The 72,089-nt window shown below is 36.9% G+C and overlaps 1 protein-coding gene across 1 annotated transcript; it reads right to left on the reverse strand.

Annotated features, from left to right (window-relative positions):
- Positions 1 to 12,305: 12,305 nt before the first annotated feature.
- Positions 12,306 to 13,202, reverse strand: LOC122810158 (olfactory receptor class A-like protein 1). Its single transcript, XM_044081633.1, has one exon. It carries the CDS (start codon positions 13,200 to 13,202, stop codon positions 12,306 to 12,308), a length of 897 nt encoding a protein of 298 aa, XP_043937568.1.
- Positions 13,203 to 72,089: the final 58,887 nt, after the last annotated feature.

Genomic DNA, 72,089 nt, shown 5'->3' on the forward strand with positions numbered 1-72,089 from the left:
TTTATGATTTCCATTCTACACAATTCCTTCACCTGTGATCTGTCAGTCACATGATAAGCAATGTCCCTTTGGGCCTTCATCCAGGTGTGTGTACTTAGTGTGAGTGCGTAGTAAAGCAACAGGTAGCAGACAGGACTGGCATACTCTGCAAATGTGAGATGTACAATTCTACTTCATGGTACCATTTACACAGGAAAAGAGTTTTGATCTCCCAACTGTTGTACCCCCCATTTATGGGGGGCTATATGCATTCCAACACCTTACTCAAGTTATTCCTTCAAGTGTGTGATTTCTGGAAACTGTGATATGACTCCCTCTGTTGCATCAGTAGCACAAATCTAAAAAAATGTATAGTGAGGTACGCAAGTGACTGAATCCAAAAGTGCACGTCTTGTGTATATAAAATCAGCTGGTAACAGGTAGAGATGGCATACTCAGCAGATATGAATGGTACAATTCTAATTCATGGTACCATTTACAATGGCAGTGAGGGTTTTGATACCCCAACTGTTGTTTCCTCTTTTATGCAGGAACCACATGTGCTGTGTTGTGGGGACCTTGCTCCTTGACTGCATCACTGCCTACCCTTGTTAAGGCATTCGTCTGGCAAATTTGTCATCTGGTAGTTCTGGGTTCAATTTCCTAGGTGACTGTCACTTGTTCATGTTTTATTTCAAGCTTCCTGTCATGTGACATATTTCAATACTTCTGTTGCTATGACAAATTGCACTATGACTTCTACTGTATTTCACATTAACATTACGATATGGCTACACTGACATGTGGGCTGTAGTACTGCAATGATCCACTTCAGGAAAAATATCTTCCATTTATTACACACCTTTATGGTATATTATGTGCACAGCTCACACTCCAAGGTATGGGCAACCCATATTTCCCTTCTCACCTGTCATCTGCTTCTTCACTTGTCCACCATTTGCATCATATATCTATGCTATTCCCCTTGACATTTATAATTTTCTGGCTTATCCTTGTGGAGTGCAGTCAATAATGACAGTTCTCTGTGTTTCTGAGTTCATACATTTTGGAAAATGCATGCTACGGACACAGCTGTTATTCTATCAACTTTCACAATCTATGTGAAGCCTAATTAAAAGCTGTCCTTAACTTCTTATGTCTTTATACTCACACTGTTTTGTGTTTGTCCATCATTCTTCCACGAGAGGTTGTGAGGTGTGTCCATGTATGATAAAATTGTCTTACATGGGCATATTGTTCCACAACAGTTTTTATAACTGCACAGTTTCTTTGCTGTTTGTTTACACAAATCATATTGCAAGTATTTGCTCACCATCTTTATCATTTCATTTACTGCATTGTGCACTCGTGTTTCATTGTCTGTTGGTTGCTAGACTTTCCCTAGCTCATGGTTTACTTTGGTACTTACCTTTATGCTGTTCGGTGTGCACACATGCACCTGCACCTCTGTGGATTGTCATGCACACTCATCTGTCTGCACTGAGTGCAAACATAGAGACAAGCAGTTGTTTACCTCGATGTGGCCACAAGGTTTAGCTGTGAACACAAAGTGAGGTTCCATTCAGAAATGTCTACAAACCACAACTCCTCCTGCCTTATCCCTAACTTAACAACTTAAGTGGTTCAATGATTGTACTCTTAGGAATTTCTTGTCTACATTTTCAGAACATGTAAAGAAGGCATTAATCTTACAATAAAATTAAATGTGGTCTGGGTTGGAGAATGTCAGATTATTTTTGTCAAGGGATGGAACATAAATTGCTTCCTGTCTCCATATAGAGACAATTCTCATTCAGTTCTAGTGACTGGGCTGAAGATTTTCTTTGTGCCTCCTGTAGTAATCATTCCAAGGCTGTGTTCAAAGACTACACCAGTGAATCAAACACCAAAATGATCCTGCGATAAGACGTGGCAGCTGGAGAGTTAAAGCAAGTGTTGTCATTTATTTATGTATCATGACATTTCCCTTCTTTGGGTGCCGTATTGGATATATTGTTGACAGCTAGCTTCTTGCAGGAGCTGAAGGCTAGATACAAGCTTTGACAACTCCTACTTTTCTGCCTGTGTATCATTTGTGTTTTAGATGTACTATCCTGTGTACAAAAATGCACCATCTACCATCCCAGAAACTGCTTGAGTTCAGCTTTAGCACAGTAGGTGTTATAGGGCTGAATACAGACTGTCTGTTCTTTATAGTGACAAGAGAAGACATTACAAAGGTCAAGAAACACTCCATCTTTAGTCCGTTATTCATAGTTTCACATTCAGCATAAATAAACACCATGTTATACACAGTGGTACAAACAAGACAGAGAACCCCTATCCTATAAAAAGCAAGTTATTACGTTCCGTGCTGTTCTACCAAGATGTAGGCATGTTTGTTGACAAACAAAAAAATAGTTTTCAGTTTAGCACTCAAACCATCATTATGAAGTTCAACACCATATTAAGGAAACTATTAAAATGAGTCATATCAGAACAGATTATTTCTTTCTGAAAGGCTGTTCCTAGGCCTCTCTGCGAGAAAAGTGCATATTTTTGTATTTACTGTATTTCTAGAATAAGGCAACTATACACAATTTAAAAATACTTAAAAAGACAAATCAAAGAGACACCAGTTGGCTGCAACATCTCCATCTATGTTTAAATAAATAAATAAATAAAAAAACCACAAATAAATATTCACTTTGTTACACAAAATACAAGGGTGACCTCCTAGCTATATTTAAAACCCATTCCAGTGAGGTATACGTACCAGTTTGTGTTTCATGTTTGGTCAGTAGTCCATTAATAGCAAAGCAATTTATTAATTTTAAGCCTGTTCCCAATTATTTAAAAATACATTTTACCTACTTTTGGGACTAGATTGTACAACTTTTTTCTTAATTTTGTTAGATGATCAGAGACATTTACTGAATTAAAGACGTTAAATAAACTATCAGAATCCATTGGCCTTTTTTTCTATTGTTGTAAGATACAGGCATGCACTGTTTTAGTTAGCTTTAGACCTTGGAACCCCTCATATTTTAAAACGGGTCTATATTATATGATTGACATTTGAAAATGTCGAAGCACCTTTACTCGACATGAAAATGTTGAATGCTGAGTTTGTCGAACGGCCATATCAGTGATTTCTTTCCAAGGGAAAGAAATCGGTTGGCCGTTCTGTCACACCTGCCCTTTCCCCAACTGTAGTGCAGTCTCAGAGTTAAAATATTTAATTAGGGGGACTGTGGAACCCCCACAGTGGGGGGTGTGGGGGCAAATTCCCCCACTTAAATATGTTTGTTTTTATGTGGTGGTGTTTGTTGGCCTTCTGATTTCTTTTCCTTGGAAATAAATCAGTGATTTGGCTATTTGACAAACTCAGCGTTTGATATTTTCGTGTTGAGTAAAGGTGCTTTAACATTTTCAGATGTCAATTATATGATATAGACCCTTTAAAACTGCATATACTGCTTTCATGAGTAGACTGTGATGAAATGAGACACATTCAAAGGCAACTGCTGTCACTGTTTAAGCTCTTTCTATTTTGATATAAAACTTAAATTTGGAAATATATACTGGGAAGACGTCCATTTTTGTTTTAGCCCCTTAATCATTGCTTTCATATGGTTGCATGTGGACAACAGTATAATGTCTCATTTCTAGCTATGCATAGTCTGGGTTTTCTCCAGGCACTTCCACTTTTGAAAGGCAAGCAGTAGGCTTGTTATCAACTTTAAATTCTCCTATGTATGCATGCAGTGTGTAATTGAAAGGCCTGTTACTTTGTTTCCTTTCTCTACTTGACTAGAGAATGCTGTGGACAGTAACAGTTGTTCTTTGAGTCCCTGTAGGAGTCAGATTCAAGTTGTGGGCATGGATAGATAGGCATAAAATTCACAGCATTATCAAAACTGTTATTTTTCAATATCTTTTTTAGCCGATGTGCATAGCAATGAATTAAGCCATGTATAAAGTCATTTATTTGAATTTGTGAAAAAAGTGTACCCTAGACATATCCAGCAAAATGTATACCTGTTCAATTACACTTTGCCCCTTGCCAACATTTTTTTGCACATAGACAATTTTTCTCTTGAATTTTAAAGCTTAAGCTGTTGAGACAATAATGTTACTTATATGACTTCTAAGATGGCTGCACACTTTATCAACAACTTGATTTCAGCTCTCCCTTTGTGGAAAAAAACAAACTGAGAAGTGAGCGCCAGAAAATTTGCAAGTTTTAGTAATCTCAGTTGCTAGCTAGTAAATACACTGCCTGGATGCCAGCAAAGAAGAACCTTAGAGAGCCTGAAACAAAATCAACTAGAAAAGTTGAAGAGAAAACACTGATTGGGAAGAATCCTGCAGCTGTTCAACAAAAACCAGTTCAAGCTCCAGCTTTGGTGCAAGACATGGATTCCAGTAATCTAGAGGAAAAAAAATCAAATGTGTTCAGAGCTGATTAAAATAAAGGAAACACTGAAGGAGTATATCAACTCAAATAACAAAAGTTGGAAAAATAAATACAAGAAGCTTTAAACAGATATTCAGATATCTGATAAAACTGCAAAAATCAGAAGTCAAAATGAAGAAAATGCTGGCTGAGTATGAAACTGCTCAAGAAGAGCTGTTTCAAAAAAATTTACAGTTAGAGGACAGAGCACCGAGAGAAAACTTGAGATTATCTGATGTACCAGAGAAAATGGAAGGGACAGACTGTATTGGTTTTATGAAAGCATAAATAAGCAACTTGACTAGTACTCTATAACAGAAGTCATCAATTGAAAGAACATATTCTGTGTATGCTTCAATCCTGGCCATAAGAAAGCAGCTATGACCTGTGTTAGTAAAGGTGCAATCATACCAGCAGAAATAGTTGATCCTGACAAAACTACAGCAAAAGGGCCAAGTATTAAAAATTGGAGACAGTAATGTGCTTCTGGAAAGTGTTTATTCGCTGTACACCAGACAGAAGAGAAGCAAATTTATCCCACCAATCAGGAAATGTGGCAGGTGTGATATTCAAGTTGCTATTTCCAGCTGTCCTCAGAATATTTTTTCCTTGAAGGATCTAAGACATTTTCTTCATGTGGAAGAGGCTAAGGAAGAAATACAAAAGTTTGTCTGACAAAAAATAATCTATCATACAGAAGGAGATTCTGCTTCTCATTCTACGGATAATAAAGCTGATAGAGAGACTTTGCCAATAAAACATTTTCCAATGTTCCATTTGAAAATGCTTGGGAGACAAAACAAAATCACAGGAGCTTACTAGAAGAATTGAGACTACATTTGACTTGAACCAGAGTCTGGGGTTAGGAGATGGAGATGAACAGGAGAAAGACCAGCAACACTGAAATTAATGAATAAATGTGAGACTATGTAGCATTAATCAAAATTGCAAAATATTCCTTTACAAGAAAAAATGGAAAATTGGACTTTTGTTGACTTTGTTAAACTTGTGGAGGACTGAAAAGCATATGCCCACTTTATGTCATAAATGTTTGGAAAGACACTGAATGGTAGGAGGATAGGATATTTCATGATATGAATTGCATGTTATATAGTAAGCATTTTCAGTTACTGTTGCAGATTATAAAGATACTAACGTAAACAAATGACTTTTTTATTCTCATTTAGTTTTATGAAATATAGGCATTACTATGAAAAAAAAAAAGAAAAGCTGGGCATCAGGACAGTTAAACTTCATTATGTGAAGATGTACATAGTGTTGTGTGTTTGTTTTAAGTTAATAGGTTGTTCAATGGTTTTATTAAAGCAAAAAAGTCTTGTAAAATGTGACATATGTTCAAATGGAGATGACAAGAAACAACTGTATAAGAGATCAACCTGACAAACTTTAGTGGGTGGATACAACACAAAATCTGGAAACAAACATTTAAAAAAAACTGTTATTTATAATACGTGGAAATAATAACTTCTTATCATAATAGCTACACTAAACATATAATTTTGGAAAGTGAATGGCCTCACAGGTTTAGACAAAATGTAAGTTTTTTGAATTATATTAAGAAATACAGATTGCAAATAGCAATGCTACAGTAGAAGCATTTGGAAAGAAGTGAGCATGTTAATTTGATAAAGAAAGGACTTCAGGATGGATGTCCAGCAGAATATCAGGGACAGAATAAAATGGGGGTATTTATACTAATTGACAGAGTAGCTCCAACAGTGATAAAAGAGGTGAAAAAGACAATAATAGTAGATTTGTGGTAGTAAGGAACTACTGGCATGTATTTATATTCCACCTAAAATTGCTATTATGGAGCTTAAGAACATTTTGGGAGAAATAATCAGCTTTCAGCAAGGAATATTACATATAGGTAGGGAATAGAACTTGATTTGCAACAGTAAGGGTGTATCTAGAGGGCCTAGAAGGGGCAATATAACAAAAGACAGTAGATTTCTGAAAAATTTATGGAAATATTTGGTATGGAAAGTGTGACTTCAGTCATAGAATTTGGAGAGAATTTACATAGTAATCCCTGAGTTACAATAATTGGGCTAGACTAGACAGAAACTGTATTTCACAGGGACATGTACACTTAATTGAAAGTTTCGACACCCATCCAATGACAATTTCAGATCATGTGCCAATCACAACTTACATAAAATCTCAAGGTAATGAAGTAAAAATGAGACACTGGCACTTTCCCATCTACCTATTAAAAAGACAGGACTTTATGGAATGGGTAGTGGAAATTATTCCAGAACTATTAGGAAAGATAGAAATTATAGCAAGTGAGTGGGATAAAATGAAAGTGGAGTTTAAAACTAGGGTAGAAATAAAAAAAATAGATATGGTTAAGAAGTAACAAGTCTTATTTAGAGGGGCTTACAAAAGTTAAAGTATTGCAGAACAAGGGGGATCTCACAGAACAAGAAGAGGCACAAATGCATAGAACTGATGAGAAAATAAGGGAGTTTAGAAAGATTACTGTTAAGCAACTGCTTTTTGATACACAAAACTTTTATTAAAACTGCTTAGGCAATGGAAAGTAGAAAAGGTTGTTGCCAAACTTAGGAAGCTTATAACAAGGAAAAATAGCCAGAGATCTTGTAGAGGTGTTAGAGACAGTTCAGAAATTTTATTATAATTTGTATAAAACAGAGAGAGATCTGAAAATCAAGAAAAAGTGCAAACAGAAATATGATAAGGTTAGAGATAGATGAGGCTCAACAATTAACAGCTAAGGCAGGGAGGAGATGAGATAAAAATGTTAGGATATAATCAATATGCAGGAATGTCTCCAGGTATAAATGGTATTCCTGTTGAAGTCTGGAAGGTAGAGGGAAGAAAGTGATGAAGCTCTGGAAGGTTTTGTTTAACGGTGTTTTAAAAGGAGCACTAGCATCCTGGAAGAAAGCTGCGGGGGCTGTAATACCTAAAGACAGTAAATAACCATCAGGCCCAGTTTCATATAGACTTATGTCAATTGTAAACAATGATTATAAAGTTTTTAATATATATAATAGCTAAAGGAATGGCAAAGGTGTTGCCAAACTTGATAGACATGGTTCAATGTGGTTTTGTGGAGGGGAGGCAAACATTTGACAACATTAGTAGAACAATGATGATCCCGAAGGAAGAAGAATATAAGAAAATATTGCTGTTGGTAGGTCTTGATGCAGAGAAAATGTTAAACAGAATAAGCTGGGATTTTATGAATAGGGCAATGGAAGCACATGCATTCCATGATAAATAATAAGGTTAATTACAAGGATATATGAGGAATCAGAGGCAACAATTAAAGTAAGAGGGTTCTTCTCTGATAAGTTGTGTCCAAATAGAGGAACCAGGCAGGTGTGTTCTCTTTCCCCTTTGTTATTTGCATTATATTTTGAACCAGTGGCAAAGAAAATAAGGGACTCAGAAATTCAAGGATATAATTAGTATGGAAATCATGAAAAGTTGGCTTTATTTGCAGCCAGTTTTATTCTGTACCTGGTAAAACCAGAAGAGGGCATCTCAATGTTGTGGAACATTCCAAGACAGTTTCAAGTTTTTTGGGGATATAAGATTAATGCTGACAAAACAAATGTTATTGCTATAAACAGCAATAACCATTTTTTATGAGGACACAAAAAAATTAAGTATTAAGGATAATGGGTTTAAAAGAATTCTGTTATGACAGCTAAGGGTATGTGGAAAGAGACTAAACAAAAGATAAGGTAAAAACCAAGAAACTGGAAGGTTGTGTTTGTGGAGGGTCTATATTATATCATCGAATGCTTAAAAAAGCGAACAATAAATAATCGATCCCATGTAAGCAAAAGCTTAAAATCTCAAAAGCTCAGAACAGCGATTTTTTTCCAAGGGAAAAAAAAATCACTGTTCCAAAAAATAAATAAATAAATAAATAAATAAAGGAAAAAAAATGGAAGAATACATAAAGTGGAGGGCTGTGCACCCCATACCCCCCTACTTAAATATACCAACTCCGAGATCACACCACAGTGCAGAAAATGGCAAAGTAACAGAAGAAGCCAAGCAAATTCTTTCCCTGGGAAAGAATTCCGTTAAAAGCCGCTTTGCTATTTTGCCTTTTCGTTGTTTTAAGTTCGACTGAGACGCATTCGATAGAATGCATCTTCAGTCATCTAATAGGAACCCTTTGTGGATCCGGATAGCAAGATACAAGCAGTGAAAATATTTTTAGCTGCTTTAGTTTTATATACAGGTCAGGCACTGTTTTATCAACCAGAGGAGAAATTGTGGACAATAACTAATAAAGCATTGAAGGATTTTATTGGAGAGGGAAGAGGGCAAAGGTCAAGTGGGATTAGTTGATCCTTCCAATAGAACAAGGTGGTTTGCGATTACCTGATTTAAAGGGTTATTTCAGAGCTACACTGTTAAGCCTACTATACACAGCACAAGAAAACAAGCTATAATTCAAAGTGGAAAGATGATGAAGCAGGGGAGAAATTTAAGAAATAAGGAGAAAGTGGAATTTTGGATGCAGATTCTTATGGAGAATAACAACAGCCATAAAGAATATTATATTCAGAAAGTAGCAGAAAGTGTTCTAAGAACTACGCCAACATAAGAATGGAGAAAGGAGATTCAATCATTAGGGATTACTGCAATTAGGGATACAGAGTATAGGAAAGAAGGGACTGCAATTTACTGGAGAAAACTGGCAAAGGAACTAAGGTGCCGAGAACAAGTAACTAGACAGGGAAAGGTAATAGAATGGGAAGAAGCCAAGAAGACATTTGGACTGCAGGCTGGAGACTGTCCTCCCTATCTGGGACTGATATCAGACCATAGGCAAAGAGAAAGGCATGGGAGAATCCTAAGGGAAAGACCTGCTCTGATAAAAGTTTTTCATTAAATCTAAAACCTGCTGCTAAAAATGTATATATAATTAGTAGGGCATATAAAAATATTGCACAATAATTATAGAAATCATTCAGAGGAGGTTAAAAAAGATTGGGGAAAGAGACTGGATAAGCAATTCACAAGGAAACAATGGAAGGACATATGCATGGCTCCCAAATATACAATAAAGTCTAGAAAATTTTGGATTTTTGCTTGAAGTATTTGCATAGGTATTTTTATACTCCAAGTAGATTCCAAAGAATTTTTTCCTCAGGTAGATGGCAAATATTGGATTGGAGTAATTTGTGATAGTAAGAGTGAAAGGGAAGGTCTACAAGAGGGTAGTGAGACCAGCTATGTTATATGGATTGGAGACAGTGGCACTGGCAAAAAGGCAGGAGTCAGAGCTGGAGATGACAGAATTAAAGATGTTAAGATTTGCATTGGATGAGATGTGGATGGACAGGATTAGGAATCCATATATTTGAGGGTCAGCTCAGGTTGGGCAGTTTGGAGATAAAGCCAGAGAGGTAAGATTGCATTGGTTTGGACATGTGCTGAGGAGAGATGCTAGGTATATTAGGAAAAGGATGTTAAGGATGGAGCTGTCAGATAAGAGGAAAAGAGGAAGGCGAAAGATAAGGGTTATGGATGTGGTGGGAGAGGACATGCAGGTGGTTGGTGTGACAGAGCAAGATGCAGAAGACAGGAAAAAATGGAAACTGATGATCCGCTGTGGCGACCCCTAACAGGAACAGCTGAAAGAAGAAGAAGATGTAAAATATTGGAGGTGTTATGGGGAAGAAAGAGGTAACTGTGGACATATGTTTTGGGAGAGTAATGAGTTGGCAGATTTTAAAATCTCCCTACAGAATACTCTGTCAGAAATACTGGGTGAGCAAATGGTTGTAACTAAGGAAATGATTTTTTGAGCTGGGTTACAGGATCTGATTTGCCTAGCCATAGTAAGGCCTTATTAAGTTTAATTCTGGTGTCTGCCAAAAAAAATACTAGAAAATGGAAATCGAAGTCTAAACCAGCTGTACTTGAAGTAGTGAATATTGTAACAGAGATAAAAGAACGAAAAGTGGGATCTTTAGAAAAGGGTAGGAGCAAACTACATAGAAAAAATGGAAATTGTGGGAACAATACATGCAGACTAATGTTTTAGAGGAGGAGTGAGGCTTAAGCAAAGGCAGGAATTGGGCAATTTATGCAGTATTGTATTGATGATAATTTTATAAAAGCATGTAGGGGATATATAATGTTTGCAACTGTGAACATGTTAACATGATGTGTTTCCTTTTTAAATAAATGTATGTTTGCCTGTCTTAAGTGATAATTCAGTAAAGGTGTTAAAAATAATGTTACTTATATAACTATAGTACTACAATATTTTCAACTTTCTTCTCCTTATAAAACACGTTTTAGTTGTTACTTTTAAGATGTGTTGTCTTTTCTGGGTAAAATAGATTGTCACAAAAGCACTAACATTTATTTGTGTTACTAACTTGCTTGGTTTAACTAATTTTGAGGCACTTTATTTATTGCACATAGTCATTTCCAGGTCAGTGTGCAAAATAAAACAGATGCCCTGATAGGTTGTAACAGATGGGGCTATATAGATGTAGCAATGCATCTATTCACCTTTCCAGTCAATATAACTTGAAGACAATAATGTGCCATGTATATAGATATGATTATGCTGCAATGATATAAACAGAGGGAAAACAGTTGCAAACCCCTTGCATGAGATGAAGCAAATATAAAAAGTCAAGCATAAGACAGAAAAGTGAGATCAAAGCTAAACATGATAGTGTTATACAAGTGGTTGTCACAAATGCTTTCAGTCTATCTCTGAAATTGCAAGTCATTTGCACGTAGTTGTTATATGCCAGTTACACAACACAACACAAAGCAGTTTGTAGTGTGTCAGGAGCTATTTCTTATATAAAACATGCTCTCACTGATAAAATCATTTGAAGGTGTTTTCATGTGCAAAAAAACTATAATCTCCATGAAGCAGTATGTGGCTATCAGAATCTTTCTTTACATTTGTCTGGAGAGCTTTTAAATGTTTTTACATTCAAATGATGTATAAATATTCACTTTACTATTAAAAGTGAAGTAAGTCAGTGCGTATTGCCCTCAGATAAAATCTGTACATCAGACTTACTGAGCATTGTTTCTGTGATTTGTAAAGTGTACTTACAGTCATAAGGTTAAAGTCTCTGTAAAGGATAATAAGTTTTTCATAAGGGGAATTGCAGTATGTTTGTATATAGAATATGTATGCACCAAGATGAATTTTATGTAGTTGGTAATGTCCCAAGGAGCAATCCGATGTAATCAGCAATTACAGTAATAAAGCCTGAGATAAAGTTTTACAAGTCTACAGAATTTGTCTAGCTGCTGAATATGCCATTGTTTTTCAGCTCAATAGGTCAAGGTGATCAATATTTTTAAACATTAAAGTAAAATAAATTGCAAGATTGTGTGTTGTAGTGCCATAAAACATCAGCATCGCATCTGTTAAGGAACTAAGACTTAAAGTATCATATATAACATGCAAAGCCTTTTATTATTCTTTTCAAAGTTTACTGAAATTCTCTGCAGCAGCTCTTTATAGGAAAGTTATATGTCAGAGATGGTCACGTTATCCTTAATATGCTGCAGCTGCACAAATTACCTAACAAGGATAAAAATTTAATATCAAACTGCAAATAAATGGCGGATGGTTTACATTGCATTGGTTATTACTGAAGGTACGAAGGTCTCTTACTCTGTTTCTCACTCTGTAGGGTCTTCTGTTTCTTTTTTTTTTTTTTTTCATCTGATCAGTCCTGAGAATCAATATTCTAATTCTAAAAGTGTTGTTATCTACTAAAACTATGTTCCACATCAGCTGACCGGTGCATAAACTTTATAAGAACTACTCTTTCGTAGCATGATGCGCTTATTAATGTTCAGTTCTTCAGCAATGCAATCTCTTTCTCAGCTTTTGGTTAAAAAAGAGTATAATTTCTGGAAAAAAAGATGGGAACGCCAAGGACAGAAAATGCCGCACATCATTTAAGATCAGGTGATTTGTTGAGGCTGATAACTGATAAAACCAAACTGCACATTCTATTCCATACAAAATTTCATATAAAAGCACTAAAGTTACAGTTGCTTTAGATGCTCGATGTTCAGCTGAAGTCTCTTGGTTTTCTTTAGAATGTCGTATGCTTTTCATCTGTTTCCCATGTCGATACAAAATCACTAAAATGCAGATGCTCGTAACCACCATGAGAGTCAGAAAAATTAGATCTTGAGCAAAATTCATGAAGCCTGTCATCTGAAATATGAAACCATTTGGATAGATTACAAAGCAGTATCCTAAATCGAATGCATACATCAGAGTGCTAGTATTAGCATTAGCAACAGGGTACAAAGCCCCATATACACTTGATGATATACTTATGATGTAGAGAAATATCATGATTAACACAAAATATTTTTGCATTTTAGCTTTTAAACAGAACATCCTAGAAGATGGTGATGTGATAACTGCATACTGGAAACAACTCAGAAGACAAGTTAAGTTGATGATCATGGTTCGGAAAATCCTAATCATATAAATATCAGCCTTGCAATCAGCATCTGTGTTCAGGTACTTGATTCTGAATTTAAACAATGCAGTTGGAATTCCCCCACTCAGAAGGAAGATAAGGTTTGATAGTGCCAGGTTAGAGAGTATTACTTCAGAGGATAATAGTTTGTCCTGGTAGGCACTCCAGACCAGAACAGCCAGAACAATCACATTTCCAACAATCCCAATGGAAGTCGTTAGACAAAAGATAAAGCCTATGATAATGCTTTCTATATCCATTCTTGATGCATGTACAAGAAAAATATATCTCTAGCAAAAGAGCAGAGTAAATACACTTTACACAGTGAAATAACACATAAAATACTGAAGTTGTTTTTTGTACAGATAAGCAGTTATTATAGCCAACAAATGCAAAATTATATATCAGTATATTTTAGGCAACAAATGTGGTTATTTAAATTACTTAAAAATTTTACTTTGCTTATCAGGACTTTATATATGTATGTATGTATTATGTGTGTGTGTGTGTGTGTGTGTGTGTGTGTGTGTGTGTGTGTGTGTGTGTGTGTGTGCACTTGTGCGTGTGTGTGTGTGTGTGTGTGTGTGTGTGTGTGTGTGTATTATATATATATATATATATATATATATATACACATATACACATACATATTTATATATATATATATATATATATATATATATATATATATACACACACACACACACACACACACACACACACACACACACACACACACACACACACACACATGGACCTACTTTCAAATCCCAAAGACCAGATTCTAGAAGACGAAAATCATGAAACCACAGAATCCTGAATGTCGGCGTTTTACACTTGGCCACATCTAAACAGAATGCATGCTGAAGTAAGTAAAACCCACCTAGGTGGAGGACTATGCCCCCCACACACCCCTAATGTAATATACCAACTCCTGGATTGCACTACAGTGGAGAAAATTACATGTTGGCCTTAGTGTGCACTCCATTTAGAAGTGGCCAAGTGTTTACTTACCATGGTAAAACACTGACATTCGGGATTCCGCGGTTTTGTGATTTTCGTATTCGACAATCTGGTCTACAGGATTTAGAAGTAGGCCCCACACACACATCTGTCTTAAAACTCATTTTATCATTTTGCTGTTTTAAGGATCATGAAAATTCATTGAATAACTTTGATTCTGCCAGATATTCAGGACTTATGAAGACTGAGAAAGATGACCTTAGTTATGATAAACACAGGAAGGAAACCATATGGTGCATTAGCTTAAGTAAAAAGCATGTATGCCTAATGCAGAAAAGCTTTAGCCTACTATATGGGGACTAAATTTTCTATTTATTGCTAACATTTCTGGTCTAGAACAAATAAATGTGGTAGAATTGTTTATCTTTCCAGCTGATGTTGTAAACAGTTTTACAGTTTTACTGCTGGAGCAATAATTTCATCTGCTGCATTACTAATAATTTAATAGCAAGTAATAACCTATGAACATAAGTAGTAGTATTTATTATGTTGCACAAAGTAAGATGGGAGATGTGTAGTTTGGATTCAGATCAAGATGCACTCTGACCAACACAATGTTTGCAGTAAGAAAGACAATGGTGAAGAAGCTGGAGATGCTTTCCTAGAATGGAGAAAGCATATGACAAGGTCCCAACAAAGCTGGTTTGGACAGTCCTGTGATGGTGTGAAGTACCAAAGACATTGTTAGAATTACTGCAGACTAGGTGCAAGGACCCATTGACACCAGCACAAACAGTGGTTAGACTCAAAGAGGGGTTCCCAGTGGGAGTGAGTGTGCATCAGAGTTTTACTCTGAGCCCACTGCTGTTCATATTGGTGATGGACTACATCAGCAAATGGGTACAAGGACAGATCCACAAAGCTTATGTGTGTAGGTGATGTGGCAGTAAATGCAGACTCTGAACAGAAACTTCAGCAAACAATAGGGAACTGGAATGAAAAACTGAAGGTGCATGAGTTGAAACTGAGTACAGACAAGACAGTGGTTATGGCAGCGATTAGGGAGATAAGAAGATGCAGATAATTGAAAGGTAAATAGTACAACAGGTTGACAGCTTGAAATATCTGGAAACTATGGTTGAGAAAGAGGGAGTCTGAATGAGGGAATCAAAACTAGATCTGAACTGCTACAGCCAAATGCCACAAAGTGTCAGGGTAGTGTATGACAGAAGAATGCCAAAAAAAGCTGAATAGTAAGCTGTAAAAAGCAGTGGTGCTACTAGTACTACTGTATGGTACAGAAACCTGGGCACTGAAGGCAAAACAGCTGAGGTCGCTGGAGGTGATGGAGATGATGTTCTTGAGATGGGCAGTAGGATGCTCACAGGTGGACAGACAAATATGTATTTATTTATTTATTTATTTATTTATTTATTTATATTTGTTAACCGGGAGTGTCCAACTGGACGTAGGTCCATTTTCAGCGGAGGCCCGGGGAGAAAAGCTCCACAGTTAAAATAAACAGACAGTAGTTACATTGGATTACATAGCAATTAACAATTTACATAGCAATTACTTACAGCATATTTACAGATGAAGAACATAGTACATCAGTAGACAACTAGAATCTTTATCTGTGAAGTACATAACAGACATTAACAAATGTTACAAGAAGAATTTCCTGCTGTATAATATAAATATATAATATATAAATATAAATATATACTGTAAATATATGAGGGCATCAGAGTGGAAATAGCCCAGTTGCAGAAAAGATCAAGTAGAACAGATTGAGATGCTTCAGTCACATGAACAATAAAGCAGGAAGGGATTTGGCAAAACAGATCTAGGATCGAGAAGAAGAAGAAGAAGGAAAGGTAAAATGAGGACATCTAGCCAAGAGAAGGACAGGTTCTGTGATACAAAATCCAAAACAGATGAGCACTAGTATCTAAAAAGGTAGGCGTAACTAAATTGAGATAGATGATGACGGCTGACACAATGTCACAACTCCATGTAAAAGGGGGTTGATAATGAGGATGAGACTAATACTAATTCATTGTGGCAAAAATAATCAGATTACAGTACATTAATTCAGAAATTTAAAATCTAATTTTATAAATTGTGTTATCATTTTCTTTTGCTTGAACCTTAATGATAAAGGCCAGGATTCAGTGATAAGTGAGGCATAAATAGAAAGTCTCTGGTAGAAAGAACCTGTTAGCTCAGTTGTGGAAACCAGCAAATCAGAGACAATTATGAAAAGCCTCATTATCAGCTAAACTGCATGTCTCCGAATTACTTTGTGATTACTGTTAGCTCCTACAGTAATTACTCTGTCATTACTGCAGGAGCTAACATACCCTTTCCTCCTGCCTTCTTGTAGTCATTGAAGGTAGCAAATGTATCTTTTTGGCACAGACACTCCCTTTAAGCATTCCCCAACTCATGCATATACATCTAAATACACACACACACACACACACACACACACACACACACACACACACACACACGCACATGCACACGCACACACGCGCACACGCGGACACACACAAACACACACATACATGCACACGCACACAAACACACATGCAAAAACACACATGCATTCCTGATGTTCCTGATGTTTTCTCTTAATTCCCCCATCCCTTTTAAATCACAAGTGATTACAGTTAGTCAATAATACCAGTCATAAGAGTTTTTTTCTTACTGTTCAGAAAATGCATCATGATGCAAGACCTGTTGTTGTATTAACTGTTTAAGTGGATTAGAGTAATATTTAGAAAGACTCCCTGGTGTCATCTAGTGTTCCCCTGACTTGATCCAAAATTCTTAAGCATGGTTCCCAGACCATTGCGGTCAGTCAGTAATGCCATAAATTAGTGTTTCATGCTTTTTCCTGCTAATATGTTTTGTTTTACAAAACCTGAGTTCCATTATTTTTTCTAAGTGGATTAAAGTAATATAAAGTGTGTTTATGGTGTTGAGTGTTCCCTCATACTTTCATGATAAAAACATGTTGTTCTATTAAATTTTGGAGTGACTTATATATATCATAGCAATAAACCAGCACTCTGGTGTGATACAAAACAAACATTTTTCCCCTTGTGCAGTTGGAAAAGAGAGACAACCAGTTTTGCTTATGCAAGATTCATCAGTGAGATACTGATAAAGCTTGTATAAGCAAAAGTATGTTTTATTTTTCCATGCATGTGATAGATGATATTATTCAGTGCAGTTTTTTGGAAAGGTGTATGTGTGTGTGTGCGTGTGTGTGTGTGTGTGTGTGTGTGTGTGTGTGTGTGTGTGTGTGTGTGTGTGTGGGTATATATATATATATATATATATATATATATATATATATATATATATATATATATATGTGCATGTGTATACAGAGAGAGAAATGTAGATTGATATAGCTATAGATATAGATATAGATACAGATATAGATATAGATATAGATATAGATATAGATATAGATATAGATATAGATATAGATATAGATATAATACAGATGTAGGCCAGAGCAACAACCTGCTAAAGTGCTCAGCAGTGAGGCTAGCTAAGAATCAAAAACAGCTACAGCTGACGGTAATAAGGGCTTACAGCTGGTGGTAACCTCTCTGAATCCCAATCAAACAGCACAGTATTAGAAAAAAATGTGTGCATTAAGTCCATTTCTGTTCTAATGAAAATAACCATATAGGAAAGCATCACGAAGTTTATAAATTAATGCAGACTACATAATATACATTTGACCTATATAATCAAAACTAAAAAAAAATTTTGCAGCAAGACCCCTGTCTTCAGTGTTTTGGGGCTATACCTCTGTAGCTTGCACTTATATATTCCTACTCCAAGAGGTCATACTGATAACCATTTCAAATGTTGGGACCCACTAGAGCAAACCCTGAAACTTAAGAGACTGAATGGCTTAAAGATCTGGCTTGTATATACTATGTCTCTATGAATATTCCCTTTTCTCTGAAGTATGGTGATCTTGGAGTTAGTATATTTAAGTTCAGGGGGGCTTATCCCTTACATGGGAAGGTGCAGAGGGGCTTGCCTTCCCTGCAAAAATAAATTTTAAGGAGAAGAGCGATTTTCGAAATCCGTTCTTTTCTGTGTTTTCCATCTTTTTTTCAGCTTTTTGGCACTCGACATTTGAATTTACTACATTTCAATAAGAAACAGCCATACCAGCTTTGAGAAATGGAATGATCCACTAAGATAAATACATATTTGAAATTCTAGACTTTGTCATGAATGTAGGAATGTTTTTCAAAATGGTTAATTCAGGGTGGCATGTCAAGGGTCAAATTAACCAGCTTACTGAAAAGGCTCACCCAGACTCTGCTACAGCTTGCTGTGAGGGAATGATTAGTTTGCTTTTTATTTCTTGTATTTTGTATTATTGTATTGCCTTTTTCTATTTTTGTATACTGTGATTTGTTTTCTTTACACTGTGTTTTATTTGTATTCTGCTTTTGACTACATATTAAAACTTAAAAAGAGACCACAGCTCTGTCTCTTGTGAGTCAAACCAGAAATTAGAACAGGTCAAATAAGGATTCACACAGGTCAGTTAAGTTTAATCATCTGTGAACTGATGGGGTGGAATTAGGAACTAAACCTTCTATTTAAGGATTAAAATAAAACATTTCAGAGCTTCACTGGAAAGGCTCACCCAGATACTGCGACAGCTTGCTGTCAGGCAAATGTTAGTTTGCTTTTTATTTCTTGTATTTTGTATTACTTTATTGCCTTTTGATATTTTGTATACTGTGATTTGTTTTCTTTACACTGTATTTTACTTGTATTCTGCTTTTAACTGCATATTAAAACTTAAAAAGAGACCACAACTCTGTCTCTTGTGAGTCAAACAGAAATTAGAACAGGGCAATTAAGGATTCACACATATGTTAGAGCAGGTAAGTTAAGCTTAATCATCTGTGAACTGAGGGGATGGAGCTAGGAACTAAATCTTCTATTTAAGGGGTAAAATAAAACATTTCAGAGCTTTACTGGAAAGGCTCATCCAGACTCTGCTACAGCTTGCTGTGAGGGAAGGGTTAGTTTGCTTTTTATTTCTTGTATTTTGTATTACTTTTCTACTTTGTATACTGTGATTTGTTTTCTTTACACTGTGTTTTACTTGTATTCTGCTTTTAACTGCATATTAAAATTTGAAAAGAGACCACAGCTCTGTCTCTTGTAAGTCAGACAGAAATTGGAACAGGTTAGTTAAAGATTCACACATAAGTTAAAACAGGTCAGTTATGGTTAATCATCTGTAAACTGAGGGGGTGGATCTAGGAACTAACCGTTCTATTTCAGGGGTAAAATAAAACATTTCAGAGCTTTACTGGAAAGGCTCACCCAGACTCTGCTACAGACTGATGTGAGGGAAAGGTTAGTTTGCTTTTTATTTCTTGTATTTTGTATTACTTTATTGCCTTTTTCTATTTTGTATACTGTGGTTTGTTTTGTTTACACTGTGTTTTATTTGTATTCTGCTTTTAACTGCATATTAAAACTTGAGAAGAGACCACAGCTCTGTCTCTTGTCAGTCAGACAGAATTGTTCCCACCCTGTTACTGCTGTGTTCTTAAACACCACTGTCTTAATAGTTGCCTGACCCTTATGTTAATTTTACCATATATCTCGTTCCCTCTCACCTTTCACTGGCTGGTGTGAGTAAGAACAAAATTATCATTTTGTGAAATCACTCCCCTTCAGCTATTAAAAGTTATTGGCCATCCTGTTGTATTCCATAGTACCAGAATACAAAAGTGCCCACCCCTTTTAATCTATCTTGCTATTTTAAAAATAGTGGCTCTCCACTAAAACTTAACTTTTTTAAACAGCTAAAACTTAAATTAACCACTTTCATATATAACTGCTTAGTGCACACTGCAATGTTTAGGATAAGCCACTTTATTCTTCATCTTACCTTTAAGCATCTATTGCAAGATAGCCAGTTATTGGAGAGCCCATATTCTGCATCTCAGTTGGGATTAGTGCTTCTGTTTTCTCCTGGTGAGAGAAGGAGAACAGAGACATTAATTTCTAGAGATTGCTGATCACCAGAAAGCCTAATAACTGTTTTATAGGTGACAGCTTGGAATGTGTGCTTATAGTCTGATCCTGGTGAGAGAAGGAGCAGAGTGAATTGATTCCTGACTGCTTCTGGTTGGAGAGTGAGTTTTGTGCTTAATGTGCCTGATTGGTCTGGTTGCTATATGAGGCATCTACCAGAAAAAAGGCTACAAGCCTACAGAACCTCGCATTATCTGGGACAAGACTGTGGATCACCAAACAGGCTGTGGCCTGCTTTGCTTCTTGGGATTGGTGCTAACATTTTGCTTCTGGTGAGAGAAGAAGAAAAGGAGTACTGTATCCCAACAGAGTGAAGCTGGGGTGAGACCAGCATTAGTAGTAGCCAAGCAGTAGCCATTCATGAAACTCCCCTCTTTTCATCATTCTTGACAGGCTAATTCTTTGTTTTCAGTAAGTACTGCTTGATTTGTTTCTAACTTCAAAATATCTGACTAAATACATCATCTTTAAATTTTCAGGGTTTACGTATTAGTTTCCCTTCAAGTGTTTGGCAGTGCTCTGTATAGACTCAGATATCTTGAGTGACATTTTTCCTATAAAAGCACAACTGAAATTTCTCAAATACCTAGTTACACACAGGACAACTAGTTTGCAGTTACAAGCACTGTCCACATAGTTGCAAACCGTATACTGCTGACAGTGATTGATATTCTTACTCTAACTGTCCAATCAATAAAAAGGGTCAGTTGCCATGGATATGAACATTCCTACTGTCTCCATTGCCAGCCTGGTGGATATGGGCATCCTGAGGCAATGTAGAAATTGCCTCATGTTTACTGACAACCAGTTAATTCTCAAACAAACTGATATGGTATGAGAGAAATGTATTTACACAATGTCACTGGAGGCCAAGCTCTCACATAAAAGTACTCTTTATGTCAATAAGGTTGTCAGTAGTACACACGCTGCAGCCATCATGCACAATTCAAACCAGATGTATAGACCCACAGATGCTGTGGCACTTACACGGAACCTTCCTAAACCACAAAGACCTTCTAGATGAAGTACACATAACAAATACCCTCAGCAGCCCCAAATGCACTCTTCAAAACAACACCCACATCAACACATATAGTGACATCTCATGGCGCCTCTACCTCTAAGCCCATAAGGCAAGTCACCACACAATCAAACATTCTAGTCATTGGGGACTCCATCATGAGACACACTGATGTCCCTCTCACCAGGCTGAGTAAGGAGACCGTCACTGTCAGTTGATTATCAGGGGCTAGGATCCACCACATTACACATACACTAAGGTCATTGGACCACAATTACCAATATGACTCATTCATAGTCCATGTGGGAGTAAATGACCTGAGATGTACCTCGCTAGACTATATAATGACAGATATCATGGAGTTCTTGGAATATGTGTCTCAGGCTGGTATAAGCCTAGCATTGAGCAGCATTTTACCTTCTCCAAAGATGATGCCACAATACAAACAAAAGATGATTGACTTTAATAATTTGCTTAGTTTCTGGTGTCATTCTAAGGGGGTGCAATATTTGTCAGTATGGAAGGAGATGGTCAACAGACCACGCTACTTTGCCAGGGATGGTCTGCACCTCTCCCCTCTAGGCTTTCGAATATTAGCTAAAACATTGTCTTCCCCCATAGTGCCTTTTTTAGGCAATGCCAAACTGAAAGTACTTCCAAAATAGGAAATCAAAACCAAGAAAATGTAAAGGTATTACTGCTCAATGCTAGAAGTCTAAACAAAAACGTCCACTCCCTAGAAGCTCTCTTTACCCTAGAGAATGCTGATGTCTGTGCAGTCACTGAGACGAGGTTTAAAGCCATGGAGAACACACCAACAGTTCAACGTTATAATGCCTTCCACACATTTAGGCCAGCTACTTCACAGGCAGGGACCAAAGGTGGAGGTGTCTCTATTTATATCAAAAATGAATATTCTTCAAGGCTGGTCAAACTGGACAATGCACTTGAGTTGCCCCATGTTCAAACCACCAGAAGTAAAATCCAGTACCACTTCCTTGCAAGCTATAGGTCCCCCTCTATGACCCAGGAAACCCATACCATGTATTTAAACTTATTAGAAACACTAACCATCCAACCCAATACCATATTCATGGGTGACTTTAATTACCCCACTATTAACTGGGAATCCTGTACGATACCAAATGTACAAGCACAGAGATTCCTGGATTTTGTAAACACAAACTCCCTGGACCAGATAGTCAATATACCAACCAGGGGTGCAACCACACTGGATCTGGTCCTCACTAATATGGGAGACTGCTGCACAACCCCTACTGTAATGCCTTCCCTGGTAAGGTCAGACCACAAAATGGCCTCCTTTGAACTAAAAATAAAACTTGGACAACCAGCTAAACCTGGAATATTCAGGAACTATTCTAAGTCTAATTTCCTGCTCTTAAGTGAGAACCTGTCAAAATTTCAAGCCCCCATAAAACCTGTGAACACTTTTGCTTATGCAAAACTGTTCATAGAAACCCTGTACAAGCATGTTAATAGCTGCACAGAGGCAGTTGTACGCACCAGGAAGAAGTACAGAACTAACTCAAAAAACAAGCCACCCTGGTGGAATTACAAAATCAATCAGCTATATAACAGGAGGAAGAAAATTATGGCAAAAATTAGGAGGTGGAGCACCCAGCAGGATAAAAGTACTCTTATCAAACTATACAAAAAACTCAGAGAACAAATAAAGTCTACCAAAGCCAAATCTGAGGTAACTTTGTCTTCCCAGGCCAAGGACAATCATAACGCATTCTTTAGCTATGTCCGCAACCTCAAAGGCAATACACAGTTGTGTGCAGGAAATATCATCAAATATAACTCCCCCTGCTATCACTAGGGAACAGGTCCTTAATGCTCTCTCTAAGACCAAGAACACTACATCAGTGGGCCCAGACAATATCCCAGGATGCCTTCTACATAGCATGAAACATGACCTATCAGGGCCTCTGGAATTACTATTTAACTGTAGCCACCAAACAGGCTTTGTGCCTCATGAATGGAGAAATGCAACAGTCATCCCTCTGCACAAAGGAGGGCCATCTACAGAGCCTGGAAACTACAGACCCATAAGTCTCACTAGTCTTAATTGTAAAGCCATGGAAACAATTATCATGGAGATGAACAACAGAGATATAGTAAATCTCCAGACACTGGACCCAACCCAGTTTGGTTTTGTCAAGGGCAGGTCATGTCTACTCAGCCTGGTAGATTTCTTTGAGAAGGTCACCAAAGCAATGGATGAGGACAAAATCATTCACACTGCCTACCTTGACTTGGCCAAGGCATTTGACACAATACCCCACTCAGGCATTGTTGACAAACTTAGGAGGTTAGGTACGGGCCTGTATGTCACCTGGTGGATAGCCAACTGGTTCACAGACAGGACCCAGGAAGTTAGAACTGGGGAGTCCACCTCTACAAAGTGACCAGTCACAAGTGGAGTCCCTCAGGGATCAGTTCTTGGACTGCTCCTTTTTGGCATTTATATGTCAGAAGTCAAGGCCAGTGTCAGTGGTCTCTGGCTGACTAAATTTGCAGATGATTGCAAATTAGGAGCTGTCATTGAATCTCACACTGACACAAAAATTCTCCAGATGGGGCTGATACAGACAACTGATGTTAGAGCCATGGACTAAAACTAAATGCCAAGAAATGCATAATAGTATACTTTGGGAAGTCATCCATCACTGGTAACTATCATATTGACAAAATACCCCTTAGAGTTGACCCACTAGTCAGGGACTTAGGAACACACATAGATAGTAATCTAGCCTTTGATTATCACGTGTCTACAGTGGTGAGGAAATCATTCTATGTTGCGCAACTTATAAACAAAACTATGGCACCTAAGTCCAAGGAAGTCATTGTTCCACTGTATTTGGCATTCAACAGCCCTATCATTGAATACAATGCCACCTTTGGTATGTACTTAACCAGGCATATCCAACAACTAAAATGTCCACAGACATTCCTCACTAAAAGAATACAGGGCATAAGTAATATGTCCTATACAGACCGCCTCAAGGCCCTATCCCTGTATTCTGTCCCCTACAGGCTTTTGATGGGAGATCTATGCCTGGCAAACACAGCATTGTCAGACCCCACTCTGATGAACCTCCTGCATATCCACAAAATAAACAGCACCAGACTTACCTGTTGTAAAGACTAAAACTTTGCCTGTGCTATAAACTGGACCTGGTGGAGAGATAGGTATGTATCCCAGAGACTACCCTGTCTATGGAACAGGCTCCCCATCCATGGGAATCAGAGTTCCTCCCTAACCCAATTCAAGTGCAACTTGGACAATTGGATGGGAAACCAGAAACTCATCCCTGGTTTGGCACTTATGTCTGTAATGGACACAGGCAGTCTGTAAATGATTCATCTCCCAGGCCCATGCTTACACTTATCAAGGGTATCGGAGCTTGTCAGAGATTTTGGAATGCATGGCTAGGCTTAAAAAGGCCATTGTGGTCATTAGCCTAGTAAACACCTATGAACCTGTGAACCTAAAATAGAACAGTAAAATGATTACCGTGCCTCATGATTTAAAGTAGATTGATACGTAAATAATATATTTACAAGTCAACCAAATACTACTTCTTGTCAGTACACTTAGACTGTGAATGACCTTGAAAATATCTGTCAGTCATATTCTTTTATTGTGATAATTGTCATTTCTGTTATTGTACTATCATCGCAATGCTTAATAGTATTTTTAACTTTAATATCAAAAGGATTAAAATCTAAAGCTGCATACCTCAAGTGTGGATTATTATTCTAAGTCTGTTGAAATAACCAGACTGACAGACAAATAAAATGCAGGTGTAATTATAACATTAAGTTCTGTATTCCTTATAAAGAGAGTTAATGATACTTTAATTCCTTACTATGATCCACAATGCACAAGTCAGGAACTCAGACAGTTTATGCGTGAGTGGGAATTCAAACATTAAGCATCCATTCCAGATCACCATCAGGGTATTGAATAAGTTCACAGAACAATCTAAACAATGAAGAATCTAATGACAAATGGCTACAGAAAACGATGCAATGAATGTTTGCTTGCAATTCTTGAATACAGATCCATTGCAAGGACTGTGTCTCTCACCATCTTAGCTACTCACAGAGGTGTAGCTAGGATGAGGTGAAAGGAGCATACACCCCATATGCAAGATGTGAGAATGTGTGACTGGCAGTACTGGTATTCAGTTTCTAAATGCTGACAGTGCATTTCCATTCAGGTCTGAAGTGCTTCAGCACACAGTGTGTGACATTTACTATAGCAGGCTGCTTGTTATATTTGTAGTAAGCTGTTTGCTACAGTATAAAGGAGACTCTTTTTTTTGGTTGTCAACTTGGACAATTTACACTGATGCCAGATTGTGGAACCAATGGAAAAACTTGCCACAACTATGACTATGCACTTGTGTTTATTTGTCCACATGACTGTGTGATGTGTGGCTCCTGTTCAGAAAGATGTCACTGAAATAATAATGGCTTTGGTAGTGCTGGTTCCATATAAGTACAGTATGTGCTAGAGTGTGAGTTGACATCTATAACTGCAGAACTGCAGTATAACACAAACTCATGACACAGCTGTGTTATAGTGTACAGCGATCTTTAAATTGCATTAGTGATGCTAAGCATGTTGTGTAGCTCATTTGCACAGATATCTGTGTCGACCATCCATCTGCTTGTCTCGCCAGGCACAGTAACATATCACTCCTTACTCCCGCAGACCTGCTTCACAGTCATCTTAGGATCAGTATTAATGTTTCACCTGCATTTTTCTATGCACTACCCTTATGCAATAGAGATAACGGAGGTGTGGTTTTGAAAAAGAATCTCTCTGCCCACACTAATTGGCCAACAGAGGGTGGTAAATTAGCTCAATGGAGATAGCACTTTATTCACAGGGATGGTAAAGTCGCACAGAGAAATACATCAGCAAAGGCTCATTACCATGTCTCTCAAATGAACACTGCACTCTCAAATATGAGTGGTCTGCTTACCAGCACATGCACATTAGTAGCATAGGTGCTGTCTGAGACATACACACATACACACACACACACACACACACACACACACACACACACACACACACACACACACACACACACACACACACCACCCAATTGCTTAAACTCACTGAAACACTCTTCTATACACCCACAGTAGAAACACACACACACACATACACAAACACACACACACACACACACACACACACACACACACACACACACACACACACACACACACACACACACACACACACACACACACACACACACACACACACACACACACACACAGACATATACACATAGACACATAATGGGAGCTGGTACCCCATGCCTACCTCCCTTAGTGTAAAACTCTAGAGAAAGATGTGCATAAATACACACACAGACACAAACACACACACACACACACACACACACACACACACACACACATATAAAAACATATATCCACCCACCCACCTTCACAGCCCACAGAGATGCACAGACATGTCCACACACACAGACACACAAGGAGTCCCACAGCTACACTATATTTGCCTGTATTGTGACTACTCTATAGGAGTGAATGCATTCACAGCCCACAGACATGAACAGATATGTCCACACACAGACACACAAGGAGTCCCACAGCTAAACTATACCTGCCTGTATTGTGACTACTCCATAGCAGTGAATGCATTCACAGCTCACAGACATGCACAGATATATCGACACAGACACACAAGGAGTCCCACAGCTACTCTCTACTTGCCTGTATAGTGACTACTCCATAGGAGTGAATTTATTCACAGCCCACAGACATGCACAGATATGTCCACACACAGACACACAAGGAGTCCCACAGCTAAACTACACTTGCCTGTATTGTGACTATCCATAGGAGTGAATGCATTCACAACCCACAGACATACACAGATATGTCCACACACAAACACACAAGGTGTCCCACAGCTGCACTACACTTGCCTGCATTGTGACTACTCCATAGGAGTGAATGCATTCACAGGCCATGGACATGCACAGATATCTCCACACACAGACACGCAATGAGTCCCAAAGCTACACTATACTTGCCTGTATTGTGACTACTCCGTAGCAGTGAATGCATTCACAGCCCACAGACATGCACAAATATGTTCACACACAAACACACAAGGAGTACTAAATCTACACTATACGTGCCTGTATTGTGACTACTCCATAGGAGTAAATGCATTCACAGCACACAGACATGCAGAGATATGTCCAAACACAGACACACAAGGAGTCCCACAGCTACACTATACTTGCGTGTATTGTAACTACTCCATAGGAGTGAATGCATTCACAGCCAACGGACATGCACAGATATGTCTACACACAGGCACACAAGGAGTCCCACAGCTACACTATACATGCCTGTATTGTGAGTACTCCATAGGAGTGAATGCATTCACAGCACAAAGACATGCAAACATATGTCCACACACAGACACACGAGTCCCACAGCTACACTATACTTGCCTATATTGTCACTTCTCCATAGCAGTGAATGCATTCACAGCCCACAGACATGCAGATATGTCCACACACAGACACACAAGCAGTCACAAAGCTAAACTATACTTGCCTGTATTGTGACTACTCCAAAAAAGTGAATGCAATCACAGCCCACAGACATGCACACATATGTCCACACACAGACAATCAAGGATTCCCACAGCTATACTATACTTGCCTGTATTGTGACTACTCCATAGCAGTAAATTCATTCACAGCCCACAGACATGCACAGATATGTCCACACAGAAGGAGTCCCACAGCTACTCTAAACTTGACTGTATTGTGACTACTCCATAGCAGTGAATACATTCCAGCCCACAGACATGCACAGATATGTCCACACAGAGACACACAAGGAGTCCCACAGCTAAACTTTTCTTGCATGTATTGTGACTACTCCATAGAAATGAATGCATTCATAGACCACAGACATGCACAGATATATCCACACACAGATACACAAGGAGTCCCACAGCTACACAAAACTTGCCTGTATTGTGACTACTAAATAGGAGTGAATGCATTCACAGCCCACGGACATGCACAGATATGTCCACACACAGACACATAAGGAGTCCCACAGATACACTATACTTGCCTGTATTGTGACTACTCCATAGCAGTGAATGCATTCACAGCCCACAGACATGCGTAGATATGTCCACACACAGACACACAAGGAGTCCCACAGCTACACTATACTTGCCTGTATTGTGACTACTCCATAGGAGTGAATGCATTCACAGCCCACAGACATTCAAAGATATGTCCACACACAGACACACAATGAGTCCAACAGCTAAACTATACTTGCCTGTATTGTGACTACTCTATAGGAGTGAATGCATTTACAGCCCACAGACATGCACAGATATGTCCACACACAGACACGCAAGGAGTCCCACAGCTACACTATACTTGCCTGTATTGTGAATACTCCATAGGAGTGAATGCATTCACAGCCCACAGACATGCACAGATATGTCCACACACAGACACACAAGGAGTCCAACAGCTACACTATACTTGCCAGTACTGTGACTACTCCATAGCAGTGAATGCATTTACAGCTCACAGACATGCACAGATATGACGACACACAGACATACAAGGAGTCCCACAGCTACACTATACTAGCCTATATTGTGACCACTCCATAGGAGTGAATGCATTCACGGCCCACAGACATGCACAGAATATGTCCACACACAGACACACAAGGAGTCACACAGCTACACTGTACTTGCCTGTATTTGACTACTCCATAGCAGTGAATGTATTCACAGCCCACAGACATGCACAGATATGTCCACACAGAGATGCACAAGGAGTCCCACAGCTACATTGTACCTGCCTGTATTGTGACTACTCCATAGGAGTGAATGCATTCACAGCCCACAGTCATGCACAGATATGTCCACACACAGACATACAAGGAGTCTCACAGCTACACTATACTTGCATGTATATTGACCACTCCATACGAGTTAAATGCATTCACAGCCCTCAGACTTGCACAGATATATCCACACACAGACACACAAGGAATCCCACAGCTGCACTATACTTGCCTGTATTGTGACTGTTCCATAGCAGTGAATGCATTCACAGCCCACAGACATGCACAGATATGTCCACACACAGATACACAAGGAGTCCCTCAGCTACACTATACTTGCCTGTATTGTGACTACTCCATAGCAGTGAATGCATTCTCAGCCCACAGACATGCACAGATACGTCCACACACAGACACACAAGGAGTCCCTCAGTTACATTATACTTGCCTGTATTGTGACTACTCCATAGGAGTGAATGCATTCACAGCCCACAGACATGCACTATGTCCACACACAGACACACAAGGAGTCCCACAGCTACACTATACATACCTGTATTGTGACTACTCCATAGCAGTGAATGGGTAAATGCAATCAAAAGATGGTGTTGACATTTTCCTCCTATAGAAACAATAACAAGTTGTTCTGTTGAGTTAGTCTGAAGCCACTGCCATTTCTGCGAGAGAGCACATGACTACTTAGCATTAGCTCCACCTCCCCTGACTGCTGCAGTTGGACACAGCTTGCCAGCAAGATCAGTCTCCATACCAAGACCAGTGCCAGGGAAAACCATAGTGGGAGATTGCTCTTTGAATCAGAAATAATGACCTTGTGCTCCCTGGATCAGAAATGATGACCCTGATATAGAAACTACATGTAAAGGAACTGAGTGTTGTCAAAGCTGCAGTGATATATTTGGCAGATTAAATTTATGCTGGTAATATTACAAGGTGACAATAATGTTGGTTCAGATGGTCAGTTTACTCATACCAAATGAGAAGGACATAATATAAATAAATGTTGCAATGCATGCAGAGACAAATTCTTTGAAGAATTATAGAGTACATCTTGTCACTCTGCAGGTGTCTGGTGAGACTACACCTGTAACACTGTACTGAGTTATGATACCTTTTCAGGGAAAAGAAGAAACTAGTTGACAAGGTACAAATGACGAACCACAGGAATGATAAAGAGGAGTGGAGGAGTAGAACTACAGCTTGTCCAGCTAAATTTGTTCACTCTAGAGGAGATGAAGGCTGGACATAATCAAAATCAATAAAATAATAAGGGTACATTGTAGAGGCATCAACCTGAAGAGGAAGGACAGAGAAAGGGGGTAGAACTTATCTATCAAACTGAGAGCACTAGCATTAGTCTGTGCATAAGGAGGAACTTCTTCACAGAAAGGGTGGAAGATGACTATCATTCACTTCTAGAGCAGTTGGTAGACTATATGAACCATTAAACATTTCAAGAAGACATTGGCATATGTTGGAAGAGAAACAAGGATACGGGTGCAGCAACTCTATGTTAACCGAACCAAAAAAGCAGTGTAAATGCCCAAATGTGTTTCATTGTGATCAGACTTATGCAATGTAATATCAGGGCATTATCTTATTAATTAGAGTAATGCCACTGAAAAATGCTAAAGACTGATTGTGTAGTAATTATGAGTAATCAGCTGTCAGGACTAGAAAAATTATTACTGGGTATTCATAAAAAGCGACAGGAATGCATTCAAGATGCATATGGATAGGCATTTATTTATGAAGATATCTGGCCTTCCAGTCATAATGGTCTTATATTTATTACGTTTAATCAACTGTATTTATGTAACTTGTCACTCAATGAAATGTTTCATAACATCTCACAATGTTTTTTGGCCTCAGAGTTAGTTATATCGAGTAATGGGGTTTATCAGACAAAGTCTCCTAAATGGGTATGTTGCAGTTTTTATGAATTGCATATTTTATTAGATGTGTGAAATTTGTAATGAATATTTTACTAATGATGCAGCTGTATACAGTATAATGGTTTGTTTTCAGAGTCATTATTTCTTAATAAAAGATGAATTGCTTCAGGTTGGAATGTAACTATCTATGTTTTCAAAACAGAGAAAGATTTTGTGCTGGTTTGAAAAAAAAAAACTACCCTAAAATGAATTCTGAATGAGGACTGCTCCTCTTTAACTAATTTTTGGACTATTTGTTGGGTTTGAGAATTTTCTGTCTCACAGAAGATAAATATGACTTGTATTTCCACTTTCTTCTTTTTTCTGGATTATGGACTTGAGCTCTAATCACACCATGAAGCTTGGCTCATTTCTGTTGTTTTGCCTGATTCTCTAATAAATAAAATGTTTTTTATTTATTCAGTTATAAAAGCACGTATCTAGCATTTTATTTATTAATAAAATGGTAACTTCACAATATTGTTGTGCTTATTGGCATCTGCCCTTTTTATAAACAGACCACTTGGCTATAAGAAACTATAATTTTATTTCTTGAGCTGGTTCACTGAAGACTGTACAGGAACTGAAATTTGAGAGTCAGACTAGTCATGGACCGTGGCGGTGTAAGCCAAAAAAACAGGAAAAGAGGTACTGCCACTGGAAAAGAACTAAATGTGAGTGTGTGTGTGTGTGTGTGTGTGTGTGTGTGTGTGTGTGTGTGTGTGTGTGTGTGTGTGTGTGTGTGTGTGCATGCATGTGTGTGTGTGTGTGTGTGTGTGTGTGTGTGTGTGTGTGTGTGTGTGTGTGTGTGTGTGTGTGTGTGTGTGTGTGTGTGTGTGTGTCTGTGTGTGTGTCTGTGTGTCTGTATGTTGTATGTGTCTGTGCGTGTTTGTCTGTTTGTGAGTCTGTTTTTGGGTAGGCCTCTATAGTGTCAGTAAGACTGCAGTAGAAGGGAATGGGTTGAGATCAAGATGTGTAAAACCCTGAGTAGCCTGTGATTATAATTCTGTTCTATAGCTGTGCAGTGTAAATCTATTTTGAGTGGGGTGTTGCCGGTATTGGTCATAACTGAAAGTCGCATTAAGTGTTTAGTGTACATTATTAAGTCCAGTCACCCTTCTACTTTGGGTGGTCAGCAACATGCAATGAAGCTCTACAAAAGGGGGAGAAATATTAAGAACTATACATTTTCCTAGATTTAGAAAGTCATGTATCACATATTCAATTAGATACATGAAAGTTATCACTGTTCTTTTTTTGTAAAGTTGCAGCTATTTATAGCAGAATGGAAATGTTTTCATCTTTATTGCTTTACATTAAAAACTAGCTAAATAGTATTTATTTTCCATAGTTACTAAATGTATATATACAACTTGGAGGGAAAAAGCAATAAACAGCAATGGGGTCTATGTTTAGCCATCGAACTGACTAAACATCTAACAGCTAATTATCAAATGAAAATCAATGAACGTTCATTCATCGAATGTAGACTTCATCAAATGTATTAGGCAGGTAAATTAACTAGTTTGCTATTATTAACCCCAAGTCACACACTGCAGTATTTCAAACCTACCCAGGTGGAGGCCTTCACCACCCACACCTGCCAATATGGGGTGCTTCACCCCCACACCCCACAAATATATGTACCAACTCTGAGATTGCACTATGGTGGGGAAAAGGAAAAATTCCCTGATGTTGGCCAGTTAGTTACTTTCCCCATCTCACACGTTCTGTGAAATCAATGTTTGATGAATGAATGTTTGATGAGTTCCATTCGATGATTAGCCATTTGATATTTATTTTGTTCAACAAGTAGTCATAGACACACAGAAATGATAAAGAATTAAAAAAAAGGAACAGATGAGCACTTTTGCCTTGTGAGCAAAGGCTTCTTCAATCTAAAACAACTTAACATTAGATATTTACAACCTTGATGTATCTACAAGTTGATGGGGAACCTCCCAAGGGGTATGAGGAAGACTGTGATAAAATAATGGCCAATCCCCAATGATATTTTGTTATTAGTAAAGTTTAAGCTGGGTGTAAACTTATCATTGATGTAAATGATACCTTTTAATACTCCCGTGGGGAAGCCCAAGTGACAGAGCGACAAGCAATATAGGAGATGAAAAACAGTTGGTCTAAGTTAAGCTTGCTATTATTTATTTATTGATTTATTGACATTTGATTAATGGGAAAGTCTGACTGGGTAGAAACTAATTTTCTGTGGAAGCCCAGACAGAAAAGCACCAAATTATTGCAAAACATTTTAAGGACAATAATTTTACAATCTTTAAAAATAAAATAAAAACATCTGAAGTTTAAATAATTATAACAAATTAGACATAATATAAAAATATTGGTTAAGAATCAATGCAAGGTATACGACAATCATTTAATATTTAGAGAAATTTTAGACAGTTTGTACACAAATTAAAGGTAAGTTAGTCTAATATAAACATGAACTGCAATATGAAGTGAGGTAAAAACAGGTTTATGGTATATTTAGAGAGAAAATCAGGGAAGATAATCATCAGTAAGGATGTAAGTTAAGAATGGAGAATAAGGAGGTATAAGGAATGAAAAGGTACTTGTTCACATTTAGGTTTATTAAGCTGGGAAAATGGCCTGCCCTCATCCTAGGGAAGAAATATCAAATTCAGAGCTCACCAGTCTTTGAAAGGTACACAGCTAATCTCTGGGAAATAAGTGAACTGGCTCAGAACTAAATACAATGTTAGATCACTTCACCTGTAAAACTAATTCAACAGTTGATCTCTGTCAAAGGGAAGAGAAATTAGCATTTTCTATTAAAGTTTGCATTACCTCAAATGAATTATTTATATTTATTAAATGATCTGGTCTTAAAGAGGCAAAAGTTCAGTGTAATAAAAAAATGCTAACCTCCAAGGAATGCTGGACATGACTGCTTCTCGTTTCATCCTCCTTTCTTTCATTGGCCTGGTGTCTGGATTTGGTAAACATCTAATTTCCACAGAAACCTAAATCAGGAATGATGTATATTCTGCTTGATTTTAGATTATAGACTTGATGAACTCTAATAATATCTGGAATTTTTGATCCATTTTACAGAGATTATAAATTAATGAAAATATTTCTCACGTGGCCGCGATGGTGCAGTGGTTAGTGTTGTTGCCTCACAGCAAGAGGTTCTACCATTCGATTCTCGGCTGAGTGCCTTCTGTGTGGAGTCTGCATGTCCTCCCCATGGTCGAGTGATGTTAAAGACATGCAGGTAGGTGCGAGCGTGAATGGGTGTGCCTTCTTTGAAGGTTGGGTGTCAGGCTGGCAACTCAGCACAGTAAAAAAAAAAATCCACTGCCAATCATTAGTGGACCGGAGTTCCGCTGTGACGACCCCTAACTGGGAAAAGCCAAAAGACATAGGTCTACTTTAGGACCTCAAAAGCTTAATAACTCCAATGCATATGGATCGAACCATATGCATCGAACTATTAAACAATCGAAGTCCAAACAAAAAAAATATTTAAACTAGTGTAGGCAGGGGGGTAAGCCCCCCTGCATCCCCCACACCCCCCGCTACTTAAATATACCAACTCCGAGATCGCACTACATTGAAGTAAATGGAAATCTCCACCTACGGAGATTTCAGTTTACATTTTCGATGTTTTGCACTTTCGGTGTACTCATGTTGGGAATATCATATTCAATATTCTTGGACTTCGAGCACATAAAGTGGACCCAAAAGACTTTGATGATTTTCATATGCATCATTTGCAATTTTCCTATGCATCATTTGCACATTTTTAGGGACATAGTGGTAGGTCACCCACACTCTGCACAGTGGATAGATTAAAATTATTTATGTGGCATTAGAGTTATAGTAATGCCAACTAAATATTTAAAATATTTTATTTTATTCTTCCTTGTGCATTCAATTACTGGCTTAAATATTTAATCATTAATTCTATAGCCACATTTTGTTCTGCAAAGTAAAGTATTTCCTTTATTAATTTATAAAAGGTTTTGGCTGATTCTTTACTTATTATTTTATAAGGGTAGCCTGACAGCAGTACTTCTTGAAAGAGTGTTCAGTAGTTAAGAGGTTGAGATCAGATTGGTCTATCTGCTGGTGGCAACAGGTTCCAAGAAAATAGAAAAGGGGGTATTAGAAATGAAAAATGATCAGTAACACATTCTAGGAAGTGTGTGTGTGTGTGTATATGTGTGTGTGTGTGTGTGTGTGTGTGTGTGTGTGTGTATGTGTGTGTGTGTGTCTGTATATGTGAGCACATGTGTGTGTGAAAATGGTTTTGGCTATGTCCCAGTTATTGTTGGTAAGATTGCATTAGGAAGTCATTGGGCTCACACTACAATGGCTAAAGTCCTGGGGAGACAGCAATTATAATTCATATAACTTGTTCTGCAGCTATGCAGTATAAAGTTTAATTGGGTGGCATAGATATTTATCTCATCCCAAAACAGCAGCATATATTTGCATACACTATAGCCAATCACCCCTCACATATTTATTTGGTATTAAGATGTACAGATTATGAGACTCTAGCCCCTGTCCGTCACATATAATTCATAGCCAACATTATTGGATTTAAAGCCCATTGTGCCGCACCTTACTGGGGTTAGGCTTTCCACAACAGAAATATTTTGATAAGTTTTGTTTTGAATAATTCAGTTTATCAGATTGGGCTTCACTGAAAAGTAATTCAACTGGCTGACTTAATTATATCCATATAGTCAGTGAGAGCTATGTAGAAGCCCTTTAAGTTTCCAACAAAGCTAATTGTAATTTATCCCCAAGTTTTGTTTACCTTGGAAGTAGTTATAGTAGATGCAGGGGTACAAGGGTGTTACTTCTTATATGAGAGATGTGGGAGTTATTCCTCAATCCCCTGCATATGTTTTGAATGTTTTTATTAAATGCTTGTTTACTGTGGTATTATCAGTTGACTGAATATGTTTTATTGAATAAATATATGTTATCCATTTGAAGATATAGCTGAATTATGTTTTATAATTCAAACTGTTCAAAACTGATGAAGTAGGAAGATTCCAGGGGTATCAGAATTGGGAAAAAGAATGTTTCAATAGGCATTCTTAACAAGCAGTTGTATCTTATTTTGTTTATTTTTTTTTTTTGGTCACTTCCCCAGATTTCTTTGCTTATGACTTTATCTAGTTTGGAGAAGGAGGAGACTTGTACCATCTTTAGCTACTGACAGATGCAGATTTGTGGTGTCTGTCTGTCTATCTGTAATGTGCAGACAAAATGATATTGCTGTCATAATCTGTGTGAGCTACTTCATGGTGTATCATCTTCAGGATTAGTACTTGGAACTGTTATACAGTACTTGATAATAATGATCAGGGTTAAGACAGCTAAAAGGCATTCTCTTCCTCTGTGTCCTACTTGCAGAGGTTGTTAAAGAATCTAAGGCAGGTAAAGATTGCTGTTGAGCAATGGAGCCTTTTCAACTACTAATAATTTTGATCTAATTTCTCAGAACTCATTGGCTAGTTAATTGCTGCTTCTGCAAAAGAAATTAGCTTTCCATCTATTATAAACTGTTTTAAATTTCAAGTGCTTTTAAATTATTACAAAAAGAAAATGAGTGATTCAGTCATAGTATCAGATGATAACCAATTGAAACTACAGAAAACAACTAGATCAATTAAAAGGCCATCGCTCATTTTAAGAAAGGACAAAAATAGAAAAATGTGTATCGGATCACAATACTCGAGCACATGGATTTCAAACCTACATCCCTCAGACCTAAAGCAGCCCTCAAACTAGCATAATACAAGGCAAGGGACGCTACTACACTTTACTACATTACTAACTCGACTAACTACCTTTCTTTTTGCTTTGGAAATTTTGTCCCTCACGTGAGTGCGCTAGTTCTCATACATCCATCTTGGTCACTTGAGTTTGAAACTGCTGCTAGCCCCACTTATTTATAACTTAGTGAAAAGAAAATGCCACTCCCTCTTCTACCCCTCCTCTCTTGTTGTACCCACAACTCTGGTGCTGACAGAGACACAGTTAATGTAGACATGTCCCTCACGTGAGTGCGCTAGTTCTCATACATCCATCTTGGTCACTTGAGTTTGAAACTGCTGCTAGCCCCACTTATTTATAACTTAGTGAAAAGAAAATGCAACTACTTCTTCTTCTTCTGTAGTAGCGTCCCTTGGTACTATCCCAGACACATTCAGTGACCATCTCCCTGCTTTCATACATCGCTCAACCAACAACAGTAAACACCAACATGACTATATCCACACTCGCAATCTCAGCAACTTCAACCCCACACAATTCTCAAACACTTTTAAATATACAAACTGGCAAATCCTTTATACTCTTCCCCTTGACAATGTAGTAGAATATTTCATCTCTATCTTCCTAAAAACCCTCAACTCCCAAGCCCCTCCAAGAAACAAACGAATCAAGACTAATTCTGCTCCTTGGCTATCCAAGGAAACTAAACAAATCATGCACTGCAGGGACAAATCCTGGAAGCTATACCAAAAAAAATAAGATACCCTCTACCTTACTTCAACACACCCAACTCCGCAAAGAAGTAAAGAAAGTAATAACCTCTGCCAAAAAAAACTACTACAACAAACTTCAATCCAACAATAACAAGAACCCAAAACAATTCTAGAAAGGTATAAATTCCTTACTCCACCCAGAATCTAGGAATAATCCCTGCCCTGACCCTAGCTTAACTGACTCAGAACTAAGCTCTCACTTCAACACATTTTTTACAGAATCCATAGCTACTCTAACCAAATCTTTTCCCAACAACAGTCCAACCATCTCTCTCCTCTACTCACAACACCCCTAATAACAGTACGCTTAATTTCAAACTCAAACCTGTACCTACTACTTTCATAAAAAGACTCCTATCAAAACTAAAGCCTTGCTCAAATGCCCCTGACAACTTACCCTCCTCCTTCATCAAATCTGCTGCTGATGGTATTGCTCTCCCTATCAGCATCATAATTAACAGATCTTTTAAAGAATGTTATGTACCCAGACTCTGGAGATCTGCCTTCATTCTACCTCTCCACAAAGGAGGCAAAAACTACAATACCTCCAATTTCCGCCCAATTGCCCTTCTCTCTCCACTTTCAAAAATACTTGAAAAATGTGTCCATCACCAACTTATGCCTTTTTTAACTCAGAATCACCTAATAACTCCTACCCAGCATGGCTTCCGCCCTGGCCACAGCACCACTATCACCTTACTATCCTTCTTAGACACAGTAAATCGAGCACGTGACTCTGGATTACTTGTATCCACAATACTGCTAGACCTTTCCAAAGCCTTTGATACCATCTCTCCAACCTTCATCTCTCCCCTGACACCCTTTCCTGGTTCTCCAGCTACCTATCTGACAGATCTCAGGCTGTCAGATGGAAGAACTCTACTTCCTCCTTCTTGCCAACACCCACCGGTGTTCCCCAGGGGTCCATCCTCGGACCCATGCTTTTCAACATTTTCATTAACAACCTTCACTCAGTCATCCCTGACACAACAGTTATCCAATATGCAGATGACTCTACCTTAGTCTGTACCACCTCTAACCTATCTGAACTCCTGACTAAAACTTAAACAGCTTTTTCTACTACCGAAAACTGGATGCACCACAACCATCTCTCTCTCAACTCCAATAAATCCAAAATACTTCTCTTTCCACACTCTAGAAATTTCTCCCTTGACAATCACCTAATAACTCCTACCCAGCATGGCTTCTGCCCTGGCCACAGCACCACTATCACCTTACTATCCTTCTTAGACACAGTAAATCGAGCACGTGACTCTGGATTACTTGTATCCACAATACTGCTAGACCTTTCCAAAGCCTTTGATACCATTTCCCACAAGCATCTTCTCTTTCATCTCTCCAACCTTCATCTCTCCCCTGACACCCTTTCCTGGTTCTCCAGCTACCTATCTGACAGATCTCAAGCTGTCAGATGGAAGAACTCTACTTCCTCCTTCTTGCCAACACCCACCGGTGTTCCCCAGGGTCCATCCTCGGACCCATGCTTTTCAACATTTTCATTAACAACCTTCACTCAGTCATCCCTGACACAACAGTTATCCAATATGCAGATGACTCTACCTTAGTCTGTACCACCTCCAACCTATCTGAACTCCTGACTAAAACTTAAACAGCTTTTTCTACTACCGAAAACTGGATGCACCACAACCATCTCTCTCTCAACTCCAATAAATCCAAAATACTTCTCTTTCCACACTCTAGAAATTTCTCCCTTGACAAGAATGCTTTTACAGTCCTTAGCCAAAACAACTCTGCCATAGAAGTGGTCCCTTCTGCAAAACTCCTCGGCATTACCATAGATGAACACGTTAAATTTGATATCCACATCCAACAAAACATAAAGAAAACCCATCAAAAACTAGGCATGCTGTATAGAAATAACCACTTTCTCTCCAACTCCACAAGGCAAACTATCGCTAATACCTACCTCCTACCCTCTCTACTATATGGGGCCCCTCTACTAACTAACCTTTCTTCTACCAACATCTCTAAACTCGAAACTTGCTATAATAAAATCTCTAAATTTGCAACTAAATCCAAAACCTCCACTCACCACTGCCTAACCCTACAATCTCTGAACTGGCTTGAACTCTCAAACCTCCTTGACTTTCTCCAACTAACCACCGCACACAAACTAATATTCTTTCCAGAAAAATGCCCAGCCTTAACAAACATCCTTCCCCCATACATCCCAACCAGATCTCTGAGATCTGAACACCAAAATTTAATCTCTGTCCACAAACCCAAACACCCTGCAGGCCAACTCCTTCTCTCCTTCACTATAGGCAAAAAATGGAACTCTCTCCCTCCTTTACTCAGGACCACACCTAACCCTGAAACCTTCAAAACCCTACTTTTCTCTTACCTATCCACTAAACGTAAATGTTCCTGCTTTCACCCTACTTAAAATCTCACAATTTTACCCTTTAAGCTTTCCATACCCCTGCTCATCTCTACACTATTACCTCTTTTCTATTCTGCGAACTAATCTAGCTAACTTTCTCAGACTAAACAATATCTCTCTCAACTCCAAGTATTGTATATATTGTAAATATCAAGTAATTCACTGATGCTTATTGCCCAATGAGTCTAAACTTACTGTTCTGAATGTAAATACTTACTAGCTGTTCTACCTAGGTCAAAATTGCATTTCAATGTTATTCTATCCACCTGTACCTGACTGCATGACCTCATATATGTATTTAGTAATACTTTATGTAACCTTCGTAACCATGTTTGTATGTATTTCCATTGCAGTATGTAAACCTTTGTAACCATATTGCTTACTGGAGCTTTTCTCCCCGGGCCTCCACTGAAAATGGGCAAACCACTGGCCCAGTGGACTTCCCCGATAATCAAACTGAAATAAATAAATAAATAAATAAATGTTTGCGCAACAGATAATGAAGTTTGCCATTTGACCTTGTTAACAGTTATGCATATTCACACCGACACTTGCATGTCAGTGAACAACAAATGTAAATTGATTTGTAATGCCTACTCCACTAGTATAATGTGAACATTCTATCACCACAGTAGTAATGCAACTGTCTGATTTGAACCTTATAATCCTTTTTGTGTCTGTATTTTATTTATTAAATGTTTTAAAACACATAGCTTTATAATATTTGCCTTCTCATGCATGCATGAAGTGGTAACATCAGAGACTGCATCCTACTTTTCATCAGCTTTTACACAGCACCAGCTGTTTATGTGACTTTTAGATGCATTTCAGTGATAAAATTTAATTAGCGGTCTATCTTTTCCATGCAAGGAATTTTGTCAGGTGCATCTTCCCATTGTATTCTTTTTGTTATGTTTCTCATGCCCTCAAATGATGTGTGCAGCATTATTGATTTTTGATATCAGATGATTTTGAAACAGCCAAACATCCAGCTTGCATAAAGCATTTTGTAAAATTTCCTGAACTGTTTTATTTGTTACAACTTTGACTAGTTTCATATCATCTGCATATCTGCACATATAAATTGACCCAGGTAATTTGATATCACTCATTTAGATGTTAAATAATACTGGGGCTAAACTGAATCATTGAGGTATACCCATATCCGTTTTACAGGTAGCGTTGACATAATTATCTACTTGTACCAAACACCATCTTTCCCTCAACATTCTCTTATCAAAGTTTCACCTTTTTATCCATATTTGCCTTTCTTATTTAATATAACATTGTCCACATTACCAGATGCTCAGATTATATCAATACATATTATGTTAACTGGTGGTGGTGCTGCGGTAGTGTTGTCGCCTCACAGTAAGACGCTGTCCGGTTCAATTCTCAGCTAGAGTGTCTTCTGCGTGGAGACATGTGTGAATGGGCATACCTTCATTAAAGGTTGTGCATCAGTGCTGGTAACTTGGCACGTAAAAATCAACTACCAATCATTAGCAGACCGGAGTTCCGCTGTGGTGAACCCTAACCGGGAAAAGTCGAAAGACACAGCAACATTATGTTAACCTTTAGCCAGGTCTCTTTGGCCATTGATACTTAATACCACAATTACCTTTTCTATTTACTTGCTGTATAATGTCATCATTTTCATTCTCTTTTTAGCCCCCCCTCTAATTAACTTACTGGTTTATATGAGTGACAGTCATGTCAGCCATACAGACGGCGCAGTGGTGCAGTGGTAGTGTTGTTGCCTCACAGCAAGGGGTTCTCCAGTTCAATTCTCAGCCGGAGTGCCTTCTTGTGTGGAGTCTGCATGTGCTCCTCCTGTTCATGTGGGTTTCCTCCCATGTTTCAAAGACATGCATCTGGAGTGTTTCTCCCTGGGCCTCCACTGAAAATTGGCATTCTTCTAAGTTGGACTTTCCCGGTAAATAGATGTTAAATAAATGCCTTAATCTAGCTTTCTTCCATTCTTGGATTAGCCTGTGTTGTCCCATAGCTCTGTTGTAGATGTGATCAAGAACTAGAACTATTCTGCCTATAACTTCTTTCATTTCAAAATTAGACTTCAGTTTTTCTGCACATTCTTCATTGCTGGGGATAGTAAACATGATACTTCTCAACTGCCAAGTTTCTTGCAGAATGTTCATATTCCTGACTCTGATTTTTTTATCTGTTCCTCTTAACATATGTGGTTTTCTAGCAAATCAATGAAGACTGCTGCCACATTTGCATTTCAGACTATATATCCTTCAGAAAATGCATGCTAATGCAAAACCTGTCGTTCTATCAACTTTCTAAGACCAATATTCAAAAATTGTCTGATTTTCGGCTTTATTCTACCCATTACTTTTGGCATTGTCCAGATTTTTTGTGCTTACAGGTTGAGAGGTATAGTAAACACCGTAATTTGAATAGACCAAAGCAGATAAAACTGTGCTATCAGTTGTTCTTTGAGAGTCCTTGATCAAAGCCAGATGAAAGATTCCTATTAAACAGAAGCCTTTTGTGAGAAAATAATGCACTTGTCTAATGTAGGCTATGCGATGGAATTATTTCCCACCTCTCTTGTACGTTAATGCATGACTGCAGCAAAAGATCAAGATCTCTTCCACACAATCCACAGTTTAGACATCAGTTACTGGCTCCATTATTTAATTTTGTCAGATTAAAATAACTGTTACTCCACAGTTATAGTTTCACAAATTTTGGGCAAGATGTAGGAGTACCCTTCAAGGATAATTGTCTTTTGAGAAAGATGAGGTCCTTGAAGCAATAGTTAATTTAAGAAGAGATGAGATAAACACAGTGGTGTATATTCAATCAACAGGGATGTCTCCAGGAGCAGACAGTATTCCTGTAGACGTTTAGATGTTAGGAGGGATGAAAATCATCATAATCTGCAAGACCGTTTAAAACAGGTCTATATTATAACATCGAATTTTATAAAGTTTGAATATTATAATATCGAACCAGTAATGTTGAACGCTGAAAACAGCGAAGGTGCAGGACACCAAATTCTTTCCCAGGGAAAGAATTCGGTAGGTCGTTGCTGTGGCTTCACTGTTTTCAGCGTTCGATATGTTGGAATGTTATGGGTCAGGTTCAGGTAAGTGAGCGATTGTGTGTAGGTTAGGGGGTGGGTTAGGTGAGTTAGGGTTAGGGAGTGGGTTAGGTAAGTGTGCGGTTGTGTGGATGTTAGGGTTAGGGCGCAGGTCAGGTAAGTGTGCGATTGTGTGTAGGTTAGGGTTAGGGGGCGGGTTAGGTGAGTTAGGGTTAGGTCGAGGGTCAGGTAAGTGTGCGGTTGTGTGTAGGTTAGGATTAGGGGGGTGGGTTAGGTGAGTTAGAGTTAGGGTGCGGGTGAGGTGAGTGTGCGATAGTGACGGACCTTAGGGTTAGGGTTGGGTTAAGGTAAGTGGATAGCTAGTAGTGTATGTAAAGTTTAGTTTAGGTTTAGGTGTAGGATTTTAAGTGTATGTGTGTGGATTGCTGTTTTTTGTGTGTGTTTGTGTTGTGTGTATGTTTCTCGTAATAGCGATTCTTTTCCCTGGTAAAAAAAAATCGCTATTCTGACTGTTCGATGTTTGCAGATTTCGGTGTTTAGGGTTCGATATTATAACATTCAATGTTTACGAACTTTGATGTTATAATATAGACCAATTTAAAACAGTTTTAACAGAAGTGGGAAACACCAGTATCTTGGAAGAAAACTATGGTGGCTGTATTACCCAAAGAGGGTAAAGACTCTTCAGACCCAACTTCATATATACCCTTTTTGATTTTAAACAACAACAATAAGAAGAAGAAGAATAACGTGTCTATGTCTATCCTAGCTAACAGAATAGCAAAGGTGTTGCCAAAACTGCAATTTGTTGAGGGGTAGCAAACATTTGACAACATTAATAGAGCATTGAGAATCCAGAGGGAAACAGAATGCAAGAAAATGCTGCTGTTGTTGGTGCGCCTTGCTGCAGAGAAAGCATTTCATAGAGTCAGCTGGGATTTTCTAAATACAGCAGTGGATGCATTTACATTCCCTGAGAGACTAACAGGATTAATTATGAGAATATATGAAAGATCAGAGCCAAGAATTAAGGTGGGAGTGTTACTTTCCAGCATGATGTGTTTGAACAGAGGAACTAGGCATAGGTGTCTTCTTTCTCCTTTGTTATTTCCTTTACATTTAGAGACATTAGCAAGGAAAATAAGGGACGTGCAAATTCAAAGCTATAACTGGTATGGTAATCAAGAAAAGTTAGCTTTATGTGCAGATTATACTATTTTATACTTGATAAATCCAGAAAAGGACATTCAGTGTTGTGAAACATTAAGACAATTCCAAACCCTTTCAGGACATAAAATTAATAAAGATAAAACAAATGCTATAGTGGTACATTCTGCACCCACATATGAATTGGTCAGTCATACCCTTATTTATGGTGACACGACAAGATGAAGTAGTTAGGTGTATGGATTAAACAGGATTCTGTCATGGCAGTTATAAGGATAAGTGGTAAGTTACTAAAAAAAGATAACGCAAAAACTGAGAAAATGGAATCTCTTCGCAAAAACTGAGAAAATGGAATCGCTTCGCAAAAACTGAAAAAATGGAATCTCTTCGCAAAAACTGAGAAAATGGAATCTCTTGATTATGGATATGGATATGGCTTGTAAAATACAAGCAGTGAAGATGTTTTTCATCCATTTACTTTTATGAAAAGGTCAAGCATATTCCCATCAATCAGAAGACGTAGAGAATAACTCATAAAAAGTGTGTTTGCTTGTTTGTTTGTTTGTTTTGGAAGGGAAGAGCACAAGAGTTAAGTGGGATAAACTGATCCTTCCAATATAACACATTGGATTAGGATTACCTGATTTAAAGGGATATTTTAGAGCTGCACAGTTAAGGCTGATATGCAAACACAAGTAGAAGGTTATATGTTAAAGTGGAAAGGGATGATGATGATGAAATAGATGGAAGTTTGAGAAATAACGAGAGAGCAGGATTGTATTCACATATCCTTATGGAGAATGCAACAACCTTACAGAATATTAAATTCGTAAAGTAGCAGAAAGTATTCCAAGAGCTAAGCCAACACAGGGATGGAGACAGCAGATTTTGCTATTAGGATGACTACAAAGGGTATAGAAAATAGGTAAGAGGGGACTGGAATTTACTGGAGAAAACTGACAAAGAAATTACAGTACTTGGAGAAAATAACTAGAGAGGGAAGGGAAGAGAGAGGAATAAGGCCAAGCAGAAGTTTGAACTGCAGTTTACAGTCTGCCTTCCCTATGCACCTCTCAACCTCTTAGCCCAAGAAATCTGCACAAAGTCGAAAATAATGGGGGAACAAAGGCCCAAAAATAGGGATACATTTTAAATACTGCTCTTATAAATATAAAAAGTTAATTAAATAAAAGGTTTTGTGTTTGCATGCATTTCTGAAGGATATGAAGTCTGAAACTCAAATGCTGGTCATTATTTGGTGACTTCCATCCTCAATGATTTGCTAGAAAACCACAACTGTTATGAGGAACAGAGCAAAAATATCCGGCAAAAATCTGGACATTCTATAAAAATCTGGATAGTTAAGAGGTATGCTTCCCTACCAGGGGGACTGATGTCAGGGTATAGGCAAAAAGAAGAGAACAGGGGAATGTTAAGTGAAAGACCAGCTCTGGTCAGAATTTTTAGTTGAGTCTGGAACAGAAGCTGTTGCTAAAAATGGATAATTAGTACAGCATATAAAATATTGTATGATAAAAATAAGAATCAATCAGAGGAAGTTAGGAAAACACTGGGGAGAGAGAGAGACTGGAAATACAATTTACAAAGTAACAATGGGAGGACGGTTTATGATTTTTATACAATAGGGTTTATGTAGGCATTTTATACCCCAAGCAGACTTCAAATATTTTTTCCTCAGGTGGGTAGAAATGCTGGAGACATGTTGGGAAGGTAACCGGCAATGTGTTTTATATAAAAGAGATAAGAAAAGAGAAGGGGCAAACTGCATAAAAATAAAAAGAATTTGTGGGAACAATATGTACAGAGTAATGTTCAGGAGGAGTGAGGTTTAAGGGAAGGCAGGAAATGAGCAATTTATATAATGTTGAAGTAAAAGACAGTTGTTATAAAGAAAGAAAATATATGTGTAATGCACAAGGCATGTAAATGACAAGTGGTAATATGGATTTTTTTCTATTAATGTTATAAGTGCCAATGTTCTTAGGTGATAATTTAATAAAGGTAATAAAACAGGACAGTTGTCATTCTACCAGAGATTATTAATCATAGTAGTAAGGCCAGTAACAGATTAATACATTTTTCATAGCAATAATATAATTTTTATGTGGGAAATTGCACTGAAGAAACCCTAAGACTTAGCATAATTTAATTTCTCTCTCTTTCTCTGTGTCTCTTTCTATCGACAATACAATTAGATTTTTTTTTTTGTTCTACCATTTTCCTTTTGACGTATCTTTTAATATGATTTGCCTCACTTTGATGAAATAGAAAAAGGTCTTTCCCCTAAAACTAACTAGGATTTCCACTCAGCCAGGTTCAGTGGTTTAGCATTAACAATTAGGCCTGATATTTTATGTCAATGCATTTCAGAAACAAAGGAAGCAAGTGTGTGAATGTTGGTGAATTTACTGATTGAGTTAATAATAATTCCTTGTCCTGCAATAGTCTTTGGAGTGAAGCCTAAAGGCAGTATAACAAAACCAAACTATGACTGAGGTTTAAACCTGGGGGAACATGTCAGCTTACAGCTTACTCAGCACTTTTTAAGGTGTGATGTGGATGATAGATTCAGTTTTTCCATTTCTCAATGTTTGACCACCAAAAAACATCAGTATCATTTTTTATTATACCTGACAGTGGTAAAGAGCCAACACCTCGCCAGATCAATACACTGATGACTCTACCCTGACCTACTTATCAAACCCCCTCCCACAATTACAACTTGTCACTCAAAGTAGCATTCATAGTATTGAAGACTGGATGAAAGATTTATGGCTTTTACTAAATGCTGACAAAACCTGCGGTGGTGGTGCTGCGGTAGCATTGTTGCCTCACAGTAAGACGTTGTCCTGTTCGATTCTCAGCGAAAGCGTCTTCTGTGTGGAGACATGCATGAATGGGTGTACCTCTGTTGAAGGTTGTGCATCAGGGCTGGCAACTCAGTATGTAAAAATCTACTGACAATCATTAGCGGACCGGAGTTCCGCTGTGGCGACCCCTAACTGGGAAAAGCCAAAAGATGCAAGTAAATGCTGACAAAACTAAATTTTTAATTTATTTGGGAGAAGTCTCAAACTCCTAAAACTGAAACTTAAAAATTGAATAAATCAGCAAGTTTGCAGATGGCTGTAAATTTGTTGTCTTCATAAACTCAATACTGGATACCAAAATCCTCTAAGAAGGCCTTTCTCAGACCAATAACTGGTGTCGAAACCATGGAGTAAAACTAAATGCCAAGAAATTTATAATAATACCATTTGGCAAGCATGAATCGCCTTGTAACTATCATATTGACAAAGCGCCCTTGAAAGGTGATCCTGTAGTCAGGGATTTGGGAACCTTTGTCAACAATGAGCTGTCCTTTGGTCATCACATATCTGTTATAGTAAGGAAGGTTTTTTCTTTGCACAGCTTACATCTAAAGGTATGGTATCCAGCCCCAAGGATGTCATCATTCCATTGTACTCAGCCCTCATTAGGCCAGTGATTGCATATAATGCCTCATTTGGTATGTGCCTGTCCAAACACTTGTGACAGCTGGAGTGATCATGCTTTTTCCCTAAAAAAAATAAATAAATAAGGGCTTAAATCACAAAAACTATGCACACCATCTTAAAGCCTTGTCCTCTACTCAGTATAATACAAGTTACTAAAAGGTGACCTCTGCCTTGCATATAGATCCTCAACAGATCCTATCCTGTCAGACCTATTACATAATCACAAGTCCAATGGTAGCATGAACACCTGCTCAAGGGATCTCAATCTCATTTGCAACAAAAACAGAACATGTTGGGGAAATAGTTATATATAACAAAGAATACCTCCTCTGTGGAAACGTTGACCTTTCCATGTAAAGTGAAGCACTTCTTTTACTCTGTTCAAATGTAATTTGGATGAACGGATTGGAAACTACAAATTCATCCTTGATTTAGCATCTATGTCCCTGGTTTTATAGGGGCAACAAGTAAATGTCTCAATATGTTCTTGCTCTGTCCACCTCTAAGTTATTCATACACAAAATATAATGGCTAAAAACTACCAAGGGAATGTAAGAATAAGGGGTACTTACGCATTATCACAACCAGATTTCAAAGTCTCCGTAACTGGTGAAGTTATAGCGATACTATTTTATATTACAATGAAATGAGGTGTGTAAACTCCAAATTAGTTATTTATCACATAGCTTCTGAAACCATACCAGGAATATTAGGAAAATTACTCTTCCTGGGTAATGTCCTTTAGCGCCATGACTGAATGGAAACATTTGTTAAGGCATACAGTAGCAGGTTGCCACTAACAGCAGCTATTCAGGCTTCTGATTCATGTGCTTCGTCACATGTGCATTTGTAACCATATTCTTTTGGTTTGACTTCATGTAGGGCTGAAGTAAGGTGTGCAATCTGTTATTTTTTTGACATGCACTCATATGTTCTTTTTAAATTATGTTTTGTTATTTATAGCACTGTGAGCCTCTGTAACACACTTCACCTCAACACAGACTAAAATGCACATCTTGTTTGTATGCCTTTGAATGGTTTATATTTTGCTGGTAATCAGTTTGCTTACATGACTATTCAGTAACAGTAAGCACAATAATTACATTGCACTCTGAAAGAATCTGTGCTTGTTGATGTAGTAAACGCCGCATTCTTTATTCTTCACTATTCATTTTATTTGACTGGAAGTTACTGTGGTAAAGAACGCTACCAAAGAAGAGGAATTTGGCTGTTATTCCAGTTCCTCTATCAGAGCCAAGGTGATACAAAACTGATTTGGACTTCACACACCCCTTTTTAGTTTAGTATAAAGGCCGTTTATAATAACATCAGGAACTGCACAGGGTTAGAAATGTGGTTGCGATAATACATAAGTACCGAATAAGGTTCTTAAGATCCTCACAAATCAATAGCCTAGTAAGTACTTATGAACATATGAATCTACAATGCCAAATTGTTTGGAGTAATCATAGGTCACAGTATTGATAAACACATTGACTCTGTCAGCACTAGAACCAACAAAAAACAGGCATGCTCTAGAAATCCAAACCACTCATAACACTGCTCGGTTAAATACAGCTCAGTCTCTGCTTCTCCCAACACTACTTCATACCTTCTCTATTCTAACTAACATAAACAGGGACACATACAGTAAAATTGTCAAATTTGGTTTAAATATCCTACTCATGACTGTACTGCCTTATAAAAACTAAACTGCATCACTTACTGACATTATATCAATTAACAACTGCATATGTGGTTCTAGTTACACCTAACAAATTCCTGTCCTTATCAATTGTACTCAGTAAATATATTTCAATAAGAAATCTTCCTTCAGAAACCCATAACTTCCTACAAATAAACAAATCAAACTACCAGCAATGTGAATCAAGATACAGAGGATATGTAACCATCTTATGGAATTCATTTCCATTAGACCTTAGAATTGTTTTCCTCAAAAAATGTTTTATTTTCAGTTAAAATAACATTTACATAATATTTTTAAATATCATTTTAAACAACTATATACACTATTTGCAATAGCCTGACTTTCAGTTATATACACTGTATGTTATTAAATATAGAATTAACAGATCAGTTATCAGAGATACAATATTGATTATTGCAGAGTGTCCAACAAATATATAACTTTCTTCCAAGGATTATTTATCAACGGCCTGGGATAGATTCGTAGTTCTTTGATTTTTATTTCCATCGATACAGTTGTCTTCAGTAAAGTGTAGAATTCTTCCAAGGTCAGGGGTGTATTTGAATTCCATCTCTGGTTACACATTTCCTAGATATAGCAAGTATTGTCCATAACAAATACATTTGTCTTATTCAGGTAGTGACCTTCATTTACATTTAGTATAATCAATGCTTTAGTTAAGGTAAAGGATTCATTAAATAAAGCTTGTAAAAAATGATTGATTCCATTCCAATATGATTTAATTTTATTACATTCATAAAAATATGAATCCAGTCTGCTTTATTTGACTTTTCACACCTCCAGCAAAAAACATTTGTAGTAGTACTGAGCTTTTTAATTCTATCTGGTGTTAAAAATGCTCGATGTAAGTATTTCCAGTTAAATATTTTCCAGTACTGTGTGTTAGAGGTGTAATTAACTGATAGTAAGATGTTAGTTTTAATTTCTTCTGTTAACTGCAATGACTGACCTTTTGTTAAGAACTGCCAGTGTGATGGTTTGGGAATTGTTTTATATGTTATTAACTCTTTATATAGATTTGAAATGGAATTTTTCTTTTCACAACTATTATATATAAATCCATGCAGAAAACTTAATAGATTTGGAATATCTTTAAATGAGGAAGTATTAATCTGCATAAATCTTGAGTGCACATTAGAATGTTTTGTAAGGTTAACCAGTCCAAAGTTGGAATATTGTAAGCAGTTTTTTTCATATGTATATCTAAAACATTTAATTTATTTAAACATTGAAACCAGTATAAGAGTCCATTTTGTTCCCAGGAGGTTATTGTTTCCCTATATATTTTGTGATTAAAGTTCTTAGTTAAGGTAAATGGGGTTAAAAGGTCAAACCAAAGTTTTAGATCTATGTTTGCATTGATAAGTTTCCTAAAGGAATTGATGTAATGATTAATCAGTGTTGTTTTAGGAGGTTTTGTTATATTATATTTCATACTTATGCATAGTATGTACCAGGGTTTATTTGATTTGTCTACTATTAAATTTTTTTTAACAGATTAAATTAATTTGTTAATATAGCCATTGTTAATTCTTTCCAGTTGGCAAAATAATTTGGGTTTATCTAGTCTATTGTAGTTTTAAGCACAGATGATTTTATATATGTTTCTATTTCTGGGAAGTTCAATCCTCCTTGTTTCCAGGGTCTAATATCGTGAGTTAGAGCTACTCTATTCTTTTTGGGATAGCATAAACATTTTATTAAACATGAGTTTATTTCTTTAAGAATGCATCTTTCAGGAATTAACTGTATTGCTAATGCTACATATAGTATTTTTGGCAATAAGACCATTTTTATTAATTGCAATCTGTCTTCAAAAGTTAATATAATTTTGTTCCACTTTTATATATATATATATATATATATATATATATATAAATATATATATTTTTTTTTTATTGTTTCAATAATGTTTTTATAATTTATTAATATTGTTTCATTTATATTTTTGCACAACACTATTCCTAAATAATTTAGCATAAGTTCTTGTTTTCCGATGATAGATTTATCTGTAACTTGTAGTTCGTTTTTTATTTAAAAATATAAATGTTGATTTTGATCTATTAAAGTGTAGACCTGAAATCTTATAAAATTTCTCTATTACTTCTTATAGCTCTCCTAATGACTCTCTGGAGTTTGATAGGGTTATTAAAATATTATCAGCAAAAAGCATTATTTTAGATATATACTGGTCATAGACTTCTATTTCTCTTCTTCTTGGATTATAGCGTATTATTTCTGCAAGTATTTCTAGAACCAAAGCAAATAAAATAGGAGAAAGGGGACATCCTTGTTTAGTACCTTTCGTTATGTGGATAGATTCTAAGTGAAAGGACCTAATTGAATGTAGGCTAAGTTATTAATATACATGTTTTTAGGGGTTCCCATTACGTTGTCGAATACTTGAAACTTCTAACCTGAGAACATCGAACTCAGATGTTCAAAGTTTCAAGTATTCAAACATAAAAAATTAAATAAATAGAAACCCTATAACCTACCTAACTGTTGCAAGAGGAGGGCAACTCCCCCTGCACCTCCCAAACTCCACACTCTTTAAATATACCAACTCCGAGATCGCAACACAGTTCAGAAAGGAAAGATTTCCCTTTACCACACTGTAGTGCGATCTCGGAGTTGGTATATTTAAAGAGCGGGGGTGGGGGTGCAGCCCCCCATGTGGTGGGTGCAGGGGGGCTTGCAATAATTTATTTATTGATTTTTGTTTTTTTGTTTTTCTTTTTAGTGTTATCAAAGTTCTGAAACTTCGAACATAAGGGTTCGACTTTATGGTGTTCGAAGTTTCAGAACGTCGATAACGTAATAGGAACCCATTTGTTAGTAATAAAATGAAGGGTGGAGGAAATTCAAATAATGCTAAAGTTTTAAATATATATTCCCATTTGAGGGAATCAAAGGCTTTTTCTGTGTCTAATCCGATTACAAGTGTTTCTCTATCTTCTTTATTCACATAATCTGTAAGAGTAAGTATCCTTTTAATAATATCATGTGTGTGCCTGTTATATAAAAATCCAGTTTGATCATTATTAATTGTCTTTGAAAGTGGGATTTTTATTCTGTTAGCTAGGATTGACATGAATATTTTGTAATCATTATTCAGTAATCATATAGGTCTGTATAAGGTGCAAAGGTCTGATGGTTCATTAACTTTTAGAATTGGTGTTATGAGAGAATATTTCCATGAGGGTGGTATTTTTTGCTTCTGACTGGACTTCTAACAAAGTTTTATGAAAAAGGGAGATTACTGTTGAAGGAAAGAGTTTGTAAATTTCTGTAATTATACCATCTATCCCTGGAGATTTGTTAGAATTACTTTATTTTATCTTGTCAACAATTTATTTGGGGGATATAGGTTTTTGTAGGTCTAGTTTTATGTTTTCTGGATTTTTTTTTATATTGATAAGGTGTGTATCTAAGTTTATTTGGTTGGTATCTAAATAGTTCTTTTTTGAAGTGTTCATATAATGGAACCAAAATGCCTCAAGGATGTCTCCTATATCTGATACTTTTTTCCATTTCTTTTCATGATATATACTACTAATGTTATTTGCTTTAGATTGCATTTTAATTCTTGTAGATAAGTTATGTAGATATCTGGGGGAGGTGGCTAATGAGTTTATTTTTAATTTTTCCAAGGCTAGACAAGTTTTGTGTGTTAGAATTTCATTATATTGTTTATTTAATTCCTCTATTTCTTTTTTGACTTCTGGACAATTCTGATATGTTTTTAGATTTTGCTGTCAAGAGTCTGGTTTGCAAGTCTAATGATTCAGATTCCCATTCTCTAACTTTGTTTTTGTACCAGCTTACCAAATAAATACACTTTTAATGAGTCCCAAACCATGACTCTACTGATTTCTGTTTTGTTGTTAATTTCAAGAAATAATTACAGTTCTGACAACATCCAGGGTCTGAATTCTTTAATTTTCGAGATATATAATGGAATTCTAGTTGAGAAGATTAATGGTTTAAACTCTATTTGGAGCTTCATTATCAGAGAGTCATGATCTGATAAGGGGCATGGAACTATTTAGAAGTTGAGGATTTTTGTTTGTAAATCTTGAACTACGAATACTTTGTCTATTCTGGTTTGTGTTCCAAATCTATGTTCTTTATGGGAAAATAATAAGGATTTATAATCTTTTACTTTAAAAGTGTCTATTAAATGAAATTAATCAATCCATCTTTTTAAGGATTTTGAAATCATTGCTATGTGAAAAGACTTCTTGGTGCTTCAGAAGCTTCTAAGGTACAATTAAAGTCTCCTCCCAGTATAAGATTTCTTTTATAATTGTTGGAAATAAAACCTAGGTGTTTTTAACCATTCCTGCTCCAATTCCTGGGAACCAATATAGATTAGCTAAGGTCCATATTCTGTTATTAAATTTAATTATAACAAATGCTAGTAGACCTTCTTTGTCTTCATATTTATAAATAACTTTTGGAGTGATTATGTTTTTCTTCCAGAGAATTGATACTCTTTTTGTCTTTGTTCTATAGTAGGATTGAGATAAGACTATATATTCCTTAGGGTTCCAAATAAAGCTATCATTAGTCTTAAAATGCATTTCCTGGTGAAATGCTACTTGTGTCTTATTTAGATTTACATATTTTAGTAAGGTTGATCTTTTATTTGCAATATTTAAGCCATTAGTATTTAATGATAAGAATGTTAAATCCATTTCAAGTTATTGTTGGAAGAAACATTTTGCTTTTTTTTTTTTAATATATTTTGATTATAGTAGTTATACCATATTCTCTGATAACATTGAATGTTATTTTTATGTGTGTAAACTTGGGAGTGTAATTTAATGTTCTTTCTTCTTTAAATACAAGTAGGGTAAAATTCTGGTCAGGCTTTAAAAAAATACTTCTATAACACATTAATTTTAAAGTATCAAATACAAGTAAATATGAATTTCCCATTAAACATGGAATGAAAGTCATTCCTAATCCAATAGATAAAGATAGATCTATTGGATTATCACTCATACCTTTAACCAACAATATCAACTGAGCTCCATATGTTAAATTATTATATGGAGAATTTTCTTAAAAGAGATATGAAATTCTATATTATTCTATTATTGTTCTATAGCATTTTATATATCAGGATGGAATGTTAGTAGTGTAAACAATTATTATGTTGACTTAGAAAATATCCAATATTTAGTTACCCTTAAGAGATCCCAAACATGTCAGATATATCATTTTGGATAAATTAAATGCAACAGAGGAGCATACACTAAATAAGCCAACAACAAATAGATTATTACTAAAATAATTTGACTAAAAGGACTCTACAGGAGGCAATGAGTGATTACCAATGAAATATGAATTTACTGTAGGTGTACTGTCTTCCTTTACTTTCCCACTCTTCAGCTCACCAACTTCAACTGACACTTATGAAAAGACATGGCTTTTCAGTGGTATCCTGACTGTGAGTAGAGGCACCCTACATTCTAGTGTGCAGTGCTTTTACATATTTACAAATTTACAAAGCAGAGTCTAAGAATGAACTATGATCACCCTGACAAGTCTCACCCTGCATAGAGCACCTCCTGCTTCCAGAATGGGTAATCACATCAGGTCTAGAATGAATGTGAAGGTACCCATGTGGTAATCAAGACTTACCTTAGGTAAGTATCAATCAAATAGTATTTAGAGCATCTTAGAGCGTTATTGGGCAGTTAGAATACTCTTAAGCCTCTCCTCCCTTGACCAAAAACAGAGATGTCCCTACCCTTTCTTTCCCTTGTTTTAAATCAGTACTAATAAAAGAAATTCAGCAAACATAGGTAAACAGAAATAACATTCAGTAGTTCGTCTTGTACATGACTTGCAATCCATTAAACAAGTCAGTGACTAACATCACTTTAGTAAACATTATAAAGACAAATTAGAAATAATTTCCCAGCTCTTTAAATTTTCTGATAAAGCAAAAAGTTAACAATAAGCTATTTTAACTAAAAGTGTAAAGCATTTCAATTTTTCCACCCAAATATAATGTGAAGAAAGCTTCACTTCTCTTAACCAACAGTACATTTTTCCCTCCTTTTTTATATATTTGTTAATACTAAAAGGAAATAATTCAAAGGACACATGGACATGAATGGAACATTTCAGAGTTAATCATGAACATGTCTCCAGTCCCAATAAGCAGTGACTATCATTAATCTAATAAATATTGTAATAACAATTAATTAAGTTCACTATTCCAATTAGTATACCTTAAAACTAGATTATTTTAGACCATTATTTATTTATGTTTAGATAGTGAGTCATTAAATATATACAGACTATATTAGTATAGTAAATAGGAGAGAATTTAGAAAGGGAGACAAGATGCAGTTAAAATAAATAATGAGAAAAGAGAGAAGAGAGAGAAAGACAAGAGGAAATTAAGAGAAAATACATATATACTATGTATTTTGATTTACAGTATAAATATTTTATGTGCTATACAACCCTCCTTTTGTAAAAGAAAAGTACCCTGTTTTACATACCTGAGATAATGTAAAAACTCTCACGTGTCATCTATTTTCAAAAAATATAAAGATTCCAGTAGTTAGATACCTTTGTTTTAAAATTCCAAGCAGTAAAATTGGTCCTTTAAAGTAATGTTAAAACAATTCATATCACAGTAGATGCTTGAGAGATTTGGCTGTAACAGTGTCAGTCTTTTGCTTTTTCATTTTGATGTCTGTCCAGACATTTGTTTCTTTTGTTCTCTTGATAGAAGGTGACATCCAATCCATAGCTTTAGGTAAAGTAATCACATTATTAGTTTTAATAAATTACGAGACTTCCTCTAAGTCAATAAAAGTCCTCATCTCATTGGCATGCAGTATTCTTATCTTAGCTGGATATGCAAGTTGTGCCCTGATGTTATTTTGTTTCAGAAACTTTATCATTGGCCACACTTTTTTCCTTTGTTCCATTATTCTAGATGAATAGTCGTTATCAAATCTTATCAGGCTCTGTTTATATTTTAGAGGTGCCTTCCTCCAAGCAGATCTTAAAATGAGTTCCTTGTCCAAGTATAAAAGAAATTTGATAATTATTGACCTAGGAGGAGAGTTTGAGTTAGTGGCAGGTTTCCCAAGAGCTCTGTGCACCCTTTCAATGCCAAAGGATAGTTCTTTTAAATTTAAAAAGTCAGGGATCCAGCTTGATAAAAAGGAAATAATATCCTCACCTTCTGTGTTTTCAAGTAATCCAAAAATCCTGATGTTATTTCTCCTCTCCCTGTTTTCCAAGTCATCTAATTTAATAACCAACTAAGTGTTTTGTTTAAGAGGCAGTTCTTTCTGTGTTTCCTCTTCCTTAAGTCTACTTTCTAAGTCATTTAGAGAAACCTCTATTCCTGTTATCCTTGTCTGGTGTTGTTGTAACATTTCCTTGAGGGTGTCAGCCTGTTTTTGACTGCTTGTTTTAAGATTTTCTAGGTTCTCTTTAAAATCATCCATCTTCAAAGACAAGTCCTGCAGGGTAGATGTCCTCTGTTGTAGTTCTTTCTTTAAGGCAGCATCCTGGTGAGAATTCCCAGAGATGCTCATTTTAACAAGTGAATATATCTCCAAGCTTTTTGAGAGGAAATTATTTGTAAAACTTCACCAAAGTTTCTAATTATGTAAATTAGTCCTTTATCTATAAGATTTTATATTTTGAAGAAAAAAAGAATATTTTTTCATGTCTCTACTGCTGCTTTCAGTTAGCCATTCAGCCCCCTCCCCCCCCAGACCTTAGAATTTAAAAAAAAAAAATTCTCCAACAACCTAAAAACTTCACCATATTAATTCTGGTCCTGTCCTGGTACTGGTAAAGGTCCTGTCCTTATAACTGAAAATACTTACATTCTTTCACTTTTACATACCTCGCTTAGTAGTTCTCAAGTGCTAAGAAAAAGCATAGGAAAGGGAGAATGGGAGGGGGAAGTTGTCCTGGGTGCAGGGTGTTTGGGGCTGAGATTAGGATGTGTAGCTCCTGCATTCTTATTTCAGTGCTTTATGTGTGGTAAATTGAAGAGCTGAGGGGACAGGGATCTGGACTGCAGAACAAGAGTAGGGGAGCAGACTTTTTATTTTTTTATTTACTTGCTAACTTTTTCTCCACAGAAGACCTGAGGGGGGGGTACCAGATTGGGGACCAGCACCGCACACTAGATAAGCAATCTATGGCTCTGCAACTAACATTGCATTATACGTATTCCTCATTTCACATTTATCCAGTATCTGGTATGAGGGAAGCACCCCTTAGTTCTACAGCACAGTGCCTGCAATTACTAGTATTGTTAGAATTACTATTGATACACCCTGAATCTAATACTTGGGAGAAAAAATTGTCTATCTAACCTTCCAGCTACATTAACAATGTGCTGCATACTAATTAATGATACTAATTAATGTTAAGCACTACCGATGTACTTGTCCTTATCGGATGAAGTTGAAATAAATACTTGAATGCAAGTACATGAAGAGCAGTGGAGTCAGTATAAATGTTCTTCCAGAATTGCAGTAACCTTACAAGCATAACCACTTCTGTAGGTGTTTTATTTAAATATGTAAGGTCCAGCCATCTTCAGATGCACCACAGCATTCAACTGCCTTTTCTTAACACGTTATACTTTTAACTGCACTCTGTCCAAATCTAATCAGAAGCCCCACCAAAAAAAAAATCTCTCACTACCTTTTCTTGCTTAAGATGTTCATTTGGTAACAGTACAATGTTATTCACAAACAGCTAGAGAAGCACATTATAATGTCAAACAATATAAGAAAACAGATGCAAGTTTTCATCATTCTAGTCATCTTGAGAAAACCTATTTCAGAAAAATGTTATAGTCTATTATTTGATCAAGTAATGGTCTACATTTAGAATGACATGTTTAATCCTTCCTTATTTATAAAGCATGAACATGAGTTACTGTAGGTAAGTAATTTAAATACATTAAAAATCATATAAACACATCTCAGGAAGCACATGAATGTCGTGACTTCTCTGCTGTCACTTAACATTCACAGATGTGTTAATTAGAGTTGCCACCTTTTCAAATGGCCAAAGTGGGCCATTTTCAGGACACACATCAGATTTTACAGGCCGACACATACCCACGGTCAGTACAAAGGATAGAACTTTACTTTTTTGCCTAGATAAAAGCTTATTCTTGTAGCAGTTTAGTTGATTATTCTGTTTCTTGTAATATTTAGGTATTTTAGATACAGAAATAATTATTTTATGCAACTATTACATAAAATATGTGACATAATTTTGTCCGACAATCTCAGGACATTTGCCATTTTTAATATTTTTTGTCAGGTCACAACTGCCCAAAGAGGGACTCTCCCTCGCAAAGTGGGACAGGTGGTAACCCTAGTGGTAATCTGGAAACACAAATCTTGTGATTTCTCTACTAAGTTACAAATATGATATTTTCACGATGGTTATAGCTTCAGTTAATTTTTAATCTTAGTAAATCAATTTTCTGCAACAAAACAAATGGTACAAAAGCATCAGTGCTTCAAATAATGAAAAATTGAAACTACAAGAGTCCAGTGTTCAAACAAAACATGCAGTCCCTGATTACTGGAGGGGTGAGGGGAGGTGAAGCTGCCCCATTAATGATTTTAGCAGCTGGACGCTTAAGTCTCAACTACTCCACTTTGGGCAGTATAACAAATGCCAATATTTAGTCTTGATTTTGCTGCAGCTTAACATTAAATCTTTAACCAAATCAAGACTAAAAATCAGCAGAATACCTCACTGCCAAAAGGAGCTCACTGTGTTCCTGCAGCCTAAAGGTCATAGGTTAATGAGCTGGCACTGTGGAACAAATGAAAATGAATCGGCCACAATGTCGGAGTTCAGGGTTTGCACTGTAACAGGTAATTTTTTTTTTAATTATTCATGGTTGGATCGAACCAGATACTATAAGTAGGCACACCACTCAACTTCTTTACTCAATTATTTTGGACAAAGTCAAAATTAATGAGAAGACAAAGGGCCCAAATCAAAGCCAGTTTGTTGCGTTACTGTGATTCACTTCAAAAAACAGGTTTTGTATCAACATACATTTTTCTGAACAATAAGAAGTGTAGACCTCTAATATCTGGTGTCACTAATTGACTGTAATTCTCAATAATTTACAAGAAAAGCAATAATTTTATGAGGGATAGAGCAAAACCATGAGACATTCAGCAAAATTCTGGATAGTCGAGAGGTATAGGAGGTGGGGTACTAGGACTGTTTGTGGAGGAAATGACTGGTCCTACTGTTTGTTGCTGTAATTCTGACTTTGCAGGACTAATGTGTATTTGAGTGAAGCATGATGGGATATAAGTTGTGACTGCTGTTTGCATGAACAAAAATATGTTAATGTAGCCATTGTTTTCATCCTAACAGGGTGAAAATGGATATTCTTGGCAAGTTATGGGTACACAATGGGTATGTGAGGCTATATGTGAATTAAATGATTAACCCTGCTGTTTCCTGTTATAATGTTGGCTTTGCTGAACTAATGTGTATTTGGCTGACATAAGCTGAAATACTAGTTGTGATTAAAGCTTGTTTGTGATAAAAATGGTTTAATGCAGCAACTATTGGCACAGTCAAACCAGATACCATGGCTAAGCCAAGGTTATTGGTTGTCTGTGGATTTATACAACTAATGTGTATTTCAGTGAAGGGAGATGGACTACAAGCTGCGATTACTGTGCAAGACAAAAAAGAAATAGTGTAACCATTATTAAATTTTTAATTCTGGTAGGGTCAAAACAGATATTATGATATGAAAAAGGTATGGGGATTTCTGTGAAAGAACAATTCACCCTGCTGTTTGCTATTGTAATTTTAACTTTGCAGGACTAATGCATATTTGGATGATGCAAGCTGGAATACAAGATATGACTAGTGTTTCTGTGAAACAAAACTACATTAGTGAAACCATTATTATTTATCCTGGCAGGGTCAAACCAGTTACTATGCTTAGACAATGACTGTAGAGGCTGTCTGTGAATTTTCAAAACTATTTTATATTTGGGCAAGGTAAGCTGGAATAGAAGATGTGACTACCATTTCTGTGAGATAAAAAAATAAAATTAATGTAACCATTTTTACATTGGCAGGATCAAACTGGATATTTTGGTCAGGCAAGGGGTATGGGGACTGGCCATAATATCTTGCTGAATGAATAATTGGCCCTGCTCTTTGATCTTGTAATTCTAGCTTTGCAGGGTTAATGTGCACTTAGATGACATACGCTGGAATAAAAGTTACGACTATTGTTTGTGACAAAAATACATTAACATAGCTGTTATTTTTTTTCTCTCTTGACTTGGTCAAACAAGATTTTATGGCTATATAATGGGTATGGGTGTTCTCTGGTTTTACAGAACTAAGATATTTGGGTGCAGTAGGTTGGAATACAAGCTGTGACTACTGTTTCTGTGAGACAAAAATTTTAATGTAACCATTTTCTATCCTGGCATGGTTAAACCAGATATTATGGATATGAAATAGGGATGGGGCTGTCTGTGAATAAAAGAACTGGCCCTGCTGTTTACTGTTGTAATTCTAGCTTTGCAGGACTGATGGGTATTTAGTTGACCCAAGGTGGAACACAAGGCATGATCCCTGTTTTTTGGGACATAGAAATATGTTAATGTAAACATTATTTTTGTTATCCTGGCAGGGTCAAACCAGATACTATAATTAGGCAAAGACTATAGGTGTCTCTATGAATTTGTAGAACTAAAATGTTTATTTGGATCAGGGAAGAGGGAATGAAACTTGCGAGTACTATTCTATGAGACAACAGTGCAGTAATGGAATCATTATTTTTTTAATGATGGCAGAGTCAAATCAGGAATTATGGGTAGGCAATGGTATGGAGGCTGTCTTTGAATGAAACAAATGGCCCTTCTGTTTGGAGTTCTAATTCTAGTTTTGCAGGACTGATGTGTACTTGAGTGACACAAGCTGGAGTACAAGCTGTGAGTACTGTTTGTGTAAGACAAAAATACATTAATGCAACTATTTTTCATAATGGTAAAGTCAAACCACATATTATGAGTAGGCAAGAATGTCGGTGGTTGAAATGAATGAATCTGATGCTTGCTGCTATAATTCTGTCTTTGCAGGGATAATGTGTATTTGGATGAAATAAGCTAAAGTACAAGTTATAATAACTGTTTGAGTGAGACATAAAATTATTAATGAAACCATTAATAACACATCTGTGGAGTACACAGTCAAACAAGCATTAGTAACTATTTTCTGGAGAAGACCAGCTATGAATGAAAGCAACTTGCTGTTGTATATCAATTTATACAGCCATTAAGCATATATTTTGCCTCGGATGTTGGTATCTTCCTTGTAAAATTTGTGACTTTCTGGTAAATTATTTAGGATTTTAATCACTAAATATTGACAGGCATTTGAGTTTCAGACTTCATATCCTTCAGCATTGTAAACAATAAGTGTCTAATCTTGGAGGTCTCATCAGGATGCATATGAAAGTAACCATTCATTGTCACATTAGTGCCACAAGTAGTGCTGCCATCTTACAATGCTTGGTTCTCTGGTAGAGTTCTTGGAAGTGGCTCCTTGTCTGTGGAGATTGTCCTTCCTGGGGGGGGGGGGGTTATGCAGGTCCTTTGGTTTCTGTTAACAACCAGGGAGATGCCATAGGTGAAATAGTGTTCCTGAAATTTGCATGCAACTAAGAACGCAGTATGAGATACTAGTGTGTGTGTGTGTGTGTGTGTGTGTGTGTGTGTGTGTGTGTGTGTGTGTGTGTGTGTGTGTGTGTGTGTGTGAATGCTGACACTGTTTTTATATATGGACATGCACACACACAATATCTGAGGTGCATACGTAATGTCTCTGGATTTCAGACAAAAATAGTTAAGTAATTATCTTTCAAAAACAGGATAATAAATACATCATAAAGCTTGCAGACGCTTGGAGCTTCTGGGGGCTTGTTGACCTCCACCGACAGCTGTATAACGGTATTTTGACACAAGCCTAGTAGGGGGTCATCATCTTTAACATCTGCCCTAGGTCTTACCTGGTCTAAAACTGACCCTGCTTAGTGATGTGCTCAGAAGGTTTCTGTAATTTATATAGGGGAATTTATATAGGGGATAGCAAAAGTTGGTAAATTTTCCCTGCCTTTCCTCACAGTCAGACATTGCACGGAAAGTCACCATAGCTTACCTACATGCAGTGTATTGTCTAGGACCAACAATCTGGAATACATTACTGTGATCATCATTTTTTCCACTTTCCTCACAAGCAATCATCAGACATGTACAAAAGTGATGATCTTTTAGGGGTAGGGGTAAGGAGGTATGTTATGTATGCATATATGTGTGTGTGTGTGTGTGTGTGTGTGTGTGTGTGTGTGTGTGTGTGTGTGTGTGTGTGTGTGTGTGTATATATATATATATATATATATATATATATATATATATATGTATGTGTGTCTACTTCAGTAGACCGACTGCTCACTTACCCGACAACCAGTTGCCCAAGACGACAAGACTGACACCTTCAGAAGACCAACATCTGAAAGACCTATTTTTCATGCAAGAAAAGTAACCGCTTGGCCATCCCGATAAAATTAACTAAAGTAAGTAAAACTAAACCCACTGATGTGGGGGACTCTGCCCCCACTCCCCCCCTAACTTAATATACCAACTCCGAGAACACACTACTGCAGGGATAAGGGGTAAAGTTCAACAGGATGGCCAAGAGGTTACTTACCTCGCATGAAATGTCGGTCTTCTGAAGGTTTTGGTCTTGTTGTCTTCGACAACTGGAAACTGGGTGTCAGGTAAGTGAGCAGTTGGTCTACTGAAGTAGACCTATATATATATATATATATATATATATATATATATATATATATATATATATATATATATATGGGTCTACTGCTTTTGGTCGAATTATATTTGGTTGAAAATGATTTCAGGCAGCCCACTTCACTGAAAGCTCATTTGATTGAAAGCTTATTTGGTCGAATTTCATTTGGTCGTAGATGGAATATAGCCCCTGCCTCACTGCAGTGCAATCCTGGAGTGAGAATATAGAGTAAGGGGGGGTGGGGGCGAAGCCCCCCATATTTTGCAACTAGTTTTTACTGATGTTATATGTTTCAATGTATTTTTAATGGATACACTGCAATTATGTGGGAGGCTATGCTCCCCACACCCCCCAATGTGGGGGGCTGTGCCCCCATACCCTCCTTACTTTATATTTTCACTCCAGGGTCGCACTGCAGTGGGGCAGGGGCTATATTCCATTTTTGACCAAATGGAATTCGATCAAATGGATTTTTCACTAAAATGCATTTTCGGTGAAGTGGGCTGCCTGAAATCATTTTCGACCAACTGTAACAGTAGACCCATATAGATATATATATATATATATATATATATATATATATATATATATATATACATATATATATATATATATATATATATATATAGATATATATATATATATATATATATATATATATATATATATATATATACATATATGGATCTACTTCACATGGTCGACATTTCAAAATGTCGAAGTCCATATGGCCGAGACTGTATAATCAACATTCGAACTGTCGACCATGGAATAAAACAAAAATCACAACAAAAACTTAACTTCACACTGCTAGTTGGTGGGCTACGTACCCCTGCACCTCCCCCCAGGGGGCTCCACTCCTCACACCCCCCGGAACTTAAATATACCAACTCTGAGATAGCACTACAGTGCGGAAGATGAAAAGATGAAAATCTTTCCATTCCGCACTGTACTGAGATGCCGGTTCCGCATGGTCGACATTTCGAATGTCCATCATATGGTCTTGGCCATATGGTCTTCAACATTCTGAAATGTGGACCACGTGTAGGGGAGCCATATATATATATATATATATATATATATATATATATATATATATATATATATATATATATATATATTACTGTAGTATTTTATTTGTTCATTTTTATCATGGTCTGACATCAGAGGGGTATATAGGAGTTGACTGTCTTTTGGGGTAGGGATGAGGAGACATGCTGTTTGTACATATGACAGCAACAATATAAAGTAAATGCTTGTGACCACTTGTCCCTTTGCATTCCTGACAATCTAGCACAACAGGACTCCATAGAAGGGGACTATCTTTTGGAGAAGTTAGGGAGGAAGGCACTGTTTCCACATATGATTCATCTGTCCCTATAAGCATTTGTCTTTTCAGTTTATTTGGAAGTTCTGTTTTTGTCAGCATTAAACATTAAACTTTGAGTACAACCTTTTTCATTCTTGATAGAAAGTAATATTGAATTTCTTTCCTTAATCAGGTTCTTTGACCAGGCAATCACTGAATCAAGTAGTTGGAAAACCACCTAAAATCCACCTTAGAGTTTATAGATGGTTTCTGGGAATCTAATGGTCCCCACACCCCCAGTTTAATTCAGTTATTTTAATGCAGTCTTGGTCAGTTACACTGCATTGAAAGAATGAAGGACAAAGCTGAAGAGAATGTTAAGGTATGACAATACAAGAAAAAGTCATCTGGATGATGTTTAGAACCAGGGTCAAGTGCAATACGAGCAAGAATTAGCACTTTCAGCTAAACTTATTCCCAAGTATTATAGATTAACTTTATGCCTTTAACATCTGCATGAAATGTACTTGCTTTCTGAAATTCAGTGTTCACAACTTCATATGTGCATTTCTAAATATAAACTGAAAAAACCTGACCTCACATAAACAATCAAGAAATAAATCACCAAGTCTGCAGAGCATTTGACCAGTCACAAACTCACAAATGTGTATCCCAATTCAGAAAAGTAGCAACCGAAACTTGTAGAGATTAGCACTTTCATTTATTATAAACCAAACTTCATCAGATAATGGAGAAATAAACTGACACGGTTTAAATTTCCTGGTTAAAATCACATGATCATTGTGATGTATGCAGAGCATGAAAAGAAATAGTGAATGCATCAAGAAGTGGGACTGTGTATACTGAGTGACTAGGGTGAATGCATCAAGAAGTGGGACTGTGTATACTTAATGACTAGGGTGAATGTACCAGGAAGTGGGATAGTGTATACTGAATGACTACTGACATACATGTTTGGTCAGCAATAGCTCCCCCATTCATAAATGTTCTGAATCCAACACTGATGTGTCTTCTTGTTAGTACTGTATGTCCACATAGTTGTCATTTTAATTGTCAAAAGACAATCCTGGAGATTCAGAAAGAACCTTATTACTGTTGCTAAGAATTGAAATGGGACTGTTTTCATAGTGGGAAATTGCAATTCAGATACATGTTAGCCGCCATGTCAGCCAACAGTAATTAAAAAAAAGTTTTCTTATGCAACAGTAATTTAAAATAAAAAAAACAGTATTCCTAAAACATTGCTGCTTTCCATCTATCCAACCAACAGATGCCTGGTTGCAACAGCTCCAGCCTCTTTCATTGGTAGATGCCACAAGCAATAAGACTGGCGCTGGGTCACATGGCAAAAGACAGACTTTCCAGGATTTGGCATGAGATTTAATTCTCACAGCAGAATGGGTGGGCAGACACTTGTGCACTACTGGAATTTCTTCTTTATGCAGCATTATTTTTTTTTTTTTTTTTGACAAGTTTTGCAACAAGTTGAGAGGTGCTTAACAAGCAGCATTAGGAACTGAGCAGGTAGAGTACAAGGGCACCAAAACCATTGTACCATCCACTCCTGGGCATCATGGCTCAGCTCTATAATTACAAAAAAAAAAAAAAAAGAAAAAGGGAAGTCATGTTTCACAGAAAAAGCTGCTTGCGGCCCTGTCCATGGAAGAAGCATACTAAAATCCTTATTTCAAAGTGTGTGTGAGTGTGTGTGTGTGTGTGTGTGTGTGTGTGTGTGTGTGTGTGTGTGTGTGTGTGTGTGTGTGTGTGTGTGTGTGTGTGTATGAGTGCATGCACAAGTACAAGCATGCATAAGTGTGTGTATGTGAACGCATCATATTTTGTTATATCCCTCATACAAGTTTTGTTTTTCTGATTAATTGATAAGGATTTCAAACAAGTCAATAATGCTAGACTTTAGAATTTATACTTTTTATGCTAAGAAGGCATATGTTGATGCAAAACTATCAACTTTTTTTAAAAATAAATTAGCATAATATTTGGGGTCATTCTCAAAGTTCATATCAAATCATGTATTTCTCTTTCTTCTTTTTCTAAACTACTGTTAAAAGGACACAATGCATCAACTCAGCTTTTATTATTTTCAAGAGCTTTTATCGCTCAGGCCAACTGCCAGACAGGCTATTAACCTCTATTTTTTCCATTGGCAAATCTATGAAGATTAGTCAGTCAGTGCCAGTCAGTAGTTTCACAGTTTTTCTGGTTCACAGCATACATGTTAATGAAAAACCTGTTGTTATGATAACTTTTGATTTAGAGTAGCCTCCTTTAACTTGTTTGCAATTTTGCAGAAAATTTCTGACTTTTGCCTCATATTTATGTCCTGTCATTGAGCGAATCACTTAACCAGACCAGACCGTGCTTTAGATCAAATGGATTTCTCGGCTCAGCTCCTCAGTGATCCACTGAGCTGAAAGCCTAGCAACTAGTACCCATGAACAAGAGGACTTATTGTATGATGGAAGGAAACTGATTGTAATAAACAGGAGAATCATCAGATTAGCCATGCTCATTGGCTGTGATCCTTGTTTTCCTTAATGATGACAGTTTGTTTATTATTTTGCTGTGGATAAATCGGACAACATGAAGTCCAAGTTTAATGTTAATTAACTATGAATACATCTTTCATTTAGCTTGTTGTTTGCAGGCGTACAGGTGTGAAATGTACTGTTTGAGCTGCAACAATTTGCCTAGCATTTAGTGCAGATGTGTAAGGCTACGAGCTGTTGAAGAGCTGCTTCCTGTAGTACATGGTTTGATTCCCTCAGCCTTCATTTGTCTTCTATGGGAATCTGCCAAGTGACTTCACCATACAGTATTCCTGGGCTGCTTCTGCAAAGGGAAACTTGTGTTCAGTGGGTTGTTCCAGACTGTAAGCAAATGCATTATTCATTCATCTTTCCAAGTCCTGCACCCTCCACATAGACATTAATTAGTGCTTCACTATATGCCATATAAGTATGAATCACAGCACATCTCTTACAGTTTAATGCGTAGCCAGACACATTTTCACTAAATGTGAATTCCGTGAGAGAGAAGTTTACTATTTCTCATGTCAAGTCTATTTTCAATGTGAGACTGTTTTGTTTTGTTTAGAAAATGGCTCGTGGTGTTTTTTTTTCTATAAAATGTAAAAGTTTAAAATGAAATCCAAATCTTTGTGATAGTTGTAACAGTAAAGAAAAAATCAGTTTGCACATTGAGAGGTTTGAACAGTGTTTATGATAGCTGAGGAGAGATGGCCAAGCAATGGGATATTGGTATGGAGATTCATTACCCAGCACAGAGACCCATTTGTCTATGATCCAGCTTTGATCCAACTACAATAATAAAGCATTTTTAGCCATTCAAGTAGGTCGGACCTGTAATGAGTAATGTCAGATGGGATAGCTATTTGTGATGATAGAGAAAACATACAGAGGTCAAAATTAAGATGTAGGTGTCCTGCAAGGATTAAGACCCCACCCCAAAAAATAAAACAATATGCTATATGTGGTAATGATTCTGATTTTGTATGATTTATGGGTTGTTGAACAAAAGCTGCTGCCATTGCAGTAAAGAATTTGTTAATTCATTAACAGGCCTAGACTGTGTAATATAGTCTCACCATGTTGCATTTTAGTAATATATTTTTTCATTACCTTCTTTACAGCCTCCACCAACTGCAAAGGAATTGACTTTTGTAGGTTCATATAGTCTGCATTAGTTGGAGTGATGATCAGAACAAGCCTGATCTTCAGCACCCATTGTATATTCATTTTTGCATATTATGGTGATACTGTCTTCTCCCCAAGATCAGATCGTAAACGATTTCTGCATTAAGTTAAAGGCTGCTACTCCAGCAGTTAGTGCTGAGGGCTAAAGCATCAGCTTGTTAATGTGCTGTTTCCTATGGCAAGGGTGCAAGGTTTGAATCTTTCCATCTTCATGTACCTACTTTGTGATATTGAGCAGGTCACTTAACCAGGCAGTACGTTGGTGCAACTGTGAATTTGGGCTAGGCTCCTTAAAGGCCTCCAGGACTGCATGGCCCATAACTATGAACTTGTTGTCATTTGCCAGCTGTTCCCTATAACATAGCTGATCTAGTTCAGGAAATATGGTAATATCAAGAGGACACCAGTTTTTAATGCAACATGGGTAATTTACTATTCATGGGCACCAGAGACTGCATGTATAGATGAAGCACTGAAATATACAGTTGTTTGCCAGCAGCAACCTCTGCATTAGTAATAGTTCTCTGTAATGTGGAATTATTCAGATGACTTTTACTTCTGCAGAGACTGTGCATATTGATTTAATATATATTATCAGGTGGTGAATATTTCTTATGCTCTCATAAATGCTTTTCTATTTACATTGTGCTGTACAGGGCCGGATCTTTTATTATGATGCTTCTGATCATTAAACAATTTCGTGTAGCTCATCCAAATAAAGTGCATGTATTTTATTTCTTCTTAACAAAAAGATGTGTTCACAGTCAACAAAGTGGCTATAACTGCTGGTTGGAGTGGGGGGGTCTCTTTTGATGAAAATGATAAAAGCACCTCAATGCTCTTATCATCAGTTCATTTTAAACAATCTTTAATTTGGCTTTGTGTGTGTGTGTGTGTGTGTGTGTGTGTGTGTGTGTGTGTGTGTGTGTGTGTGTGTGTGTGTGTGTGTGTGTGTGTGTGTTAAGTTGGAATACTTTGGCTACTGTGTGTTTGTGTGAAACAAATTTGAAATATGCAACTTTGATCATGAGTAAGTTTTTGACACATCTCAGAAGCACTCAGTCAGCAATGTAGATATAATTGCTGGGTTTGTCAGATGTCTATGGATAAAATTGACAGACCTCACTGAGCTGATAAAGGTTAAAAAAAGTTATCAGTCTGTTTTTGCAAGACTGGTGTACATTTGTGTAAAGCAAATTGGAGTGATTTACTGTGTCCATTTCTATTGCAATCAGACATCTGATGTGTACACAATCAATAAAGTATCAATAATGGATGTAGATGGACTATAATGGCAGCAGTCTGAGTGGCCTTTTATGGCTGAAATGTTCTGAAATGTGTACTTCTGTCATTATACCTTCATGCATTTTGTTTCACTGCTTACAAGAAAAACCAAAACTACAAATTTAAATCTCACTCTAACATATACCATTGTATTAAACAAGAAATATAATTTAAAACAATTAGGAAGGTGAATCAAAGAATACATGCATATATGCATAGTCCTAAAAAAGTATACAGGGGCCCATGGTACACTTAATCCATCACTGGCCTGATACATCTTATAAAATGTGAGTTCAATACATTTTCAATGAATAGGAGTTTCCAGGGAAGAGAATTTTACTGTTGTTCATTCTAAGTCTGTTTTCAGTGTGAATCTGTTTTGTTTAGCAAATGGTCACCAGTGCTTATGCTCTAAAATTTGAAATTAAGTTTTAAATTAAATCCAAATCTCAGCAATCATTGTAAAAACAAAAAAAGTAATATGCACACTGATAGGGCTGAACAGTGTTTATGGTAAGTGAAAAGAGACAGACACATAATTGGCATACTGAAATGGCTTTTGGGGGCATTGCTCCATTACCCTACCTAGGGCCTCATTTGGACATGATCTGGCTATAGTTTTAGGACCTACACTTGATTTATCACATTTAGAAAGGAAATGCAGAGCTAATGGGCACTGCATATGCAATATTTTAGTGTTGTGTATGCAGCTGAAAGCCTAAGATGCCAGTTAATTTATCTTGGTAAAACAATCAGTAAACAGGCAGGAAAATTTTGAAGAACACTGGTATGCAGATAGGCATAGATGTGAGAAAAAAGCAGAAGGAGCACACACACTCACACACACACACACACACACACACACACACACACACACACACACACACACACACACACGTGTACATGCAGTACTTTTATAAGTGAACAGCCACTATTCACAGTATAAAGATATAACTCATCAACTTTATACCATGGATTCATTCCAGCATGCTCTGTTTGTATGCAACCTGAGTCAAAATAAACAACTTAATGAACGTCAGCATTACTGGGACACCACTAAAAAACAGGTATCTCGAGCTACTGAGCTATATCTTATTCATATAAAGCACTATTCATTTAACTAAGTGAGGAACTATGATACCGAAGCACAGAAACAAAGATTATGCTGATTAAAGGTAATAAGCTTTTTACCAAGCATAGCACTAAATGCTTTCTTGAAATTCATCCTGGTACCAGGAAGGATTATTTATTTCATGAACCTACCTGTTTTCCCTCCTTCTTAATAGTTGTCCTTAAAAGGACAGAAGTCCTCTACTTTTGTCACATTCATAGCTGAGGTTATTTAAATGCTTTAACACATGGCACCCGGAAGCAAGCATAGACATCATACAATGAACAAAAAATTGCGTAGAGTCCCTGGTTTTTATCCCTTAATAGTCTGCAGTTCAGATTCTTTATGACCCACTTCTTATCGTTTAAATGACTCCACAGAAAGCAGGTATTTTTCCCTTTTTTCTTTCTTTCTTTCTTACTTGCTGTTTCTCTCTGTTTTTTTTTTTCATTTTACCCCCAAATTTCACTGTTTAAATTATTTGTCATATGATTTTGCAGTACTGAGTCTGATGAATTTGTGTGGCACTTATCCAGTTAACACTAATCAAAACTGTTATTTCTCAAAATAATCCACAACTGCACAAAGCACTTCAGGTGACAGCTCACCATGTACTTAATCAGACTAAAATTAGTCCCCCCATTCTGGTGCTGACTCCTTGCCTTCAGTACCCATCTGTTCTACATGTCCTACTACCACATATTTTGTGCTGGACAGCCTACCAGTACAATGTCATAAATCCTGTGATGTATAACATGTTACAACAGTTAAAATGGCGATTATTTAAATATACTTCTAAGACAATTACCCTACTTGCACATCTAGCAATCCAGTTTTCTACATGTGGATACATGAAAGATCTCTTCACACACACTGCATTCTTGATTCAAGGCACAATAACTCAGGTTACAATGATAATAAAGTATCCTGCAAAGTCTGACCACAGCCTGTAAAGAAATATAAAAAATGTAAGCATTACCTTCTTATTTGGGCCATAAAAACATCTGGATGGAATGCATAGCACTTCTTTTTATATAAACCAGAGAATCTTGTTTGTTCATACTTAATCAGAAAATTAGGATGCAAGTGTCAAGGGATATAAATCAGTCTTGAAAAACTGCATGATTTCGACTTTAGAAACATGTTTTTCAGATATGAAAAGGTGAATGTTCCCAATTTATCAGATAGTGAACTTCTTCTTTTAAAAAAACTTTGTTCCAACAAAGCATTAAGGGTAATGAAACCCGATAAGGGTTTGGGAGCTGTCATTATGACTACGGAAGATTACAGTATTAGAATGAATGCTTTACTTTTTGAAGGAGGCTTTTACGAAGAGGTCTCATTCAACTATGTTAACATTTCATATGATAGAAATGAATT

Source organism: Protopterus annectens, chromosome 8.part1 (assembly GCF_019279795.1).
Source record: "Protopterus annectens isolate FY-2018-M chromosome 8.part1, PAN1.0, whole genome shotgun sequence".
NCBI lineage: Eukaryota > Metazoa > Chordata > Ceratodontiformes > Protopteridae > Protopterus > Protopterus annectens.

Bases quoted from the DNA above. Each gene is read 5' to 3' on its own strand.
- LOC122810158 (XM_044081633.1), bottom strand. From the start codon at position 13,202: ATGGATATAGAAAGCATTATCATAGGCTTTATCTTTTGTCTAACGACT.